General features: G+C 42.3%; 1 long non-coding RNA gene across 1 annotated transcript; it reads left to right on the top strand.

Moving 5' to 3' along the window:
- The first annotated feature begins 27352 nt into the window (after positions 1-27352).
- Positions 27353-43293, top strand: LOC115124307 (uncharacterized). Its single transcript, XR_010463873.1, has 3 exons — positions 27353-27495; positions 42327-42401; positions 42490-43293. It is a non-coding gene; the product is annotated as an uncharacterized LOC115124307 (long non-coding RNA).
- Positions 43294-72089: the final 28796 nt, after the last annotated feature.

Genomic DNA, 72089 nt, shown 5'->3' with positions numbered 1-72089 from the left:
CAGACCAGAGCCCTATGGGACCCTACTCCCTTTATAGTGCACTACTTTAAACCAGAGCCCTATGGGACCCTACTCCCTTTATAGTGCACTACTGCAGACCAGAGTCCTATGGGACCCTACTCCCTTTATAGTGCACTACTTTAGACCAGAGCCCTATGGGACCCTACTCCCTTTATAGTGCACTACTTTAGACCAGAGCTCTATAGGCTCTATGGGACCTGGTCAAAGTTGTGCACTAATTTAGGGTGACCCTGCTGGACAGAACACATGAATTCCATCACTGTTTCCATGAGTAAACATATAATTGACTATAGACTAATTGACTAACTATAATTGAGAATTTCAATAAGCATCTTTCTACGGCTGGCCATGCTTTCCACCGGGCTACACCTACCCCGGTCAACAGCACTGCACCCCCCACAGCAACTCGCCCAAGCCTCCCCCATTTCTCCTTCACCCAAATCCAGTCACCTGATGTTCTGAAAGAGCTGCAAAATCTGGACCCCTACAAATCAGCTGGGCTAGACAACCTGGACCCCTACAAATCAGCCGGTCTAGATAATCTGGACCCTCTCTTTCTAAAATTATCTGCCAACATTTTTGCCACCCCTGTTCAATCTCTCTTTCGTGTCGTCTGAGATTCCCAAAGATTGGAAAGCAGCTGCGGTCATCCCCCCCTCTAGACCCAAACTGCTACAGACCTATACCTATCCTACCCTGTCTTTCTAAGGTCTTTAAAAGCCAAGTAAACAAACAGATTACCGACCATTTCGAATCTCACCGTACCTTCTCCGATATGCAATCTGGTTTCAGAGCTGGTCATGGGTGCACCTCAGCCACGCTCAAGGTCCTAAACGATATCATAACCGCCATTTATAAGAGACATTACTGTGCAGCTGTATTCATTGACCTGGCCAAGGCTTTCGATTCTGTCAATCACTGCATTCTTATCGGCAGACTCAACAGCCTTGGTTTCTCAAATGACTGCCTCGCCTGGTTCACCAACTACTTCTCCGATAGAGTTCAGTGTGTCAAACGGAGGGTCTGTTGTTCGGGCCTCTGAGAGTCTCTATGGGGGTGCCACAGGGTTCAAATCAAGTAAAGGGGGTCTGTTGTCTGGGCCTCTGAGAGTCTCTATGGGGGTGGGGTTCAAATCAAAGCCACAGGGTTCAAATCTATGTAGTAGAGTTACAATGGTTATTCCATCAAACTTCAAATTATTAGAATAGTACACAACACAGAACAGAACAACCAGGTTGAGGGTCAGTGGCCAAAGCCCGCGAACAGGAATATTCCAAGTTCAGGGGAGTCAGATCACTATGATCGCCTGGATCTTTTCTTTTGGTGTCTATTTTTAATTGTTGCGCTAATGGTGCTGCCTGTTGGTGTTAGGTAGGCAGCTACAGTAGCTGAATGAACAGAACAGAACAGAGCAGAGTGCCAGCTTTCAAACAAATCAAATCTAATTTTATTGGTCACATACACTTGGTTAGCAGATGTTAATGTGAGTGTAGCGAAATGCTTGTGCTTCTAGTTCCGACAATGCAGTAATAACCAACCAATCTCACAAGCAATCTAACAATTTGCCAACAACTACCTAATACACATAAATCTAAAGAATATGTAAATATATGTACATATATAAATATATGGATGAGCGATGAACGAGCGGCATCGGGTGGTGTAGGTGTCCTGGAGGGCAGGTAGTTTGCCCCCGGTGATGCGTTGTGCAGACCTCACTACCCTCTGGAGAGTCTTACGGTTGTGGGCGGAGCAGTTGCCATACTAGGCGGTGATACAGCCCGACAGGATGCTCTTGATTGTTCATCTGTAGAAGTTTGTGAGTGCTTTTGGTGACAAGAATGAACGCTGCTGCCCCTTCTTCACAACGCTGTCTTTTGTGGGTGGACCAATTCAGTTTGTCTGTGATGTGTACGCCAAGGAACTTAAAACTTACTACCCTCTCCACTACTGTCCCATCGATGTGGATAGGGAGGTGTTCCCTCTGCTGTTTCCTGAAGTCCACGATCATCTCCTTTGTTTTGTTGACTTTGAGTGTGAGGTTATTTTCCTGACACCACACTCCAAGGGCCCTCACCTCCTCCCTGTAGGCCGTCTCGTCGTTGTTGGTAATCAAGCCTACCACTGTAGTGTCGTCTGCAAACTTGATGATTGAGTTGGAGGCGTGCGTGGCCACGCAGTCGTGGGTGAACAGGGAGTACAGGAGAGGGCGGCCCGTCAGGAAGTCCAGGACCCAGTTGCACAGGGCGGGGTCAAGACTCAGGGTCTCGAGCTTGATGACGAGTTTGGAGGGCACTATGGTGTTAAATGCTGAGCTGTAGTCGATTAACAGCATTCTCAGGTATTCCTCTTGTCCAGATGGGTTAGGGCAGTGTGCAGTGTGGTTGCGATTGCGTCATCTGTGGACCTATTGGGTCTAGGGTGTCAGGTAGGCTGGAGGTGATATGGTCCTTGACTAGTCTCTCAAAGCACTTCATGATGACGGAAGTGAGTGCTACGGGGCGGTAGTCATTTAGCTCAGTTACCTTAGCTTCCTTGGGAACAGGAACAATGGTGGCCCTCTTGAAGCATGTGGGGACAGCAGACTGGGATAAGGATTGTTTGAAATGTCCGTAAACACACCAGCCAGCTGGTCTGCGCATGCCTTGAGGATGCGGCTGGGGATGCCGTCTGGGCCTGCAGCCTTGCAAGGGTTAACACGTTTAAATGTTTTTCTCACGTCTGCTGCAGTGAAGGAGAGTCTTGGTTTTGGAAGCGGGCAGTGTCAGTGGCACTGTATTGTCCGCAAAGCGAGCAAAGAAGTTATTTAGTCTGTCTGGGAGCAAAACATCCTGGTCCGCGACGGGGCTGGTTTTCTTTTTGTAATCCGTGATTGACTGCCACATACCTGACCACGACATACCCTGCCACATACCTCTTGTGTCTGAACCGTTGAATTGAGATTCTACTTTGTCTCTATACTGACGCTTAGCTTGTTTGATTGCCTTGCGGAGGGAATAGCTACACTGTTTGTATTCGGTCATGTTACCAGACACCTTGCCCTGATTAAAAGCAGTGGTTCGCGCTTTCAGATTCGTGTGAATGCTGCCATCAATTCATGGTTTCTGGTTTGGGAATGTTTTAATCGTTGCTATGGGAATGACATCATCAATGTTATAGTTGTTGTGGGTACAACATCGCCGATGCACTTGCTAATGAACTCGCCCATCGAATCAGCGTATTCATCAATGTTGTTGTTGGACGCAATGCGGAACATATCCCAGTCCACGTGATGGAGGCAGTCTTGAAGCGTGGAATCAGATTGGTCGGACCAGCATTGAACAGACCTGAGCACGGGAGCTTCCTGTTTTAGTCTCTGTCTATAGGCTGGGTGCCACAAAATGGAGTCGTGGTCAGCTTTTCCGAAAGGAGGGCAGGGGAGGGCCTTATATGCAGAAGTTAGAATAACAATTATCCAGGTTTTAACCAGCCCTACAATGATAGAATTTAGGGAGTCTTGTTTTCAAATTAGCCTTGTTAAAATCCCCAGCTTCAATGAATGCAGCCTCAAGATATGTGGTTTCCAGTTTATATAGAGTCAAATCAAGTTCGTTCAGAGCCATCGATGTGTCTGCTTGGGGGGGAATATATACGGCTGTGATTATAATCGAAGAGAATTCCCTTGGTAGATAATGTGGTCGACATTTGATTGTGAGGAATTCTAAGTCAGGTGAACAGAATGACTTGAGTTCCTGTATGTTGTTATGATCACACCACGTCTCGTTAATCATAAGGCATATCCCCCTCCGCCCCTCTTCTTACCAGAAAGATACTTGTTTCTGTCGGCGATGCGTGAAGAAACCAGCTGGCTGTACCGATTCCGATAGCGTGTCTCGAGTGAGCCATGTTTCCGTGAAGCAAAGAACGTTACAGTCTCTGATGTCCCTCTGGAATGCTACCCTTGCTCGGCTTTCATCAACCTTGTTGTCAAGAGACTGGACATTGGCGAGTAGTATGCTAGGGAGTGGTGCGCGATGTGCCCGTCTCCGGAGCCTGACCAGAAGACCGCTTTGTTTGCCCCTTTTACTGCAACGTTGTTTTGGTTCGCCGGCTGGGATCCGATCCATTGTCCTGGGTGGTGGGCAAAACACAGGTTCCACTTCGGGAAAGTCGTATTCCTGGTCGTAATGATGGTGAGTTGACGTTGCTCTTATATTCAGTAGTTCCTCCCGACTGTATGTAATGAAACCTAAGATTACCTGGGGTACCAATGTAAGAAATAACATGTAAAAAAGCAAAGGAACGCGAAGCGAGGCGGCCATCTCTGTTACAAACCAGTCATATCTAGAGCATCGTCTGGAGGTGGACCACTCATCTAGAGCAGCGTCTGGAGGTTAACCACTCATCTAGAGCAGTGTCTGGAGGTGGACCACTCATCTAGAGCAGCATCTGGAGGTGGACCACTCATATCTAGAGCAGCATCTGGAGGTGGACCACTCATCTAGAGCAGCGTCTGGAGGTTAACCACTCATCTAGAGCAGCGTCTGGAGGTGGACCACTCATCTAGAGCAGCATCTGGAGGTGAACCACTCATCTAGAGCAGCGTCTGGAGGTGAACCACTCATCTAGAGTAGCATCTGGAGGTGAACCACTCATATCTAGAGCAGCGTCTGGAGGTGAACCACTCATATCTAGAGCAGCGTCTGGAGGTGGACCACTCATCTAGAGCAGCGTCTGGAGGTGGACCACTCATCTAGAGCAGCGTCTGGAGGTGAACCACTCATATCTAGAGCAGCGTCTGGAGGTGGACCACTCATCTAGAGCAGCGTCTGGAGGTGAACCACTCATATCTAGAGCAGCGTCTGGAGTTGAACCACTCATCTAGAGCAGCATCTGGAGGTGAACCACTCATATCTAGAGCAGCGTCTGGAGGTGAACCACTCATATCTAGAGCAGCGTCTGGAGGTGAACCACTCATCTAGAGCAGCGTCTGGAGGTGGACCACTCATCTAGAGCAGCGTCTGGAGGTGGACCACTCATATCTAGAGCAGCGTCTGGAGGTGGACCACTCATATCTAGAGCAGCGTCTGGAGGTGAACCACTCATCTAGAGCAGCATCTGGAGGTGAACCACTCATCTAGAGCAGCGTCTGGAGGTGGACCACTCATCTAGAGCAGCGTCTGGAGGTGGACCACTCATCTAGAGCAGCGTCTGGAGGTGGACCACTCATCTAGAGCAGCGTCTGGAGGTGGACCACTCATCTAGAGCAGCATCTGGAGGTGAACCACTCATCTAGAGCAGCATCTGGAGGTGGACCACTCACATCTAGAGCAGCATCTGGAGGTGAACCACTCATCTAGAGCAGCATCTGGAGGTGAACCACTCATATCTACAGCAGCATCTGGAGGTGGACCACTCACATCTAGAGCAGCATCTGGAGGTGAACCACTCACATCTAGAGCAGCATCTGGAGGTGAACCACTCATATCTAGAGCAGCATCTGGAGGTGGACCACTCATATCTAGAGCAGCGTCTGGAGGTGGACCACTCATCTAGAGCAGCATCTGGAGGTGAACCACTCAGATCTAGAGCAGCATCTGGAGGTGGACCACTCATATCTAGAGCAGCGTCTGGAGGTGGACCACTCATCTAGAGCAGCGTCTGGAGGTGGACCACTCATCTAGAGCAGCATCTGGAGGTGGACCACTCATATCTAGAGCAGCGTCTGGAGGTGGACCACTCATCTAGAGCAGCATCTGGAGGTTAACCACTCATATCTACAGCAGCATCTGGAGGTGAACCACTCATCTAGAGCAGCATCTGGAGGTGAACCACTCATCTAGAGCAGCATCTGGAGGTGGACCACTCATCTAGAGCAGCGTCTGGAGGTGGACCACTCATCTAGAGCAGCATCTGGAGGAGACACCAGTCCACCTCTGATTGGACAGCATTAGAAGGTGACACCAGTCCACCTCTGATTGGACAGCATTAGAAGGTGACACCAGTCCACCTCTGATTGGACAGCATTATAAAGGTGACAAATTAAATCAAATCAAATTTATTTATATAGCCCTTCGTACATCAGCTGATATCTCAAAGTGCTGTACAGAAACCCAGCCTAAAACACCAAACAGCAAGCAATGCAGGTGTAGAAGCACGGTGGCTAGGAAAAACTCCCTAGAAAGGCCAAAACCTAGGAAGAAACCTAGAGAGGAACCAGGCTATGTGGGGTGGCCAGTCCTCTTCTGGCTGTGCCGGGTGGAGATTATAACAGAACATGGCCAAGATGTTCAAATGTTCATAAATGACCAGCATGGTCGAATAATAATAAGGCAGAACAGTTGAAACTGGAGCAGCAGCACGGCCAGGTGGACTGGGGACAGCAAGGAGTCATCATGTCAGGGTGTCCTGAGGCATGGTCCTAGGGCTCAGGTCCTCCGAGAGAGAGAAAGAAAGAGAGAAAGAGAGAATTAGAGAAAGCACACTTAAATTCACAATGGACACCGAATAGGACAGGAGAAGTACTCCAGATATAACAAACTGACCCCAGCCCCCCGACACATAAACTACTGCAGCATAAATACTGGAGGCTGAGACAGGAGGGGTCAGGAGACACTGTGGCCCCATCCGAGGACACCCCCGGACAGGGCCAAACACCAGTCCACCTCTGATTGGACAGCATTATAAAGGTGACACCAGTCCACCTCTGATTGGACAGCATTATAAAGGTGACACCAGTCCACCTCTGATTGGACAGCATTATAAAGGTGACACCAGTCCACCTCTGATTGGACAGCATTATAAAGGTGACACCAGTCCACCTCTGATTGGACAGCATTAGAAGGTGACACCAGTCCACCTCTGATTGGACAGCATTATAAAGGTGACACCAGTCCACCTCTGATTGGACAGCATTATAAAGGTGACACCAGTCCACATCTGATTGGACAGCATTATAAAGGTGACACCAGTCCACCTCTGATTGGACAGCATTATAAAGGTGACACCAGTCCACCTCTGATTGGACAGCATTAGAAGGTGACACCAGTCCACCTCTGATTGGACAGCATTAGAAGGTGACACCAGTCCACCTCTGATTGGACAGCATTAGAAGGTGACACCAGTCCACATCTGATTGGACAGCATTATAAAGGTGACACCAGTCCACATCTGATTGGACAGCATTATAAAGGTGACACCAGTCCACATCTGATTGGACAGCATTATAAAGGTGACACCAGTCCACCTCTGATTGGACAGCATTAGAAGGTGACACCAGTCCACATCTGATTGGACAGCATTATAAAGGTGACACCAGTCCACCTCTGATTGGACAGCATTAGAAGGTGACACCAGTCCACATCTGATTGGACAGCATTAGAAGGTGACACCAGTCCACCTCTGATTGGACAGCATTATAAAGGTGACACCAGTCCACATCTGATTGGACAGCATTAGAAGGTGACACCAGTCCACCTCTGATTGGACAGCATTAGAAGGTGACACCAGTCCACCTCTGATTGGACAGCATTATAAAGGTGACACCAGTCCACATCTGATTGGACAGCATTATAAAGGTGACACCAGTCCACATCTGATTGGACAGCATTAGAAGGTGACACCAGTCCACCTCTGATTGGACAGCATTAGAAGGTGACACCAGTCCACCTCTGATTGGACAGCATTAGAAGGTGACACCAGTCCACATCTGATTGGACAGCATTATAAAGGTGACATCAGTCCACATCTGATTGGACAGCATTAGAAGGTGACACCAGTCCACCTCTGATTGGACAGCATTATAAAGGTGACACCAGTCCACCTCTGATTGGACAGCATTATAAAGGTGACACCAGTCCACATCTGATTGGACAGCATTATAAAGGTGACACCAGTCCACCTCTGATTGGACAGCATTATAAAGGTGACACCAGTCCACCTCTGATTGGACAGCATTATAAAGGTGACACCAGTCCACATCTGATTGGACAGCATTATAAAGGTGACACCAGTCCACCTCTGATTGGACAGCATTATAAAGGTGACACCAGTCCACCTCTGATTGGACAGCATTAGAAGGTGACACCAGTCCACCTCTGATTGGACAGCATTAGAAGGTGACACCAGTCCACCTCTGATTGGACAGCATTAGAAGGTGACACCAGTCCACATCTGATTGGACAGCATTATAAAGGTGACACCAGTCCACATCTGATTGGACAGCATTATAAAGGTGACACCAGTCCACCTCTGATTGGACAGCATTAGAAGGTGACACCAGTCCACATCTGATTGGACAGCATTATAAAGGTGACACCAGTCCACCTCTGATTGGACAGCATTAGAAGGTGACACCAGTCCACATCTGATTGGACAGCATTAGAAGGTGACACCAGTCCACCTCTGATTGGACAGCATTATAAAGGTGACACCAGTCCACATCTGATTGGACAGCATTAGAAGGTGACACCAGTCCACCTCTGATTGGACAGCATTAGAAGGTGACACCAGTCCACCTCTGATTGGACAGCATTATAAAGGTGACACCAGTCCACATCTGATTGGACAGCATTATAAAGGTGACACCAGTCCACATCTGATTGGACAGCATTAGAAGGTGACACCAGTCCACCTCTGATTGGACAGCATTAGAAGGTGACACCAGTCCACCTCTGATTGGACAGCATTAGAAGGTGACACCAGTCCACATCTGATTGGACAGCATTATAAAGGTGACATCAGTCCACATCTGATTGGACAGCATTAGAAGGTGACACCAGTCCACCTCTGATTGGACAGCATTATAAAGGTGACACCAGTCCACCTCTGATTGGACAGCATTATAAAGGTGACACCAGTCCACATCTGATTGGACAGCATTATAAAGGTGACACCAGTCCACCTCTGATTGGACAGCATTATAAAGGTGACACCAGTCCACCTCTGATTGGACAGCATTAGAAGGTGACACACCAGTCCACCTCTGATTGGACAGCATTAGAAGGTGACACCAGTCCACCTCTGATTGGACAGCATTAGAAGGTGACACCAGTCCACATCTGATTGGACAGCATTATAAAGGTGACACCAGTCCACATCTGATTGGACAGCATTATAAAGGTGACACCAGTCCACCTCTGATTGGACAGCATTAGAAGGTGACACCAGTCCACCTCTGATTGGACAGCATTAGAAGGTGACACCAGTCCACCTCTGATTGGACAGCATTATAAAGGTGACACCAGTCCACATCTGATTGGACAGCATTATAAAGGTGACACCAGTCCACATCTGATTGGACAGCATTAGAAGGTGACACCAGTCCACCTCTGATTGGACAGCATTAGAAGGTGACACCAGTCCACCTCTGATTGGACAGCATTAGAAGGTGACACCAGTCCACATCTGATTGGACAGCATTAGAAGGTGACACCAGTCCACCTCTGATTGGACAGCATTAGAAGGTGACACCAGTCCACCTCTGATTGGACAGCATTATAAAGGTGACATCAGTCCACATCTGATTGGACAGCATTAGAAGGTGACACCAGTCCACCTCTGATTGGACAGCATTATAAAGGTGACACCAGTCCACATCTGATTGGACAGCATTAGAAGGTGACACCAGTCCACCTCTGATTGGACAGCATTATAAAGGTGACACCAGTCCACATCTGATTGGACAGCATTAGAAGGTGACACCAGTCCACATCTGATTGGACAGCATTAGAAGGTGACACCAGTCCACCTCTGATTGGACAGCATTAGAAGGTGACACCAGTCCACCTCTGATTGGACAGCACTATAAAGGTGACACCAGTCCACCTCTGATTGGACAGCATTAGAAGGTGACACCAGTCCACCTCTGATTGGACAGCATTATAAAGGTGACACCAGTCCACCTCTGATTGGACAGCATTATAAAGGTGACACCAGTCCACATCTGATTGGACAGCATTAGAAGGTGACACCAGTCCACCTCTGATTGGACAGCATTAGAAGGTGACACCAGTCCACATCTGATTGGACAGCATTATAAAGGTGACACCAGTCCACCTCTGATTGGACAGCATTAGAAGGTGACACCAGTCCACATCTGATTGGACAGCATTAGAAGGTGACACCAGTCCACATCTGATTGGACAGCATTATAAAGGTGACACCAGTCCACCTCTGATTGGACAGCATTAGAAGGTGACACCAGTCCACATCTGATTGGACAGCATTAGAAGGTGACACCAGTCCACATCTGATTGGACAGCATTAGAAGGTGACACCAGTCCACCTATATAGATCTGTGTATAGATCTGTTCATTGTGTATAAGATGGATCATTAGGGTATGTATATTTATATATCAGTCAAAAGTTTGGCCACACCTACACATTCAAGGTGTTTTTCTTTATTTTTACTATTTTCTACATTGTAGAATAATAGTGAAGACATCAAAACTATGAAATTACACAATATGGAATCATGTAGTAACCAAAAAAGTGTTAAACAAATCCAAATATAAATTTGAGATTTGAGATTCTTCAAAGTAGCCACCCTTTTCCTTGATGACAGCTTTGTACACTCTTGGCATTCTCTCAACCAGCTTCATGAGGTAGTCACCTGGAATGCATTTCAAGTAACAGGTGTGTCGGGGTGCTCTCCTTGTCCTTTTTGGTTTCCTCCGTATATCCCGGGGGGTGGAGTCCAGCCTCACTGCCCTGGACCATGACTGTCCTTCTGATGTCTATCCCGGGGGGTGGAGTCCAGCCCCACTGCCCTGGACCATGACTGTCCTTCTGATGTCTATCCCGGGGGGTGGAGTCCAGCCTCACAGCCCTGGACCATGACTGTCCTTCTGATGTCTATCCCGGGGGGTGGAGTCCAGTCCCACTGCCCTGGACCATGACTGTCCTTCTGATGTCTATCCCGGGGGGGTGGAGTCCAGCCCCACTGCCCTGGACCATGACTGTCCTTCTGATGTCTATCCCGGGGAGTGGAGTCCAGTCCCACTGCCCTGGACCATGACTGTCCTTCTGATGTCTATCCCGGGGGGTGGAGTCCAGTCCCACTGCCCTGGACCATGACTGTCCTCCTGATGTCTATCCTGGGGGGTGGAGTTCAGTCCCACTGCCCTGGACCATGACTGTCCTTCTGATACATGTTTACCGTCAGGAACCTGTTTTCCTGGTCCTTATCACTGTCCTCAAACATGTGGATTTGCCTTCTTCCCTTGCAGAGGCCTTTCTGTGTGGTACAGCTGAAATGTCTGGTACCAGCTGTACGCCAGGCAGTAGTGTTAGCTGGTACCAGCTGTACGCCAGGCAGTAGTGTTAGCTGGTACCAGCTGTACGCCAGGCAGTAGTGTTGCCTGGTACCAGCTGTACGCCAGGCAGTAGTGTTGCCTGGTACCAGCTGTACGCCAGGCAGTAGTGTTGTCTGGTACCAGCTGTACGCCAGGCAGTAGCGTTGCCTGGTACCAGCTGTACGCCAGGCAGTAGTGTTGTCTGGTACCAGCTGTTCGCCAGGCAGTAGCGTTGCCTGGTACCAGCTGTACGCCAGGCAGTAGTGTTGTCTGGTACCAGCTGTACGCCAGGCAGTAGTGTTGCCTGGTACCAGCTGTACGCCAGGCAGTAGCGTTGTCTGGTACCAGCTGTACGCCAGGCAGTAGTGTTGCCTGGTACCAGCTGTACGCCAGGCAGTAGCGTTGTCTGGTACCAGCTGTACGCCAGGCAGTAGTGTTGTCTGGTACCAGCTGTACGCCAGGCAGTAGCGTTGTCTGGTACCAGCTGTACGCCAGGCAGTAGTGTTGCCTGGTACCAGCTGTTCGCCAGGCAGTAGCGATGTCTGGTACCAGCTGTACGCCAGGCAGTAGTGTTGTCTGGTACCAGCTGTACGCCAGGCAGTAGCGTTGTCTGGTGCCAGCTGTACGCCAGGCAGTAGTGTTGTCTGGTTCCAGCTGTACGCCAGGCAGTAGCGTTGTCTGGTACCAGCTGTACGCCAGGCAGTAGTGTTGTCTGGTACCAGCTGTACGCCAGGCAGTAGTGTTGTCTGGTACCAGCTGTACGCCAGGCAGTAGTGTTGTCTGGTTCCAGCTGTACGCCAGGCAGTAGTGTTGTCTGGTACCAGCTGGACGCCAGGCAGTAGTGTTGTCTGGTACCAGCTGTACGCCAGGCAGTAGTGTTGCCTGGTACCAGCTGTACGCCAGGCAGTAGTGTTGCCTGGTACCAGCTGTACGCCAGGCAGTAGTGTTGCCTGGTACCAGCTGTACGCCAGGCAGTAGTGTTGTCTGGTACCAGCTGTACGCCAGGCAGTAGTGTTGTCTGGTACCAGCTGTACGCCAGGCAGTAGTGTTGTCTGGTACCAGCTGTACGCCAGGCAGTAGTGTTGTCTGGTACCAGCTGTACGCCAGGCAGTAGTGTTGCCTGGTACCAGCTGTACGCCAGGCAGTAGATTTGTCTGGTTCCAGCTGTACGCCAGGCAGTAGTGTTGTCTGGTACCAGCTGTACGCCAGGCAGTAGTGTTGCCTGGTACCAGCTGTACGCCAGGCAGTAGTGTTGTCTGGTTCCAGCTGTACGCCAGGCAGTAGTGTTGTCTGGTACCAGCTGTACGCCAGGCAGTAGTGTTGTCTGGTACCAGCTGTACGCCAGGCAGTAGTGTTGCCTGGTACCAGCTGTACGCCAGGCAGTAGTGTTGTCTGGTTCCAGCTGTACGCCAGGCAGTAGTGTTGCCTGGTACCAGCTGTACGCCAGGCAGTAGTGTTGCCTGGTACCAGCTGTACGCCAGGCAGTAGTGTTGTCTGGTACCAGCTGTACGCCAGGCAGCAGTGTTGTCTGGTACCAGCTGTACGCCAGGCAGTAGTGTTGTCTGGTACCAGCTGTACGCCAGGCAGTAGTGTTGTCTGGTACCAGCTGTACGCCAGGCAGTAGTGTTGCCTGGTACCAGCTGTACGCCAGGCAGTAGCGTTGTCTGGTTCCAGCTGTACGCCAGGCAGTAGTGTTGCCTGGTACCAGCTGTACGCCAGGCAGTAGCGTTGTCTGGTACCAGCTGTACGCCAGGCAGTAGTGTTGCCTGGTACCAGCTGTACGCCAGGCAGTAGCGTTGTCTGGTACCAGCTGTACACCAGGCAGTAGTGTTGTCTGTGTAAAATAACAGGTTTGTAACAGTCCTGTTTTGTGACCAGTCGGCAAACAACGTTTATGAGTTCTCCCTCAGAATTCCGTGTTTAAAGTTGTATCTCTCTCGCTGTCTCTATCTCCAGGGTGAATAGCTTTATTGGCATGGGAAAGGGCTTTATTGGCATGGGAAGGGGCTTTACTGGCATGGGAAGGGGCTTTATTGGCATGGGAAACATATGTTTACATTGCCAAAGCAAGTGAAATAAACAATAAAAATGAACAGTAAACATTACACTCACAGAAGTTCCAAAAGAACAGAGACATTTCAAATGTCATATTATGTCTTTATACGGTGTTGTAATGAGGTGCAAATAGTTAAAGTAAAGGGAAAATAAAAATAAATAAATATGGATTTACAATGGTGTTTGTTCTTCACTGGGTGCCCTTTTCTTGTGGCATCAGGTCACTACAATGGTGTTTGTTCTTCACTGGTTGCCCTTTTCTTGTGGCATCAGGTCACTACAATGGTGTTTGTTCTTCACTGGTTGCCCTTTTCTTGTGGCATCAGGTCACTACAATGGTGTTTGTTCTTCACTGGTTGCCCTTTTCTTGTGGCAACAGGTCACACATCTTGCTGCTGTGATGTAACACTGGTATTTCACCCACATTCTCTCTCTCTCTCTCTCTCCAGGGTGAATAACTGTCTCTCTCTCTCCAGGGTGAATAAGTGTCTCTCTCTCTCCAGGGTGAATAACTGTCTCTCTCTCTCCAGGGTGAATAACTGTCTCTCTCTCTCCAGGGTGAATAACTGTCTCTCTCTCTCCAGGGTGAATAACTGTCTCTCTCTCTCCAGGGTGAATAACTGTCTGTCTCTCTCTCTCCAGGGTGAATAACTGTCTCTCTCTCTCCAGTGTGAATAACTGTCTCTCTCTCTCCAGGGTGAATAAGTGTCTCTCTCTCCAGGGTGAATAACTGTCTCTCTCTCTCTCTCTCTCCAGGGTGAATAATTGTCTGTCTCTCTCTCTCCAGGGTGAATAACTGTCTGTCTCTCTCCAGGGTGAATAACTGTATCTCTCTCTCCAGGGTGAATAACTGTATCTCTCTCTCCAGGGTGAATAACTGTCTCTCTCTCTCTCTCTCTCCAGGGTGAATAACTGTCTGTCTCTCTCTCTCCAGGGTGAATAACTGTATGTCTCTCTCCAGGGTGAATAACTGTCTTTCTCTCTCTCCAGGGTGAATAACTGTCTCTCTCTCTCTCCAGGGTGAATAACTGTCTGTCTCTCTCTCTCCAGGGTGAATAACTGTATGTCTCTCTCCAGGGTGAATAACTGTCTTTCTCTCTCTCCAGGGTGAATAACTGTCTGTCTCTCTCCAGGGTGAATAAGTGTCTCTCTCTCCAGGGTGAATAACTGTCTCTCTCTCTCTCTCTCCAGGGTGAATAATTGTCTGTCTCTCTCTCTCCAGGGTGAATAACTGTCTGTCTCTCTCCAGGGTGAATAACTGTATCTCTCTCTCCAGGGTGAATAACTGTCTCTCTCTCTCCAGGGTGAATAAGTGTCTCTCTCTCCAGGGTGAATAACTGTCTCTCTCTCTCTCTCTCCAGGGTGAATAACTGTCTCTCTCTCTCCAGGGTGAATAACTGTCTGTCTCTCTCTCTCCAGGGTGAATAACTGTCTTTCTCTCTCTCCAGGGTGAATAACTGTCTCTCTCTCTCCAGGGTGAATAACTGTCTCTCTCTCTCTCTCTCTCTTCAGGGTGAATAACTGTCTCTATCTCTCTCTCTCCAGGGGGAATAACTGTCTGTCTCTCTCTCTCCAGGGTGAATAACTGTCTGTCTCTCTCTCTCCAGGGGGAATAACTGTCTGTTTCTCTCCAGGGTGAATAACTGTCTCTCTCTCTCCAGGGTAAATAACTGTATCTCTCTCTCCAGGGTGAATAACTGTCTCTCTTTCTCTCCAGGGTGAATAACTGTCTCTCTTTCTCTCCAGGGTGAATAACTGTCTCTCTCTCTCTCTCTCCAGGGTGAATAACTGTCTGTCTCTCTCTCTCCAGGGTGAATAACTGTCTCTCTCTCCAGGGTGAATAACTGTCTCTCTCTCTCCAGGGTGAATAACTGTCTCTCTTTCTCTCCAGGGTGAATAACTGTCTCTCTCTCTCTCTCTCTTCAGGGTGAATAACTGTCTGTCTCTCTCTCTCCAGGGTGAATAACTGTCTCTCTCTCCAGGGTCAAGAATACAGGAGTCCTGTTCTAGATCCTACTCAGGGTCAGGAATACAGGAGGAATGTTCTAGAGCCATCTCAGGGTCAGGAATACAGGAGGAATGTTCTAGAGCCTCAGGGTCAGAATACAGGAGTCCTGTTCTAGATCCTACTCAGGGTCAGGAATACAGGAGGAATGTTCTAGAGCCTACTCAGGGTCAGGAATACAGGATGAATGTTCTAGAGCCATCTCAGGGTCAGGAATACAAGAGACATGTCCTAGAGCCTACTCAGGGTCAGGAATACAGGAGGAATGTTCTAGAGCCTACTCAGGGTCAGGAATACAGGAGACATGTTCTAGAGCCTACTCAGGGTCAGGAATACAGGAGGAATGTTCTAGAGCCTACTCAGGGTCAGGAATACAGGAGACATGTTCTAGAACCTCCTCAGGGGTCAGGAATACAGGAAGGATGTTCTAGAGCCATCTCGGGGTCAGGAATACATTTACGGTCCCCTAACCAATTGTGTTATTGTGTGTTTTTCTCGCTATTTGTAACTTCTTTAGTCCATAATGTTTCTGCCGCCGTCTCTTATGACCGAAAAGAGCTTCTAGATATCAGGACAGCGATTCCTCGCCTCGTACTGGAAGAAGATTTTTTTTCTTTAACGAGTCGGATGCAAAGGATTTACTTCAGACACCTGACAAGGCCCTTTTCCTCGTCATTCGCAGGAGAAAGAGAAGGAGATATTGGGGACGTAGGTCTGGGTGCCTTGTAAGGATCTGACGGCGAGTGGATAAACTGCCTTTACCATCAGTCCTATTAGCCAACGTACAATCATTGGATAATAAAATAGATGAACTACGAGCAAGACTATCCTACCAATGGGACATTAAAAACTGTAACAACTTATGTTTCACAGAGTCGTGGCTGAACGACGAAATGAATAATATACAGCTGGCAGGTTTGAAGCTTTTTCGGCAGGGTAGAACAGCTGCCTCTGGTAAAACAAGGGGCGGCGGTCTGTGTTCGAAAGTATTCTCCCCCTTGGCATTTATGTTGCATTACAACCTGGAATTAGATTTTTGGGGGGTTTGTATCATTTGATTTACACGCCTACCACTTTGAAAATAATTTTTCATTTTGAAACAGATAAGAAGTAAGATTAAGAAAAACTATTCACCCCCCAAAGTCAATACTTTGTAGAGCCACCTTTTGCAGCAATTACAGCTGCAAGTCTCTTGGGGTATGTCTCTATAAGCTTGGCACTTCTAGCCACTGGGTATTTTTGCCCGTTCTTCAAGGCAAAACTGCCCCAGCTCCTTCAAGTTGGATGGATTCCGCTGGTGTACAGCAATCTTTAAGTCATACCACATATTCTCAATTGTATTGAGGTCTGGTCTTTGACTAGGCCATTCCAAGACATTTAACTGTTTCCCCTTAAACCACTCGAGTGCTGCTTTAGCATTATGCTTAGGGTCATTGTCCTGCTGGAAGGTGAACCTCTGTCCCGCTCTCAAATCTCTGGAAGACGAACATGTTTCCCTCAAGAATTTCCCTGTATTTAGTGCCATCCATAATTCCTTCAATTCTGACCAGTTTCCCAGTCCCTGTTGATGAAAAACACCCCCACAGCATGTTGGTGCCACTACCATGCTTCACTGTGGGGATGGTGTTCTCGGAGTGATGAGAGGTGTTGGTTTTCCCCAGACATAGCATTTTCCTTGATGGCCAAAAAGCTAAATTTTTGTCTCATTTGACCAGAGTACCTTCTTCCATATGTTTGGGGAGTCTCCCACATGCCTTTTGGCGAACACCAAACGTGTTTGCTTATTTTTTATCACTTTTCTGTAAAGCCATCTGGAGTGTACAGCTTAAATGCCCTCCTTGCCTGGTCTGTGAGTTTTGCTGGGCGGGCCTCTCTTGGCAGGTTTGCTGTGGTGCCATTTTCTTTCCATTCTTTAATAATAGATTTAATGGTGCTCCGTGGGATGTTCAAAGTTTTGGATATTTTTTTATAACCCAACCCTGATCTGTACTTCCCTACAACTTTGTCCCTGACCTGTTTTGAGAGCTCATTGGTCTTCATGGTGCCGCTTGCTTGGTGGTGCCCCTTGCTTTGTGGTGTTGCACACTCTGGGGTCTTTCAGAACAGGTGTAGTGTATATATACTGAGATCATGTGACACTTAGATTGCACACAGGTGTACTTTATTTAACTAATTAAGTGACTTTGGAAGGTAACCTGATCTTATTTAGGGGCTTCAAAGCGAATACATATACACGCACCACTTTTCCTTTTTAAATTTCTTATAATTTTTAAAAACGTTTTTTACATTTTTATTTCACTTAACCAATATTTTGTGTATGTCCATTTATTTATCCAAATAAAAATCAATTTAAATTATTGTAATGCAACAAATAGGAAAAACGCCAAGGGGGTGAATACTTTTCCAAGGCACTGTACATCTGTACAACAGCTGGTGCACGAAATCTAAGGAAGTAGGAAGTAGGAAGATTTTGCTCACCTGAGGTAGAGTATCTCATGATAAGCTGTAGACCACACTATTTACCAAGAGAGTTTTCATCTAAAATTCTTTGTAGCTGTCTATTTACCACCACAAACCGATGCTGGCACTAAGACCGCACTCAATGAGCTGTATAAGGCCATAAGCAAACAGGAAAATGCTCATCCAGAAGTGGCGCTCATAGTGGCCGGGGACTTTAATGCAGGGAAATTTAAATCTGTTTTACTAATTTCTACCAGCATATTAAATGAGCAACCAGAGGGAAAAAAACTCTAAATCACCTTTACTCCACATACAAAGCTCTCTCTCGCCCTCCATTTGGCAAATCTGACCATAATTCTATCCTCCTGATTCCTAACTAAAGCAGGAAGTACCAGTGACTCGGTCAATAAAAAAGTGGTTAGATGAAGCAGATGCTAAGCAACAGGGCTGTTTTGCTAGCACAGACTGGAATATGTCCAGGATTCTTCCCATGGCATTGAGGAGTACACCACATCAGTCACTGGCTTCATCAATAAGCGCATCAATGAAGTCGTCACCAAAGTGACCGTACCTACATACCCCAACCAGAAGCCATGGATTAAAGGCAACATCCACAATGAGCTAAAGGGTAGAGCTGCCGCTTTCAAGGAGCGGGACTTTAACCTGGAAGCTTATAATAAATTCCGCTATGCCCTCCGACAACCGATCAAACAGGCAAAGCGTCAATACAGGACTAAGATCGAATCCTACTACACCGGCTCTGACGCTTGTCGGATGTGGCAGGGCTTGCAAACTATTACAGACTACAAAGGGAAGCACAGTCGCAAGCTGCCCAGTAACACGAGCGTACCAGACGAGATAAATTACTTCTATGCTCGCTTTGAGGCAAGTAACACTGAAACATGCATGAGAGCATCAGCTGTTCCGGATGACTGTGTGATCACGCTCTCTGCATCCGGTGTGAGTAAAACCTTTAAACAGGTCAACATCCACAAGGACGCAGGGCCAGTCGGATTACCAGGACATGTACTCCGAGCATGCGCTAACCAACTACCATGTGTCTTCACTGACATTTTCAACCTCTCACTGTCTGAGTCTGTAATACCAACATGTTTCAAGCAAACCACCATAGTCCCTGTGCCCAAGAACACCAAGGTAACCTGCCTAAATGACTACCGACCCGTAGCTCTCACGTCTGTATCCATGAAGTGCTTTGAACGTCTGGTCATGGCTCACATCAACACGATTATCCCAGAAACCCTAGACCCACTCCAATTTGCATACCGCCCCAACAGATCAACAGATGATGCAATCTCTATTGCACTCCACACTGCCCTTTCCCACCTGGACAAAAGAAACATGTGAGAATGCTATTCGTTGACTACAGCTCAGTGTTCAACACCATAGTGCTCTCAAAACTCATCATTAAGCTTAGGACCCTGGGACTAAACACCTCCCTCTGCAACTGGATCCTGGACTTACTGACGGGCCGCCCCCAGGTGGTAAGGATAGGTAACAACACATCCGCCCCGCTGATCCTCAACACGGGGGCCCCTCAGGGGTGTGTGCTTAGTCTCCTCCTGTGCTCCCTGTTCACTCATGACTGCATGGCCAGGCATGACTCCAACACCATCATTAAGTTTGCTGACGACAGTGGTAGGCCTGATCACTGACAACGATGAGACATCCTATAGGGAGGAGGTCAGAGACCTGGCAGTGTGGTGCCAGGACAACAACCTCTCCCTCAACGTGATCAAGACAAAGGAAATTATTGTGGACTACAGGAAAAGGAGGACCTAGAATGCCCCCATTCTCATTGACGGGGCTGTAGTGGAACATGTTGAGAGCTTCAAGTTCCTTGGTGTCCACATCACCAACAAACTAATATAGTCCAAGCACACCAAGACAGTCATGAAGAGGGCACGACAAACCTATTCCCCCTCAGGAAACTGAATAGATTTGGCATGTGGGTCCTCAGATCCTCAAATGGTTCTACAGCTGCACTATCTGGTTGCATCACTGTCTGGTACGGCAACTGCTCGAGCTCCGACCGCAAGGCACTACCGAGGGTAGTGCGTACGGCCCATCACTGGGGCCAAGCTTCCTGACATCCAGGACCTCTATACCAGGCGGTGTCAGTGGAACGCCCTAACGATTGTCAAAGAATCCAGCCACCCTAGTGGCAAGCGGTACCGGAGCGCCAAGTCTAGGTCCAAGAGGCTCCTAAACAGTTTCTACTCCAAGCCATAAGGTTCCTGAACAGCTAATCAAATGGCTCAGCCAGACTATTTGCATTGCCCTTTACACTTCTGCTACTCTCTGTTAGTATCTATGCATAGTCACTTCAATAACTTTACCTGCATGCTGTAACGTTCGCCGTTGGGAGAAAGAGGAGAGGAGGACCAAGGTGCAGCGTGGTAAGTTATGCCTTTTAATGAAAACGAATACTCGAACAAAACAACAAAAAACGATAAACGAAACCGTTCTTTATGGTGAACATACACTACAGAAAGTAATCACCCACAACTCAAAGGGGAAACCAGGCTAACTAAGTATGGTTCTCAATCAGGGACAACCAGGCTACCTAAGTATGGTTCTCAATCAGGGACAACCAGGCTAACTAAGTATGGTTCTCAATCAGGGACAACCAGGCTAACTAAGTATGGTTCTCAATCAGGGACAACCAGGCTAACTAAGTATGGTTCTCAATCAGGGACAACCAGGCTAACTAAGTATGGTTCTCAATCAGGGACAACCAGGCTACCTAAGTATGGTTCTCAATCAGGGACAACCAGGCTAACTAAGTATGGTTCTCAATCAGGGACAACCAGGCTAACTAAGTATGGTTCTCAATCAGGGACAACCAGGCTAACTAAGTATGGTTCTCAATCAGGGACAACCAGGCTACCTAAGTATGGTTCTCAATCAGGGACAACCAGGCTAACTAAGTATGATTCTCAATCAAGGACAACCAGGCTACCTAAGTATGGTTCTCAATCAGGGACAACGATTGACAGCTGCCTCTGATTGAGAACCATACCAGGCCAAACACAGAAATCCCAAATTGTAGAAAAAGGAACATAGACTGCCCACCCCAACCCACACCCTGACCCTACTAAAACAAAGACAAAACAAAGGAACTAAGGTCAGAGCGTGACACATGCACATATTACCACAATTACCTCGACTAACCGGTGCCCCCGCACATTGACTTTTTTAAAACTGCATTGGTTAGGTAAGTAAGCATTTTACTGTTGTATTTGGTGCATGTGACAAATAAATTTGATCTGATTTATCAAGCTTGTTAATTTGTTCGCTATCCAGCTGAGTGATCTAGCTTGTTAATTTGTTAGCTATCCAGCAGAGTGATCTAGCTTGTTAGCTATTGTCACACCCTGATCTGTTTAACCTGTGCTTGTCTCCAACCCCTCAAGGGTATCCCCCATCTTCCCCTTTATCCCATGGGTACTTATACCTGTGTTCTCTGTTTGTCTGCTGCCAGTTCATCTTGTTTGTCAATTCAACCAGCATTTTGTCTCAGCTCCTGTTGTTTCCCAGTCTCTTTTTCTTGCCCTCCTAGTTTTGACCTTTGCCTGTCCTGACCCTGAGCCCACCTGCCTGCCCCTGACCCTGCCTGTCCTGACTCTGAGCCCACCTGCCTGACCCTGACTCTGAGCCCACCTGCCTGCCCTGACCCTGAGCCCACCTGCCTGCCCTGACCCTGAGCCCACCTGCCTGTCCCTGAGCCCACCTGCCTGCCCCTGAGCCCACCTGCCTGACCCTGACTCTGAGCCCACCTGCCTGCCCCTGAGCGCACCTGCCTGCCCCTGATCCCACCTGCCTGACTCTGAACCCACCTGCCTGACTCTGAACCCACCTGCCTGACTCTGAGCCCACCTGCCTGACTCTGAGCCCACCTGCCTGACTCTGAGCCCACCTGCCTGACTCTGAGCCTGCTTGCCGTCCTGTACCTTTGCCTGACTCTGAACCCACCTGCCTGACTCTGAGCCCACCTGCCTGACTCTGAGCCCACCTGCCTGACTCTGAGCCCCTGTTGCCGTAATAAACATTGTTACTTCAACAGTCTGAATTTGGGTCTTACCTGACACCTAATAGCTATCCAATTGAGTTATCAAGCTTGTTAACTTGTTAGTTTGTTAAACATTGCTAGTCTGAATTTGGGTCTTACCTGACTTTTAGCTATCCAGTTGGGCTAGTTTGTTCAAAGCCTTTTGTTCCAGTTGGGCTATCAAAGCCTGTTAGTGTAACAGGGTTATATTGGTGATTCCCCTTGCCACTTTCTTGTTAAGCCAATGGGTTTTTGGTTTAGGTTTTGTCTTGCCTTCACCTTCTCAACATGGCATCTTATTGGCTGGTAGCTCGCTTACGAGGGAGGATGTTCCAGTTAGAATCGTCCCAGTGAACAAGCACCAAACCAGCGGGAAGTTGTTGGTTGCAAAGCACTGTACGTCAAAAGTGATTTTTATACTCCCAAGTGATTTAAATGTACAATTTATATCAATTTGTTTGTAAATGTTATTCGAACATCACACATAAGATGCAGTGTTTTTTGGAGAATATTTGTTGTGCATTTTGTTCTAGAGAATTCCAGCTAATACTAGCTAGCAACTTACTGTGTCTGGTGGGGGGGGTTCGTATAGTTTGTACAGTGCGTGAGTGCAGAGTTGGATGGTGAGCTGTGCATTGCATGACGTGCTGTTCCTATCAGAATAAATCTCCATGACTGGTGCTACAAGTTGGAGTTCGTGTCGATGATTGATTGTACACAACGCAAGAAGAGTACTGTTACAATAGCTATCCAGTTGAGTTATCAAGCTTGTTGGCTATCCAGTTATCTTCTTGGGGTGGAATGAGACAGGAGGAGAGTAGGGAGTAGGGAGTAGGGGCCAGGGAGTAGGATGTAGGGGTCAGTACCTGTAGGACAAGGTTTCCATTTTAATTGACAGGATATTTGATAAATGTACAGGACCTATATGGAATGGGTGCTTAACCTGATTAGGGAATGCACAGAATGACAGAAATCACATTTGCATTATGGTTATTCATATTAACAGAACATGCAAGTCGAGGATGCAACGATGTGGGGTCCTTCTTACTGAATTCTGATGTGCACTTTGAAGATGTTAGAATACCTGCCCACATTTACTTTCCCTAAACCAACAAGATAACCAACAAACAGCAAAATCACTAGCCTGTCAATCCACTACAGTTAAAAAGTTTAGGCTACCTTTTCTATATGCCAGCTTGTTGAGAAAGAAACAGCCTAAACAGACTCTGGGACAGTTGTGGGCCGATAGATCCCAACCAGTAGGAGGATAGAAGGAATAGAAGGATAACCATGACCAGTCAAACATGTATTTCCATCAACTGATATTTCCATCAGTCTAGAGGCTATAAAGCATTATGTCCATCAGTCTAGAGACTATAAAGCATTATGTCCATCAGTGTAGAGGCTATAAAGCATTATGTCCATCAGTCTATAAAGCATTATGTCCATCAGTCTAGAGGCTATAAAGCATTATGTCCACCAGTCTAGAGGCTATAAAGCATTATGTCCATCAGTCTAGAGGCTATAAAGCATTATGTCCATCAGTCTAGAGGCTATAAAGCATTATGTCCATCAGTCTAGAGGCTATAAAGCATTATGTCCATCAGTCTAGAGGCTATAAAGCATTATGTCCATCAGTCTAGAGGCTATAAAGCATTATGTCCATCAGTCTAGAGGCTATAAAGCATTATGTCTAGAGGATTATGTCCATCAGTCTAGAGGCTATAAAGCATTATGTCCATCAGTCTAGAGGCTATAAAGCATTATGTCCATCAGTCTAGAGGCTATAAAGCATTATGTCCACCAGTCTAGAGGCTATAAAGCATTATGTCCATCAGTCTAGAGGCTATAAAGCATTATGTCCATCAGTGTAGAGGCTATAAAGCATTATGTCCATCAGTCTAGAGGCTATAAAGCATTATGTCCATCAGTCTAGAGGCTATAAAGCATTATGTCCATCAGTCTAGAGGCTATAAAGCATTATGTCCATCAGTCTAGAGGCTATAAAGCATTATGTCCATCAGTCTAGAGGCTATAAAGCATTATGTCCATCAGTCTAGAGGCTATAAAGCATTATGTCCACCAGTCTAGAGGCTATAAAGCATTATGTCCATCAGTCTAGAGGCTATAAAGCATTATGTCCATCAGTCTAGAGGCTATAAAGCATTATGTCCATCAGTCTATAAAGCATTATGTCCATCAGTCTAGAGGCTATAAAGCATTATGTCCACCAGTCTAGAGTCTAGAGGCTATAAAGCATTATGTCCATCAGTGTAGAGGCTATAAAGCATTATGTCCATCAGTCTAGAGGCTATAAAGCATTATGTCCATCAGTCTAGAGGTTATAAAGCATTATGTCCATCAGTCTAGAGGCTATAAAGCATTATGTCCATCAGTCTAGAGGCTATAAAGCATTACGTCCATCAGTCTAGAGGCTATAAAGCATTATGTCCATCAGTCTAGAGGCTATAAAGCATTATGTCCACCAGTCTAGAGGCTATAAAGCATTATGTCCATCAGTCTAGAGGCTATAAAGCATTATGTCCATCAGTCTAGAGGCTATAAAGCATTATGTCCATCAGTGTAGAGGCTATAAAGCATTATGTCCATCAGTCTAGAGGCTATAAAGCATTATGTCCACCAGTCTAGAGGCTATAAAGCATTATGTCCATCAGTCTAGAGGCTATAAAGCATTATGTCCACCAGTCTAGAGGCTATGAAGCATTATGTCCATCAGTCTAGAGGCTATAAAGCATTATGTCCATCAGTCTAGAGGCTATAAAGCATTATGTCCATCAGTCTAGAGGCTATAAAGCATTATGTCCATCAGTCTAGAGGCTATAAAGCATTATGTCAGTGTTGGAGTGTTCCATTACATTTACATTACATTTAAGTCATTTAGCAGACGCTCTTATCCAGAGCGACTTACAAATTGGTGCTTTCACCTTATGACATCCAGTGGAACAGCCACTTTACAATAGTGCATCTAGGTCTTTTAAGGGGGGGTGAGAAGGATTACTTTATCCTATCCTAGGTATTCCTTAAAGAGGTGGGGTTTCAGGTGTCTCCGGAAGGTGGTGATTGACTCCGCTGTCCTGGCGTCGTGAGGGAGTTTGTTCCACCATTGGGGGGCCAGAGCAGCGAACAGTTTTGACTGGGCTGAGCGGGAACTGTACTTCCTCAGTGGTAGGGAGGCGAGCAGGCCAGAGGTGGATGAACGCAGTGCCCTTGTTTGGGTGTAGGGCCTGATCAGAGCCTGGAGGTACTGAGGTGCCGTTCCCCTCACAGCTCCGTAGGCAAGCACCATGGTCTTGTAGCGGATGCGAGCTTCAACTGGAAGCCAGTGGAGAGAGCGGAGGAGCGGGGTGACGTGAGAGAACTTGGGAAGGTTGAACACCAGACGGGCTGCAGCGTTCTGGATGAGTTGTAGGGGTTTAATGGCACAGGCAGGGAGCCCAGCCAACAGCGAGTTGCAGTAATCCAGACGGGAGATGACAAGTGCCTGGATTAGGACCTGCGCCGCTTCCTGTGTGAGGCAGGGTCGTACTCTGCGGATGTTGTAGAGCATGAACCTACAGGAACGGGCCACCGCCTTGATGTTATTTGAGAACGACAGGGTGTTGTCCAGGATCACGCCAAGGTTCTTAGCGCTCTGGGACGAGGACAAAATTGAGTTGTCAACCGTGATGGCGAGATCATGGAACGGGCAGTCCTTCCCCGGGAGGAAGAGCAGCTCCGTCTTGCCGAGGTTCAGCTTGAGGTGATGATCCGTCATCCACACTGATATGTCTGCCAGACATGCAGAGATGCGATTCGCCACCTGGTCGTCAGAAGGGGGAAAGGAGAAGATTAATTGTGTGTCGTCTGCATAGCAATGATAGGAGAGACCATGTGAGGTTATGACAGAGCCAAGTGACTTGGTGTATAGCGAGAATAGGAGAGGGCCTAGAACAGAGCCCTGGGGGACACCAGTGGTGAGAGCACGTGGTGAGGAGACGGATTCTCGCCACGCCACCTGGTAGGAGCGACAATTGGCTATCTGTACATTTCATAAACAAGAAAATGGTGCCATCTGCTTTGCTTAATAAAATACATTTTTAATGATTTATACTTTTACTTTTGATACATAAATATATTGTAATGACCTGACTAGATCATAAATGAACAATTGTCCAGGCAGAGGCTTGAGTTTGCGAATTGACGGTTTATTAAACCAACTTTACACAGGCTACTGTTTGGGCCGTAGCACATGCCAAATAGATGACAGATAACCCACAAGCCAATCGTGACCTTCTCTTGTGAAGCCCAGACGTAAGAGAGAGAGAACAAAGGCTGAACCTGGTCTTAACTTCCAATGCCCCGCCCCCTCCACGCCACTCCGCCAACCACCAGGATGCCCGGCATCAGAACATTCCAGGCATTCCCGTGATTGGCAGATAGCAGGTTGATTGACATGTCGGACCCCGCGAACACCGGGTACTGGTCAGTACAACACAACCACCTCCTAGCCTAACACATAACACACAGCTGTCTGTGCGGGTCGCTACAATATTTTACATATTACATTTACGTTTGATACTTAAGTATATTTTGAACCAAATACTTTTAGACTTTTACTCAAGTATTATTTTACTGGGTGACTATCACTTTTAACTTTCCATCAATACTTTTACTGAAGTATGTTTAGAAATCTTATCAATCACAAGAGTAAAACCTATATTCCAAGCTGAACAACGAAATAAACGTTATGTTATTTAATTAGGTATATAATCACCAAATGTTGCGAAATAGCCACATAGATAGCTATTATGATTTTATTCCTTTAAAAAAGGAACGAATGGCGAACGGGGCAAACGTTCGCTCTAATCGGAAATAATGTCACCAAAGATTTTAATAACAAAGAGACCCCAGCCCCTCGTTTCAAATGGGAACAAAGAGTCACAGTGGGCAGAACAGGCAAGATCCTATTGGCGCGTTCTGGCACGCATGCGCCTACTCTGTGAAGTGCTTGTGTCCAATAACAACATTTCTCTTTGCACTCCTTCTAAACAACGCCATTTATTTTTTTGTATTAAATTTTTAATGCAAAGAGTAAAGTCTACAAAACCTAGTCCACTCTGTTCGTAATAAATTATAGTTTTGGGAACAGAACATTTAATTAACATCAAATATATCATCAATGAGAAATTTTGCAGAAATTTCAACCAAATCCATCTCGGTTCAGCCTTTGCCTGTCCTGACCCTGAGCCCTACTCCCTAACCCCTACTCTCCTCCTGTCTCATTCCACCCCAAGAAGATAACTGGATAGCCAACAAGCTTGATATTTGTGAATTTACCATTTATGAATACAACTGGGCTTCCTCCGCGGTAACGCCAAGCGGATGCTTCACATTTATACATCCGGTGAAATATCGATCTCATTGCTGTGACGTAACGTCGTTGACTATGGGACCCGCCTTCCTCTGGCAAGATGGCGCCGCTGATGGTACAGCTGAAATGTGGACTCCACTTGCAAAGACAAAGATTTACTACTTTACTCCAACATACAAGTTCGTATCATATTTGGAGAGGAGGTAACACACCGAAAGGGAAGCAACAGACGACTTATTTGGTGAGTATTAACCTGGAGAGGGGAGGAAGGATACTGCTCTTAGACACAAGTGTCCGTCATAATGTTATAAAGTTAGCTAGTTTTGGGGTGACTGGATGTTAAGTTGTATTAGTCAGAAAGTTAACCAAGTTTGTTGTGCGTTGTTTCACAAGATTGCCAGGGCTGTCGATGTTTGGCTTCAAGTTGAGATTAAAGTGAAAGTGATTTCGACATGAACTAGTTTAAGTTACTTGGATAACGTCCCATAAGTAGCTATGGTTAGCTGGCTGGGTTGTGGTCACCTAGGTATGTCAATTGTGGCGCAGAAACTCTAATCCACAGCGATTTACACATCGGTTGTTTTTCTTACCCAGTCGGCTCGGGGATTCGAACCAGAAACGTTTCGCTTACTTGCTCGTAACCGCTACCCTACCTGCCTACTTCAGAACTGACAAAGTACAAGGTGTCAGTGCAGTCTGTCCCGTGATATAAGACTGCGCATCCAACCCGTGCACCAACTGATAATAGCTGCACGTGAAAGACACCATGGGTTTATTAATTAGACCGATTTTGTTGCGAAACGTTTCTTCAACAAAATGGACAGCAAACTGGACAGGGACCTACCGGGAATTTGTCCAATAAACTGTTTGGACTATTGATTACACCCCAGGTTGTAAGCCAGCTAGTACTACTGGTACCATGACATGCTTTACTCACTGTTGTTGAGCAACACTGTCACTGTGGTGGTGATATAACGGTTCAATTGCATTGATCCTGGATATTCTGGCACATAACTAGCTCTTGATGCCTAAAATCTATTCTTGTAAAAATGTTTTCCACCACGAACCATGTCTCAATGTGTTCCTGACACCTGAAATGGGTTGGTTTAGCCCTTGATCATGGACTCTCAGTCCCATAAGTCATTGGATGAAGGCGTCTTCTGGATGGGGAGTTTTGTTTTAAGATGCCTGACGCTCGGTCTGAACATGAACGTGTCTCGCTTGTGGTTTTGGACGCATAAGGGTCCTTATCTTTCAGCCAGAAATCATAAAGGTTAAATGAATACACTCCATGTTAGGCTTCCCACACGGCCATATCTCCATGTTAGCGTGCTGATTTACGGAGACAAGATGCGACCACCTGTTCCAATTAGCTATCTAGCTCTGAACACCTGTGTGTAAACGTAATTTGGGAAGTGTAGTTTCAGCGGATGGAGTCACCCATAGCTGTATGCATCTGTGCAAAACTGCTACAGTAACTTTCTCACTCGTCATTATTCACAATTCATTCATGATTATCCGTATTTAGAAAGTCTATTCGTATACTACATTATTTACCATTCCTATTGGGCACAGAATAACCTGAAACTCAATCCAAACAAATAGCAAATACATCCAACAAATTTGTCACAACCTTGATGTAGTCATTGCATGCTATGAATATGGAATGCAATACTTTTTACTACTTTAATACACAAGTGAATTTGTCCCAATACTTTTTGTTCTCTAAAATGGACTATGTACATGTACTACTATTGTACTGTGTACAAAAATGCTCTAATTTGCAAACCGTTCACCCGATATGGATGAAAATACTCACAAATTAAAGCTGACAGTCTTGACTTGAACCTCATTGTCATTGTATCATTTCAAATCCAAAGTGCTGGAATACAGAGCCAAAACAACAAAATGTGTCACTGTACCAATACTGTTGGCGCTCACTGTATAGGACCAAACATCCTATTTGGACTAAACTTTTTTCCTAACAATGAGTAAGAAATGATGAATACAAAGAAAGTGTCAAAATACACCTGCAAAATGTCACCCATATCTTTGCATAGCCCACCACATGGCCAGTTTCCTCAACCCCAACTGGATGGATCCATAAAGAATTACTTTGGGAATATTTTATTTATTTATTTTACCTTTATTTAACTAGACAAGTCAGTTAAGAACAAATTCTTATTTTCAATGACGGCCTAGGAACAGTGGGTTAACTGCCTGTTCAGGGGCAGAACGACAGATTTGTACCTGGTTGTAGAAATGTTATGCTGAGGTGAGTGCTGCTCATGACCATCTTGTCTAGTAGGCGTGTTTATTATCACCGATCTGAACGTTTAGACGATTAGTTTGATCAGCTCTTCACTCGCTGTTGCTTAGTAACCAAAAGCCTGTGTCTGAATCAGTGATTTTTGTTGTTCTTTTACTGAATCTCCGTTTGTATATTTGGATAATTCTCTGGCTGTGAAAATAGGGTAAGAGGAGGTGGTATATCTCTTCGTTTGCCCATCTGTCACTGATCAGAAATATTTAGCGTGCTATAATGTAGCTTAAATCAAGTGGTCATCTGTCACTGATTTAAAAAAAATATATATATATATTTTTATGACACATTGCCGCAATGAAAGTTGTGTGGGAAAAATGAAAAGCTGAAATATTTTGAGTCAATCAGTATCAACCCCTTTATTATGGCAAGCCTACATAAGTTCAGGAGTAAACGTTTGCTTAACTACTCGCATAAGTTTGCATGGACTCATTCCGTGTGCAATAATAGTGTTTAACATAATGTTTGAATGACTGCCTCATTGCAAAGAAGGGCATCGATGGGTATAAATAAAGAGTAGACATTGAATATCCCTTTGAGCCTGAAGTTAATTATGCTTTGGATGGTGTGTCAATGCGCCCAGTCACTACGAAGATACAGGTGTCCGTCCTTAGTTAGTTCCCGGAGAGGAAGGAAATCGCTCAGGAACTTCACCATGAGACCCATGGTCACTTTAAAACAGTTAGTTTGTTGTGATAGGAGACAATTATGGATAGATCAGTTACTCCACAATACGAGCCAAATTGACAGTGAAAAGAAGGAAGCCTGTACAGAATAAAAAATATTCCAAAACATGCTTCCTGTTTGCAAACAAGGCACTAAAATAATACTGCAAAATATGTGGCAAAGCGATTCACTTTTTGCCCTGAATACAAAGTATTATGTTTGAGGTAAATCCAATACAACATGTTACTGAGTACCACTCTCCATATTGTCAAGCATAGTTGAATGGCGCTAAGCACGCACAAAATCCTACAGGAAAACCTGGTTCAGTCTGCTTTCCACCACACACTGGGAGATTAATTCACCTTTCAGCAGGACAATAACCTGGTTCAGTCTGCTTTCCACCAGACACTGGGAGATGAATTCTCCTTTCAGCAGGACAATAACCTGGTTCATTCTGCTTTCCACCAGACACTGGGAGATGAATTCTCCTTTCAGCAGGACAATAACCTGGTTCATTCTGCTTTCCACCAGACACTGGGAGATGAATTCACCTTTCAGCAGGACAATAACCTGGTTCATTCTGCTTTCCACCAGACACTGGGAGATGAATTCCCCATTCAGCAGGACAATAACCTGGTTCAGTCTGCTTTCCACCAGACACTGGGAGATGAATTCACCTTTCAGCAGGACAATAAACCAGAACACAAGGCCAAATCTACACTGTAGTGTTAACCAAGAAGACTGTGAATGTTACTGAATTTATAGTTTTGACTTACATCTAAATGTAAATGGTTGCCTAGCAATGATCAACAACCAGTTTTAATAGATAAAATGTTAATTAATGAATATTAATGTTCAAGCAACGTCAGCACAAGAACTGTTCATCGGGAGCTTCATGAAATGGGTTTCCATGGCCGAACACAAGCCTGAGACCACCATGCCCAATGCCAAGCATCAGCTGGTGTAACTCTCACCGGACTGTGGAGCAAAACTGGTTCTCTGGAGTGAGGAATCACCCTTCACCATCTGGCAGTCTGACGGACGACTCTGGAGCAGTGGAAACTGGTTCTCTGGAGTGAGGAATCACCCTTCACCATCTGGCAGTCACCACTCTGGAGCACTGGTTCTCTGAATCACCCTTCACCATCTGGCAGTCTGACGGACTCTGGAGCAGTGGAAACTGGTTCTCTGGAGTGAGGAATCACCCTTCACCATCTGGCAGTCCGACGGACGACTCTGGAGCAGTGGAAACTGGTTCTCTGGAGTGAGGAATCACCCTTCACCATCTGGCAGTCCGACGGACGACTCTGGAGCAGTGGAAACTGGTTCTCTGGAGTGATGAATCACCCTTCACCATCTGGCAGTCTGACGGACGACTCTGGAGCAGTGGAAACTGGTTCTCTGGAGTGAGGAATCACCCTTCACCATCTGGCAGTCTCGCAGTCTGAACGGACGACTCTGGAGCAGTGGAAACTGGTTCTCTGGAGTGAGGAATCACCCTTCACCATCTGGCAGTCTGACGGACGACTCTGGAGCAGTGGAAACTGGTTCTCTGGAGTGATGAATCACCCTTCACCATCTGGCAGTCTGACGGACGACTCTGGAGCAGTGGAAACTGGTTCTCTGGAGTGAGGAATCACCCTTCACCATCTGGCAGTCCGACGGACGACTCTGGGTTTGGTGAAGGGAAATCTCAAACCTACATCATACAATGACATCGTAGACGATTCTGTGCTTCCAACTTTGTGGCAACAGTTTGGGGAATGACAATACCCCTGTGCACAAAGTGAAGGCCATACAGCAATGGTTTGTCATTTGGTGTGGGAGAATTTGACTGGACTGCACAGAGCCCTGACCTCAACCCTATCGAACACCTTTGGGATGAGTTGGAAGGCTTACTGTGAGCCAGGCCTGATCGCCCAACCTCACTAATGCACTTGTGGCTGAATGGAAGCAAGTCCCCTCTCAGTAATGTTCCAACATCTAGTGGAAAGCCTTCCCAGAAGAGTGGAGGCTGTTATAGCAGCAATGTTCCTACATCTAGTGGAAAGTCTTCCCAGAAGAGTGTAGGCTGTTATAGCAGAAATGTTCCTACATCTAGTGGAAACTCTTCCCAGAAGAGTGGAGGCTGTTATAGCAGAAATGTTCCTACATCTAGTGGAAAGTCTTCCCAGAAGAGTGTAGGCTGTTATAGCAGAAATGTTCCTACATCTAGTGGAAAGCCTTCCCAGAAGAGTGGAGGCTGTTATAGCAGCAATGTTCCAACATCTAGTGGAAAGTCTTCCCAGAAGAGTGGAGGCTGTTGTGGCAGCAATGCTCCTACATCGTGTGGAAAGCCTTCCCAGAAGAGTGGAGGCTGTTATAGCAGCAATGTTCCAACATCTAGTTGAAAGCCTTCCCAGAAGAGTGGAGGCTGTTATAGCAGCAATGTTCCAACATCTAGTGGAAAGCCTTCCCAGAAGAGTGGAGGCTGTTATAGCAGCAATGTTCCAACATCTAGTGGAAAGCCTTCCCAGAAGAGTGGAGGCTGTTATAGCAGCAAAGGAGGGACCAACTCCATATTAATGCCTTCCCAGAAGAGTGGAGGCTGTTATAGCAGCAAAGGGGGGACCAACTCCATATTAAAGCCTTCCCAGAAGAGTGGAGGCTGTTATAGCAGCAAAGGGGGACCAACTCCATATTAATGCCTTCCCAGAAGAGTGGAGGCTGTTATAGCAGCAAAGGGGGACCAACTCCATATTAAAGCCTTCCCAGAAGAGTGGAGGCTGTTATAGCAGCAAAGGGGGGACCAACTCCATATTAATGCCTTCCCAGAAGAGTGGAGGCTGTTATAGCAGCAAAGGGGGGACCAACTCCATATTAAAGCCTTCCCAGAAGAGTGGAGGCTGTTATAGCAGCAATGTTCCTACATCTAGTGGAAAGCCTTCCCAGAAGAGCAATGTTCCTACATCTAGTGGGTCTTCCCAGAAGAGTGGAGGCTGTTATAGCAGCAATGTTCCAACATCTAGTGGAAAGTCTTCCCAGAAGAGTTTGGGGGAGGCTAGAAGGTTATCACATCAGCTGGCAGCAAAGGGGGCCAACTCTATATTAATGCCGTAGCTGGGAGTCTGTCTGATTATGGAATGAGATGTACTTTCAGAATTGTTTGTTAGACTGGAGCAGGACCCTGTCCACTAGGAAAGATACTGTAATCACTCTTTAAAGACTCACAGCTGTAATCGCTGCCAAAAGGGATTCTAACATGTACGGACTCTGGGGATGACAAGCCCACCACTAGTGTGGGGTCTCCTCAAGGCTGTGTGCTTTCTCCTCTGTTGTACATCTTGTACACTAATGACTGTGGAGGAGGAGCACTGGTCATTCTACTGGAGGAGGAGTACTGGTCAGTCTACTAGAGGAGGAGTACTGGTCAGTCTACTAGAGGAGGAGTACTGGTCAGTCTACTAGAGGAGGAGCACTGGTCAGTCTACTAGAGGAGGAGTACTGGTCAGTCTACTACTGGAGGAGGAGGAGTACTGGTCAGTCTACCGGTACCCCCCTGTATATAGCCTCCACATTGACCCTGTACCGTAATACCCTGTATATAGCCTCCACATTGACTCTGTACCGTAATACCTGGAGGAGGAGTACTGGTGGAGGAGTATATAGCTACTGGAGGAGGAGTACTGGTCAGTCTACTAGAGGAGGAGTTGACTCTGTACCGTGGAGGAGGAACACCCTGTATATAGCCTCCACAGTACTGACTCTGTACTGGTCAGTCTACTAGAGGAGGAGTACACCCTGTATATAGCCTCCACATTGACTCTGTACCGTAACACCCTGTATATAGCCTCCACATTGACTCTGTACCGTAATACCCTGTATATAGCCTCCACATTGACTCTGTACCATAATACCCTGTATATAGCCTCCACATTGACTCTGTACCGTGAACACCCTGTATATAGCCTCCACATTGACTCTGTACCGTAACACCCTGTATATAGCCTCCACATTGACTCTGTACCGTAATACCCTGTATATAGCCTCCACATTGACTCTGTACCGTAATACCCTGTATATAGCCTCCACATTGACTCTGTACCGTAATACCCTGTATATAGCCTCCACATTGACTCTGTACCGTAATACCCTGTATATAGCCTCCACATTGACTCTGTACCGTAATACCCTGTATATAGCCTCCACATCTGACTCTGTATATAGCCTCCACATTGACTCACCGTAACACCCTGTATATAGCCTCCACATTGACTCTGTACCGTAATACCCTGTATATAGCCTCCACATTGATTCTGTACCATAATACCCTGTATATAGCCTCCACATTGACTCTGTACCATAATACCCCTGTATATAGCCTCCACATTGACTCTGTACCGTAATACCCTGTATATAGCCTCCACATTGACTCTGTACCATAATACCCTGTATATAGCCTCCACATTGACTCTGTACCATAATACCCTGCATAATACCTGTATATAGCCTCCACATTGACTCTGTACCGTAATACCTGTATATAGCCTCCACATTGACTCAGTACCGGTACACCCCTGTATATAGCCTCCACATTGACTCTGTACCGTACACCCTGTATATAGCCTCCACATTGACTCTGTACCGTAACACCTGTATATAGCCTCCACATTGACTCTGTACCGCAACCCCCTGTATATAGCCTCCACATTGACTCTGTACCGTAACACCCTGTATATAGCCTCCACATTGACTCTGTACTGTAATAACACCTGTATATAGCCTCCACACTGACTCTGTACCGTACCCCTGTATATAGCCTCCACATTGACTCTGTACCGTACTCCTGTATATAGCCTCCACATTGACTCTGTACCGTAACACCCTGTATATAGCCTCCACATTGACTCTGTACCGTAACACCCTGTATATAGCTCCACATTGACTCTGTACCGTAATACCCTGTATATAGCCTCTACATTGACTTTGTACCAGTACCCCTGTATATATAGCCTCCACATTGACTCTGTACCGTAACACCCTGTATATAGCCTCCACATTGACTCTACCGTAATACCCTGTATATAGCCTCCACATTGACTTTGTACCAGTACCCCTGTATATAGCCTCCACATTGACTCTGTACCGTAACACCCTGTATATAGCCTCCACATTGACTCTGTACTGTAACACCCTGTATATAGCTCCACATTGACTCTGTACCGTAACACCCTGTATGTAGCTCCACATTGACTCTGTACCGTAACACCTCCTGTATATAGCCTCCACATTGACCCTGTACCGTAACACCCTGTATATAGCCTCCACATTGACTCTGTACCGTACCCTGTATATAGCCTCCTCCATTGACTCTGTACCTGCAATACCCTGTATATAGCCTCCACATTGACTCTGTACCGTAACACCCTGTATATAGGCTCCACATTGACTCTGTACCGTAACACCCTGTATATATAGGCTCCACATTGACTCTGTACCGTAATACCCTGTATATAGCCTCCACATTGACTCTGTACCGTAAACACCCTGTATAGCCTCCACATTGACTCCTGTACCGTAACACCCTGTATATAGCCTCCACATTGACTTCTGTACCGTAACCCCTGTATATAGCCTCCATTGGACTCTGTACCGTAACACCCTGTATATAGGCTCCACATTGACTCTGTACCGTAACACCCTGTATATAGCCTCCACATTGACTCTGTACTGGTACCCTGTATAGCCTCCACATTGACTCTGTACCGTAACACCCTGTATATAGCCTCCACATTGACTCTGTACCGTAACACCCTGTATATAGCCTCCACATTGACTCTGTACCGTAACACCCCTGTATATAGCCTCCACATTGACTCTGTACCGTAATACCCTGTATATAGCCTCCACATTGACTCTGTACCGTAATACCCTGTATATAGCTTCCACATTGACTCTGTACCGTAACCCCTGTATATATAGCCTCCACATTGACTCTGTACAGGTACCCCTGTATATAGCCTCCACATTGACTCTGTACCGTACCTGTATATAGCCTCCACATTGACTCTGTCTACCGTAACACCCTGTATATAGCCTCCACATTGACTCTGTACCGTAATACCCTGTATATAGCCTCCACATTGACTCTGTACCGTAATACCTCTGTATATAGCCTACATTGACTCTGTACCGTAATACCCTGTATATAGCCTCCACATTGACTCTGTACCGGTAAATTTCTGTATATAGCCTCCACATTGACTCTGTACCGTAATACCCTGTATATAGCCTCCACATTGACTCTGTACCGTAACACCCTGTATATAGCCTCCACATTGACTCTGTACCGTAACACCTCTGTATATAGCCTCCACATTGACTCTGTACCGTACACCCTGTATGTAGCCTCCACATTGACTCTGTACTGGTACCCCTGTATATAGCCTCCACATTGACTCTGTACCATAATACCCTGTATATAGTGATACATAGCCTCCACATTGACTCTGTACCGTACCCCTGTATAGCCTCCACATTGACTCTGTACCGTATCACCTGTATATAGCCTCCACATTGACTCTGTACCGTAACACCCTGTATATAGCCTCCACACTGACTCTGTACCGTAACCCCCTGCATATAGCCTCCACATTGACTCTGTACCGTAACACTGTATATAGCCTCCACATTGACTCTGTACCGGTAACCCCTGTATATAGCCTCCACATTGACTCTCTACCGTAAACACCCTGTATATAGCCTCCACATTGACTCTCTACCGTAAATACTCCTGTATATAGCTCCACATTGACTCTGTACCGTGAACAACCCTGTATATAGCCTCCACATTGACTCTACCGTAATACCCCTGTATATAGCCTCCACATTGACTCTGTACAGGTACCCCTGTATATAGCCTCCACATTGACTCTGTACCGTAATACCCTGTATATAGCCTCCACATTGACTCTGTACCGTAACACCCTGTATATAGCCTCCACATTGACTCTCCCTCTGTACCGTAATACCCTGTATATAGCCTCCACATTGACTCTGTACCGTAATACCCTGTATAGCCTCCACATTGACTCTGTACCGTAACACCCTGTATATAGCCTCCACATTGACTCTACCGTACCCTGTATATAGCCTCCACATTGACTCTGTACCGTAACACCCTGTATATAGCCTCCACATTGACTCTGTACCGTACACCCTGTATATAGCCTCCACATTGACTCTGTACCGTAACACCCTGTATATAGCCTCCACATTGACTTCTGTACCGTGTAACACCCTGTATATAGCCTCCACATTGACTCTGTACCGTAATACCCTGTATATAGCCTCCACATTGACTCTGTACCGTAAGCTCCACCCTGTATATAGCCTCCACATTGACTCTACCGTAATACCCTGTATATAGCCTCCACATTGACTCTGTACCGTAATACCCTGTATATAGCCTCCACATTGACTCTGTACCGTAATACCCTGTATATAGCCTCCACATTGACTCCTGTACCGTAACACCCTGTATATAGCCTCCACATTGACTCTGTACCGTAATACCCTGTATATAGCCTCACATTGACTCTGTACCGTAACACCCTGTATATAGCCTCCACGTTGACTCTGTGCCGTAACACCCTGTATATAGCCTCCACATTGACTCTGTACCGTAACACCTGTATATAGCCTCCACATTGACTCTGTACCGTAACCCCTGTATATAGCCTCCACATTGACTCTGTACCGTAATACCCTGTATATAGCCTCCACATTGACTCTGTACCGTAACACCCTGTATATAGCCTCCACTGACTCTGTACCGTAACACCCTGTATATAGCCTCCACATTGACTCTGTACCGTAATACCCTGTATATAGCCTCCACATTGACTCTGTACCGTAACACCCTGTATATAGCCTCCATATTGACTCTGTACCGTAATACCCTGTATATAGCCTCCACATTGACTCTGTACCGTAACACCCTGTATATAGCCTCCACATTGACTCTGTACCGTAACACCCTGTATATAGCCTCCATATTGACTCTCACCGTAACACCCTGTATATAGCCTCCACATTGACTCTGTACCGTAACACCTGTATATAGCCTCCACATTGACTCTGTACCGTAATACCCTGTATATAGCCTCCACATTGACTCTGTACCGTAACACCCTGTATATAGCCTCCACATTGACTCTGTACCGCAACACCCTGTATATAGCCTCCACATTGACTCTGTACCGCAATACCCTGTATATAGCCTCCACATTGACTCTGTACCGTACCCTGTATATAGCCTCCACATTGACTCTGTACAGGTAGCCCCTGTATATAGCCTCCACATTGACTCTGTACCGTAACACCCTGTATATAGCCTCCACATTGACTCTGTACCGTAACACCCTGTATATAGCCTCCACATTGACTCTGTACCGTAATACCCTGTATATAGCCTCCACATTGACTCTGTACCGTAACACCCTGTATATAGCCTCCACATTGACTCTGTACCGGTAACACCCTGTATATAGCCTCCACATTGACTCTGTACCGTATACCCTGTATATAGCCTCCACATTGACTCTGTACCGTAACACCCTGTATATAGCCTCCACATTGACTCTGTACCGTAACACCCTGTATATAGCCTCCACATTGACTCTGTACCGTAACACCCTGTATATAGCCTCCACATTGACTCTGTACCGTAACACCCTGTATATAGCCTCCACATTGACTCTGTACCGTAACACCCTGTATATAGCCTCCCACATTGACTCTGTACCGAACACCCTGTATATAGCCTCCACATTGACTCTGTACCGTAACACCCTGTATATAGCCTCCACATTGACTCTGTACCGTACCCTGTATATAGCCTCCACATTGACTCTGTACCGTAACACCCTGTATATAGCCTCCACATTGACTCTGTACCGTAACACCCTGTATATAGCCTCCACATTGACTCTGTACCGTAATACCCTGTATATAGCCTCCACATTGACTCTGTACCGTAACACCCTGTATATAGCCTCCAATATTGACTCTGTACCGTAACACCCTGTATATAGCCTCCACATTGACTCTGTACCGTAATACCCTGTATATAGCCTCCACATTGACTCTGTACCGTAACCCCCTGTATATAGCCTCCACATTGACTCTGTACCGTACCCCTGTATATAGTAATACCCTGTATATAGCCTCCATATTGACTCTGTAAGTAAAATACCCTCTATATAGCCTCCACATATGACTCTGTACCGTAATACCCTGTATATAGCCTCCACATTGACTCTATACCGGTACCCCTGTATATAGCCTCCACATTGACTCTGTCCGGTAATACTGTATATACACCCATATATCTGTACCCTGTATAGCCTCCATATTGCTCTGTAAGTAACATATCTATCTATATATCTATATATATATGCATTGGTGGTTTGCTGCATATTGCTGTACCCGTAAGTAAAGCATATCTATCTATATATCTATATATATATGCATTGGTGGTTTGCTGCATATTGCTGCCCGTAAGTAAAGCATATCTATCTATATATCTATATATATATGCATTGGTGGTTTGCTGCATATTGCTGTCCGTAAGTAAAGCATATCTATCTATATATCTATATATATATGCATTGGTGGTTTGCTGCATATTGCTGCCCGTAAGTAAAGCATATCTATCTATATATCTATATATATATGCATTGGTGGTTTGCTGCATATTGCTGTCCGTAAGTAAAGCATATCTATCTATATATCTATATATATATGCATTGGTGGTTTGCTGCATATTGCTGCCCGTAAGTAAAGCATATCTATCTATATATCTATATATATATGCATTGGTGGTTTGCTGCATATTGCTGTCCGTAAGTAAAGCATATCTATCTATATATCTATATATATATGCATTGGTGGTTTGCTGCATATTGCTGTCCGTAAGTAAAGCATATCTATCTATATATCTATATATATATGCATTGGTGGTTTGCTGCATATTGCTGTCCGTAAGTAAAGCATATCTATCTATATATCTATATATATATGCATTGGTGGTTTGCTGCATATTGCTGTCCGTAAGTAAAGCATATCTATCTATATATCTATATATATATGCATTGGTGGTTTGCTGCATATTGCTGCCCGTAAGTAAAGCATATCTATCTATATATCTATATGCATTGGTGGTTTGCTGCATATTGCTGTCCGTAAGTAAGCATATCTATCTATATATCTATATATATATGCATTGGTGGTTTGCTGCATATTGCTGCCCGTAAGTAAGCATATCTATCTATATATCTATATATATATGCATTGGTGGTTTGCTGCATATTGCTGCCCGTAAGTAAAGCATATCTATCTATATATCTATATATATATGCATTGGTGGTTTGCTGCATATTGCTGTCCGTAAGTAAAGCATATCTATCTATATATATATGCATTGGTGGTTTGCTGCATATTGCTGCCCGTAAGTAAGCATATCTATCTATATATCTATATATATATGCATTGGTGGTTTGCTGCATATTGCTGTCCGTAAGTAAAGCATATCTATCTATATATCTATATATATATGCATTGGTGGTTTGCTGCATATTGCTGTCCGTAAGTAAAGCATATCTATCTATATATCTATATATATATGCATTGGTGGTTTGCTGCATATTGCTGCCCGTAAGTAAAGCATATCTATCTATATATCTATATATATATGCATTGGTGGTTTGCTGCATATCCCTGTAAGGGAAAGGGCCTGTTTGCAACACATGTTCCCAATACAATTTGATTTGAACAATGGGCCTTCTTCTACGTCTTCAGACGATTTATTAAATAATGAAAATGTATTTATTTATTAAAATAATGATGATCTGATTTATGTTGGAAAGAAAAGGTTTAACACTGAAGAGAGAAAAAAAAAAGATCCAATCAAGATTTTTCTTTGCTGGTCTCTGGGGAGATAAATCTAGCCAGCTAAGTCAGCCATTGGCTAGGCCATCAGAAGTTAGATAAAGGCATCTGTCATTCAACTGTATATGGGGCAACATTTGGGAATGTGGAATCAACCAATCAATTTTCCTCGCCAAAACACTGGATACCGATAACTGGGGTTGCACATTTTGGGGAATATTCAGAGTTGGGAATTAATGGAGATAAATGCAAATTAATATTAATTCCATTTAAATGTAGATGTTTTTTGCATTGGATATATTTACCATGTCATATGGAGACAGAAATATAAACCTTAACATAATCATTTGCAAGAACCTTGCCCTCATCCAGGCCAAGGTGGCGAGACACAGTAGTGATGACGCCATAGGCCTTGTTGATCTCTGCACCAGACAGGATGCTCTTGCCAGCATACTTGGGATCCAACATGTACGCTGCGGCATGTATGGGCTTCAGGCAGAAGTCTTCACGCCTTTTGATTTATTTCAGAACTGCAGTTTCCTCTGATTGGAGCAACAGTGAAGTGGGCAGGGCAGTATGGATTTCTTCTCTTACATCTGCAAGCAGAGTCTGAACATCAGACAGGATGGCATTGTCTCCCTCAATCTGTGCAATGGCTACTGCTATAGGTTTAAGGTTAAGTAAAAAAAACACTTCTGATTCCAGGGGGACCATGAGCTGTTGCTGTCGATAAGGTGCCTGATTCAACATTTTCACCTCGAATAGAAGTAGAGGGACTTTTGTCAGAGGTTGCTTGTTGTGAGCGCTGAGAGAACTTTATGCACTTGGCCAGATGATTCTGCATCTTTGTTGCATTCTTCACATATGATTTGGCACAGTATTTGCAAATGTACCACAGCGTTTCCTTCTATATTAGCTGCAGTGAAATGTCTCCACACATCAGATCGTGCCCATGGCCTTTTCTGAAGAAAAATTAGTAAAAAAACAACAAATACACTTCCATGTATCATGACCTGTAAATGTTTATGGAAACAAGCTCCTCCCTCTGTTCTCTCCTCCCCTCTGTTCTCCTCTCCTCCCCTCTGTTCTCCTCTCCTCCCCTCTGTTCTCCTCTCCTCCCCTCTGTTCTCCTCCTCTCCTCTCCTGTTCTCTAGCTGAGCCCCAACCTGAGGACAGCCTCATGGACAGTCAACAGAAGTGACAACAGACGTATACTGGAGGCTGCAAAGGTACGTTCAATTTGTTATTGGAGCCTATGCCATTTATGGTATCAGAAATTATTACGTTTGAATGTGAACTGTGTGTGCTTGCTCACAGCATTTGCAGGTGACCGAGAGGACATGTTGGCACGGCAATGCAGGTGGAAGGCTGAACGCAGATCCCAAAAACGTGGTAGGAAAACAAATCGTACTTCCAACTGTTCTATAACAGAGGCATGTTTTATTAGCTCCATGATCAGCATGTAAACAGAGAGAGAAGGTGATCATTCATTTATTCCTGACTCCGGTCTGTAGGGAAAGACTCACCTTTACTGTCATAGGCAACTGACTGTTAATTCATACCACTACTAGACCAGCAACATCTGACTGTTAATTCATACCTCCACTACTAGACCAGCAACAACTGACTGTTAATTCATACCTCCACTACTAGACCAGCAACAACTGACTGTTAATTCATACCTCCACTACTAGACCAGCTAATAGTTTGTGACAAAACAAGCAGTTGTTGTGTAAAGAATCATCGCTGTGAAATGTATTTTCATGTTGAAGCTGATGTACAAAACTGAAAGTGAAAGCTGCATAAACTTGAGAACGGGAAGCATAGAAAGAGCTCACGTAGAACCGATCTACCACTTCTTAGACTGGCTTTCAATGAGAGTGATAGATCTATAACACATAGAACAGATGTACCACTTCTTAGACTGGCTTTCAATGAGAGTGATAGATCTATAACACATAGAACAGATGTACCACTTCTTAGACTGGCTTTCAATGAGAGTGATAGATCTATAACACATAGAACAGATGTACCACTTCTTAGACTGGCTTTCAATGAGAGTGATAGATCTATAACACATAGAACAGATCTACCACTTCTTAGACTGGCTTTCAATGAGTGATCGATCTATAACACATTTCTATGTGAAGTTGGTCAGGCCCCCCCCAAAAAAAAAATCTACACACAATACCCCAGATTGGCAAAGCAAAATCAGGGTTTTAGAAATGTTTGCTAATTTATTAAAAATAAAAATAAAATACCTTATTTACATAAGTTTTCGCACCCTTTTCTACCAGACTCAAAATTGATCTCAGGTGCAACCTGTTTCCATTGATCATCCGTGAGATGTTTCTAGAATTTGATTGGAGTCCACCTGTGGTAAATTAAATTGATTGGACATGATTTGGAAAGGCACACACCTGTCTATATAAGGTCCCACAGTTGTCAGTGCATGTCAGAGGAAAATCATGATGTATTTGTCCGTTGAGTTCCCGAAACAGGATTGTGTCGAGGATGGAAGAAGTTCGCAACCACTAAGACCCTTCCTAGAGCTGGCCGCCCGGCCAAACTGAGCAATCAGGGGAGAAGGGCCTTGGTCAGGGAGGTGTCCAAGAACCTGATGGTCATTCTGACTGAGCTCCAGAGGTCTTCTGTGGAGATGGGAGAACCTTCCAGAAGGACAACCATCTCTGCAGAACTCCACCAATCAGGCCTTTATGTTAGTGGCCAGATGGAAGCCACTCTTCAGTAAAAGGCACATGACAGCCCACTTGGAGTTTGCCAAAAGGCACCTAAAGACTCAGACCATGTAGAAACAAGATTCTCTGGTCTGATGAAACCAAGATTTAACTCTGGCCTGAATGCCAAGAGTCACCTCTGGGGGAACGTGGCACCATCACTCTGTTGAAGAATGGTGGTGGCAGCATCACTATGTTGAAGCATGGTGGTGGCAGCATCACTATGTTGAAGCATGGTGGTGGCAGCATCACTATGGTGACGCATGGTGGTGGCAGCATCACTATGGTGAAGCATGGTGGTGGCAGCATCACTATGGTGAAGCATGGTGGTGGCAGCATCACTATGGTGACGCATGGTGGTGGCAGCATCACTATGGTGAAGCATGGTGGTGGCATCACATGGTGAAGCATGGTGGTGGCAGCATCACCAGGGTGAAGCATGGTGGTGGCAGCATCATGCCGTGGGGATGTTTTTCAGCAGCAGAGACTGGGAGACTAGTCAGGATCAAAGCAAAAATGATCCTTGATGAAAACCTGCGCCAGTTCGCTCAGGACCTCAGACTGGGGTGAAGGTTCACCTTCCATCAGGACAATGACCTTAAGCACACAGCTAAGACAACGCAGGAGTGCCTTCGGGACAAGTCTCTGAATGTCCTTGAGTGGCACAGCTGGAGCCCAGACTTGAATCCGATCGAACATCTCTGGAGAGACCTGCTTCTGTGCAGCGATGCTCCCCATCCAACCTGATAGAACTTGAGGATCTGCAGAGAAGAAACGGATAAACTCTCCAAATACAGGTGTGCCAAGCTTGTAGTGTCATACCCAAGAATGGAAACAGCATCTGAGCTCAATTTCGAGTCTCATAGCAAACGGTCGGAATACTTATGTCAATGTCATATTTTTATATATAAAGAAACACATTTCTAACCCTGTTTTTGCTTTGTTATTATGGGGTATTGTGATGTCATTATGGGGTATTGTGATGTCATTATGGGGTATTGTGATGTTATTATGGAGTATTGTGTGTAGATTGATGACGGGGGAAAAAAACTATTTAATCCATTTTTGAATAAGGCTATGTCATGTCTTTGCCGGATTAAGTGATATGACATGCTATTCTTTAAAATCATTTCTGATTAAACTAATCATGTAAATGTAATTAACTACAAAGTCGGGGCACCACGAAATAATGTTTAGAGAGCTGTTATCTTCCGAATAAATTCTTGAAGACCTAGTAATATTTTATATCAATAGCAGTCATTTATTAATCGTCACCTTATTCACTCTCATCTGAAACTTGTACATTCTTGGTTATCTTCGAACCCTGGCTAACAAGTTGAATCAGCAATATAACATTTGTTTTAATTGTTTAGGCATTTAGTAAATAAATACTCACACAGAATTACATATACAAAAGGATGGATCATACATCGATTACTAATTGTCATAAAAGTAAATGTCCCTAGCGGACGGAACCGATATGACGGCTGGTTACACAAAGAAAAGGGGTTGGGTTTTGAATGAAAGAGTGGGAAGACTGAGGAACGAAGGTATTTGGTCTCTGATCGGACCTTGTAAAGCTATGCTATCGTAAATACAGAATCTTATGCATTCTAAATAAACGCCCATTTGGGAAAGGAAAATGCAAGAAATATTTACTGAGCTGCGCTTTTCAAAAGGTTGGTCGTAAATGGAAGGCAGTGTTGCTCAACAGAGATCTTCCTGTCCTCTGAAGAAGGTAGAACGGATGTGTTGTAGTAACGTCGTGTGGTTGGTTGAAGAGATACTTTTCTGTCCTTCCCTAGCCCACGTTTACAGCCGCTGCTGCTAACTCAGCGGCTAGGAGGTATCACTTCTTTAGTGAATTAGAGATCAAAGTTCATACCAAGTTGCCGTACTTTAAGCTCACACTGAAGTTGTAAAGGGCTTATATAGTGGTGGAGAGAAGGGCGTGTTTCATAGTTCACAACCAATGTCTGTTCACTTGGGCGGGGCCGCTGAATTGAGCTGACAGAATTGAACCTAATTAATTTAAGAAAAGTAACTCTCTCATGCTAAATGACTTAAATGTAAAATGTAAATGTAGAAGCTAAAATTACATTTAATCTTTTCACAAATAGTTTCATATTTAAACATTTAAATTGCACAACAATTCCATGTGAATTTGATAACTAGAATGTGTAGACTTTCCAAGATAGTTTGTCATCCTATCATCAGTAATAATGTCTCAGATGACAACTGATATGATTTCATATTCTTTAAGTAGCAACGCATATTTTCAACTGGTTGGATTACCGAAATAATGGTTCCGTTCCCCAACCTTTTGATGTTACCCGACTCTCTGTTAACAAAGGGCTTTCCAAGAGTCACTCATAAACCTCACCAACAGGGCATCGTCATGACAGCTGTAACAAAACGTGGAATAAGTCAAGGAACTGTAAATTCTACTTTCAAGAATTTTTACTTCAGTACTTTACACCACTGGATTAAGGCCAGATTTTTGCTTTAACGCAAACACACTAGTGTTGTCACGATACCAGAATTTTTTACTTCAATACCAGGTTTAGTATTACGATACTCGATACCAAAACGATAACACAGCAACTTAAAAGCGTATTAGCCAAAGTCCCAGAATGACACCTGATCCAAACTCAGCTTTGTTCAATCGTTGGACATCTTTTCACTTCAATATCATTACATTTTAACGTAAAAAAAAATCCATGTATGCATTTAAGTAATCAATTATAAAAATATATTTGACTTGTTTTACCAATTTAACTACAAAACACCTTAATGGTAATACTTTTTTGAATGGTCAATCTATTTATAAACTGGGTAAATCAAGATGTCACCTAGGTCTTTCCACAATACAGGTGACTACGTATTCAATAGGAGCGTCAGGCATTGACCTTATTCAGCTTGTTTTAGTTGATTTCATGGGGCTACAGATGAAAAGGAGAATATTTGATTGTACTGATCAACAACATTTGCATAAAAGCAATCCCTTTAAAAAAAACTGTGCGCTGTCTCTTTAAGAAATTAATTCTATAATTTCAAGGCAGAATGTGGAATTTGACTTTGTTGCTATGCAATCTAGCAGAAGGCCCGACAGGAGGCGAGGGAGACAAAGTAGTACATTTGTTTTTGGTGGCGAGGTTTGGTGACACTCGGCTTTGAAAGCAGCATATTTAACATTATGGTTTCATGTTATTACAAACAAAGTACTAGGTTAATTAATTCACCTGTCTGCTAGCAAGGAAAGGTAGCCCACACTTAAAGCTGGAAGCTAACGGTATCGTCTTGCATTGTAAAAGTGTTATAGCCTGTTGTTTTGCGAACAGGTTCAACATTCCGACATGTTGCATTATTCAAGTGTGTTAACTTCAGTTCATCATGAGGGAAGCTAACAACACTGCCAGACCGTTCTAGTAATGAATCAGGAAGTGGACAGACTGCTCTAGTAATGAATCAGGAAGTGGACAGACGGCTCTAGTAATGAATCAGGAAGTGGACAGACTGCTCTAGTAATGAATCAGGAAGTGGAGCTGTGTACAACATGATGAGCAGGGAGCTAACAACACAGCCAGACTGCTCTAGTAATGAATCAGGAAGTGGACAGACTGCTCTAGTAATGAATCAGGAAGTGGACAGACGGCTCTAGTAATGAATGAATCAGGAATGTGGACAGACGGCTCTAGTAATGAATCAGGAAGTGGACAGACGGCTCTAGTAATGAATCAGGAAGTGGACAGACTGCTCTAGTAATGAATCAGGAAGTGGACAGACCGCTCTAGTAATGAATCAGGAAGTTCAGCAGACTCTTTGCTCTTGGCGCTACAAAGTGGCTGTACTGATGGGCTGACTTGATCCTCTCAGTCACGTGAGACACATTTGACAGAGGTACCAAACTTAACAGAAATTCTACAATGAACAGTTAATTTGTTTTGTATTGGAAAAGTACCATCGTTTCTGTATACCGTGCAACACACACACATACACATACACACACACACACACATACACATACACATACACATACACATACACATACACTCACTCTCTCTCGTTCCTATAATCACCTTGGTGTTGCTGCAGCTGTGTAGCAGCCTCTAGTCCAGGCCACTGTGGCAGCTGGCTGACAGAGCAGGTAAACAACCATCTTGGCACCTCAGATGTGATGACAACCCCACGGCCTCCGGGGAGATGTAGAGTCAGACAGGATCTCCGGGACTACCTGGAGACAGGTCTGTGGCATAGAGATAGAGGACTGATCTTTGTATCGGTGCCATTATGGCGTATGAGACAGCATGAGCAGCACCATCGAGGCTGTCTTCATTTTAAAGTAGGTATTTTATGTTTAAAATAAGTGTAAAGCTGATATTGATTTACTGCCACCTGCAGTTCTAGAGTCCTGATGGTGGCATTAATTTGTGGCCACTAGATGGCAGCTTAAATCCATTTACAAACCGTAGGCAACCTAACTTGAAGACGATGCTCTGATCACTGGCTGCTCGCTCACAGTTGACTTTAAAATGGTGGGAGCCCTTGATGTCCATGCTAGAACGGGTTTTATCCATCTACAGCAGTTTTCCTATCCCCACGGCCCACTAAGAGATGTCAGGCAGGCTCTCCGTGTCCACCTGGAGGCAGTCTGCTCTCCATCCCTTGGGCGTACACACCCCCTCGCCAAGTGTCCGTGTCCCCTGAGGGCTGGACAGCAACTACAGGCCAGGGGGCTCTAGTTTTCCCTGTCTGTCAAAGCAATTGGGCAAGAGAGCTACAGATCACATGACTTATATTGCTGTAAAAGCAACCACGGCCATCAGCCCCGGCCGTGCTACTGCTTCAGAAACATTTGGACTATTACTGTTACTCTGACTATTACTGACTATTACTGTTACTCTGACTATTACTGTTACTCTGACTATTACTGTTACTCTGACTATTACTGACTATTACTGTTACTCTGACTATTACTGTTACTCTGACTATTACTGACTATTACTGTTACTCTGGCTCTTACTGTTACTCTGGCTCTTACTGTTACTCTGGCTATTACTGTTACTCTGGCTATTACTGTTACTCTGACTATTACTGTTACTCTGGCTATTACTGTTACTCTGGCTATTACTGGCTATTACTGTTACTCTGACTATTACTGACTATTACTGTTACTCTGACTATTACTGTTACTCTGACTATTACTGTTACTCTGACTATTACTGTTACTCTGACTATTACTGACTATTACTGTTACTCTGGCTATTACTGTTACTCTGACTATTACTGTTACTCTGGCTATTACTGGCTATTACTGTTACTCTGACTATTACTGACTATTACTGTTACTCTGACTATTACTGACTATTACTGTTACTCTGACTATTACTGTTACTCTGACTATTACTGACTATTACTGTTACTCTGACTATTACTGTTACACTGACTATTACTGTTACTCTGACTATTACTGACTATTACTGTTACACTGACTATTACTGTTACTCTGACTATTACTGGCTATTACTGTTACTCTGACTATTACTGTTACTCTGACTATTACTGTTACTCTGGCTATTACTGTTACTCTGGCTATTACTGTTACTCTGACTATTACTGTTACTCTGACTATTACTGGCTATTACTGTTACTCTGACTATTACTGTTACTCTGTCTATTACTGACTATTACTGTTACTCTGACTATTACTGACTATTACTGTTACTCTGTCTATTACTGACTATTACTGTTACTCTGACTATTACTGTCTATTACTGTTACACTGACTATTACTGTTACTGACTATTACTGTTACTGTTACTCTGACTATTACTGTTACTCTGACTATTACTGTTACTCTGACTATTACTGACTATTACTGTTACACTGACTATTACTGTTACTCTGACTATTACTGTTACTCTGGCTATTACTGTTACTCTGACTATTACTGGCTATTACTGTTACTCTGACTATTACTGACTATTACTGTTACTCTGACTATTACTGTTACTCTGACTATTACTGTTACTCTGACTATTACTGACTATTACTGTTACTCTGACTATTACTGACTATTACTGTTACTCTGACTATTACTGACTATTACTGTTACTCTGACTATTACTGTTACTTGACTCTTACTATTACTGACTATTACTGTTTACTATTACTGACTTACTGTTACTCTGGCTATTACTGTTACTCTGACTATTACTGTTACTCTGGCTATTACTGTTACTCTGACTATTACTGGCTATTACTGTTACTCTGACTATTACTGACTATTACTGTTACTCTGACTATTACTGACTATTACTGTTACTCTGACTATTACTGACTATTACTGTTACTCTGTCTATTACTGACTATTACTGTTACTCTGTCTATTACTGTCTATTACTGTTACACTGACTATTACTGTTACTCTGACTATTACTGGCTATTACTGTTACTCTGACTATTACTGTTACTCTGACTATTACTGTTACTCTGACTATTACTGTTACTCTGACTATTACTGACTATTACTGTTACTCTGGCTATTACTGTTACTCTGACTATTACTGTTACTCTGGCTATTACTGTTACTCTGACTATTACTGGCTATTACTGTTACTCTGACTATTACTGACTATTACTGTTACTCTGACTATTACTGTTACTCTGACTATTACTGTTACTCTGACTATTACTGTTACTCTGTCTATTACTGACTATTACTGTTACTCTGACTATTACTGACTATTACTGTTACTCTGTCTATTACTGACTATTACTGTTACTCTGTCTATTACTGTCTATTACTGTTACACTGACTATTACTGTTACTCTGACTATTACTGGCTATTACTGTTACTCTGACTATTACTGTTACTCTGACTATTACTGTTACTCTGACTATTACTGTTACTCTGACTATTACTGACTATTACTGTTACTCTGGCTATTACTGTTACTCTGACTATTACTGTTACTCTGGCTATTACTGTTACTCTGACTATTACTGTTACTCTGACTATTACTGGCTATTACTGTTACTCTGACTATTACTGACTATTACTGTTACTCTGACTATTACTGTTACTCTGACTATTACTGTTACTCTGACTATTACTGACTATTACTGTTACTCTGGCTATTACTGTTACTCTGGCTATTACTGTTACTCTGACTATTACTGTTACTCTGGCTATTACTGTTACTCTGACTATTACTGGCTATTACTGTTACTCTGACTATTACTGACTATTACTGTTACTCTGACTATTACTGGCTATTACTGTTACTCTGACTATTACTGACTATTACTGTTACTCTGGCTATTACTGTTACTCTGACTATTACTGTTACTCTGGCTATTACTGTTACTCTGACTATTACTGGCTATTACTGTTACTCTGACTATTACTGACTATTACTGTTACTCTGACTATTACTGACTATTACTGTTACTCTGACTATTACTGTTACTCTGACTATTACTGTTACTCTGACTATTACTGACTATTACTGTTACTCTGACTATTACTGTTACACTGACTATTACTGACTATTACTGTTACACTGACTATTACTGTTACTCTGACTATTACTGACTATTACTGTTACACTGACTATTACTGTTACTCTGTCTATTACTGACTATTACTGTTACTCTGACTATTACTGTTACACTGACTATTACTGTTACTCTGACTATTACTGACTATTACTGTTACTCTGACTATTACTGTTACTCTGGCTATTACTGTTACTCTGGCTATTACTGTTACTCTGACTATTACTGTTACTCTGGCTATTACTGTTACTCTGACTATTACTGTTACTCTGTCTATTACTGACTATTACTGTTACACTGACTATTACTGTTACTCTGACTATTACTGGCTATTACTGTTACTCTGACTATTACTGGCTATTACTGTTACTCTGTCTATTACTGACTATTACTGTTACTCTGTCTATTACTGTCTATTACTGTTACACTGACTATTACTGTTACTCTGACTATTACTGGCTATTACTGTTACTCTGACTATTACTGTTACTCTGACTATTACTGTTACTCTGACTATTACTGACTATTACTGTTACTCTGGCTATTACTGTTACTCTGACTATTACTGACTATTACTGTTACTCTGACTATTACTGGCTATTACTGTTACTCTGACTATTACTGACTATTGACTATTACTGGCTATTACTGTTACTGACTATTACTGTTACTCTGACTATTACTGTTACCTGACTATTACTGACTATTACTGTTACTTGACTATTACTGACTATTACTGTTACTATTCTGACTATTACTGTTACTGACTATTACTGTTATTACTGACTATTATTACTGACTATTACTGACTATTACTGTTACTCTATTGTTACTACTATTACTGACTATTACTGTTACTATTACTGACTATTACTGTTACTCTGACTATTACTGACTATTACTGTTACTCTGACTATTACTGTTACACTGACTATTACTGTTACTCTGACTATTACTGGCTATTACTGTTACTCTGACTATTACTGACTATTACTGTTACTCTGACTATTACTGACTATTACTGTTACACTGACTATTACTGTTACTCTGACTATTACTGTTACTCTGACTATTACTGTTATCTGACTATTTACTGACTATTACTGTTACTCTGACTATTACTGACTATTACTGTTACTCTGACTATTACTGTTACTGACTATTACTGTTACTGACTGACTATTACTGACTATTACTCTTACTGTTACTGACTATTACTGTTACTCTGACTATTACTGTTACTCTGACTATTACTGTTACTCTGGCTATTACTGTTACTGTTACTGACTATTACTGGCTATTACTGTTACTCTGACTATTACTGACTATTACTGTTACTCTGACTATTACTGTTACACTGACTATTACTGACTATTACTGTTACTCTGACTATTACTGTTACTCTGACTATTACTGACTATTACTGTTACTCTGACTATTACTGTTACACTGACTATTACTGTTACTATTACTGACTATTACTGTTACTGACTATTACTGTTACACTGACTATTACTGACTATTATTACTATTACTGACTATTACTGTTACTCTGACTATTACTGTTACTCTGACTATTACTGGACTATTACTGTTACTCTGACTATTACTGACTATTACTGTTACTCTGACTATTACTGACTATTACTGTTACTCTGACTATTACTGTTATTACTGTGACTATTACTATTACTGACTATTACTGTTACTCTGACTATTACTGACTATTACTGTTACTATTACTGACTATTACTGTTACACTGACTATTACTGTTACTCTGACTATTACTGACTATTACTGTTACTCTGACTATTACTGTTACTCTGACTATTACTGACTATTACTGTTACACTGACTATTACTGACTATTACTGTTACTCTGACTATTACTGACTATTACTGTTACTCTGACTATTACTGTTACTCTGACTATTACTGTTATTACTGTTACACTGGCTATTACTGTTACTCTGACTATTACTGACTATTACTGTTACTGTTATTACTGTTACTCTGACTATTACTGTTACTCTGACTATTACTGACTATTACTGTTACTCTGACTATTACTGCTATTACTGTTCTGACTATTACTGTTACTCTGACTATTACTGTTACTCTGACTATTACTGACTATTACTATTATTACTGACTATTACTGACTATTACTGTTACTCTGTCTATTACTGACTATTACTGTTACACTGACTATTACTGTTACTCTGACTATTACTGACTATTACTGTTACTCTGACTATTACTGACTATTACTGTTACTCTGACTATTACTGACTATTACTGTTACTACACTGACTATTACTGACTATTACTGTTACTGACTATTACTGACTATTACTGTTACTCTGACTATTACTGCTATTCTGACTATTACTGTTACTCTGACTATTACTCTGACTATTACTGTTACTGACTATTACTGTTACTCTGACTATTACTGACTATTACTGTTACACTGACTATTACTGACTATTACTGTTACTCTGACTATTACTGTTACTCTGTCTATTACTGACTATTACTGTTACACTGACTATTACTGTTACTCTGACTATTACTGACTATTACTGTTACTCTGACTATGGCTATTACTGTTACTGACTATTACTGACTATTACTGTTACTCTGACTATTACTGACTATTACTGTTACTCTGACTATTACTGTTACTCTGTCTATTACTGACTATTACTGTTCTGACTATTACTGGCTATTACTGTTACTGACTATTACTATTACTGACTATTACTGTTACTCTGACTATTACTGACTATTACTGTTACTCTGACTATTACTGTTACTCTGACTATTACTGTTACTCTGACTATTACTGACTATTACTGTTACTCTGACTATTACTGTTATTACTGTTACACTGACTATTACTGTTACTGACTATTACTGTTACTCTGACTATTACTGACTATTACTGTTACTCTGACTATTACTGTTACTCTGACTATTATTACTGACTATTACTGTTACTCTGACTATTACTGACTATTACTGTTACTCTGACTATTACTGACTATTACTGACTCTTACTGTTACTCTGACTATTACTGTTACTCTGACTATTACTGACTATTACTGTTACACTGACTATTACTGACTATTACTGTTACACTGACTACTGTTACTCTGACTATTACTGTTACTCTGACTATTACTGACTATTACTGTTACTATGACTATTACTGTTACTCTGACTATTACTGTTACTCTGACTATTACTGTTACTCTGACTATTACTGGGCTTACACTGACTATTACTGTTACTCTGACTATTACTGTTACTCTGACTATTACTGACTATTACTGTTACTCTGACTATTACTGACTATTACTGTTACTCTGACTATTACTGACTATTACTGTTACTCTGACTATTACTGTTACTCTGACTATTACTGTTACTCTGACTATTACTGACTATTACTGTTACTCTGTCTATTACTGACTATTACTGTTACACTGACTATTACTGTTACTCTGACTATTACTGTTACTGTTACTGACTATTACTGTTACTCTGACTATTACTGTTACTCTGTTATTACTGACTATTACTGTTATTACTGCTACTACTGTTACTCTGACTGTTACTGACTATTACTGTTACTCTGACTATTACTGTTACTCTGACTATTACTGACTATTACTGTTACTCTGACTATTACTGTTACTCTGACTATTACTGTTACTGACTGTTACTGACTATTACTGTTACTCTGACTATTACTGTTACTCTGACTATTACTGTTACACTGGCTATTACTGTTACTCTGACTATTACTGACTATTACTGTTACTCTGACTATTACTGACTATTACTGTTACACTGACTATTACTGACTATTACTGTTACTCTGACTATTACTGGCTATTACTGTTACTGACTATTACTGTTATTACTGTTATTACTGACTATTACTGTTACTCTGACTATTACTGACTATTACTGTTACTATTACTGACTATTACTGACTATTACTGTTACTCTGACTATTACTGACTATTACTGTTATTACTGACTATTACTGTTACTCTGACTATTACTGACTATTACTGTTACTCTGACTATTACTGACTATTACTGTTACTCTGACTATTACTGTTACTCTGTTATTACTGTTACTGACTATTACTGTTACACTGACTATTACTGACTATTACTGTTACACTGACTATTACTGTTACACTGGCTATTACTGTTGACTATTACTGTTACTCTGACTATTACTGTTACTCTGTTATTACTGACTATTACTGTTACTCTGACTATTACTGGCTATTACTGTTACTCTGACTATTATTACTGACTATTACTGTTACTCTGACTATTACTGACTATTACTGTTACTACTGGCTATTACTTTTACTCTGGCTATTACTACCTGACTATTACTGACTATTACTGTTACTCTGACTATTACTGACTATTATTACTGTTACTCTGACTATTACTGTTACTATTACTGTTACCTGGCTATTACTGATCATTATTACTGTTACTCTGACTATTACTGTTATTACTGTTACTCTGACTATTACTGACTATTACTGTTACTGACTATTACTGTTACTCTGACTATTACAAAGACTATTACTGTTACTCTGACTATTACTATTATTACTGACTATTACTGTTACTCTGACTATTACTGTTACACTGACTATTACTGACTATTACTGTTACTCTGACTATTACTGACTATTACTGTTACTCTGACTATTACTATTACTGTTACACTGACTATTACTGCCATTAGAACTGTTATTACTGACTATTACTGTTACCTGGCTATTACTGTTACTCAACATTACTGACTATTACTGTTACTCTGACTATTACTGTTACTCTGACTATTACTGTTACCTGACTATTACTGTTACTATGACTGTTACTGACTATTATTACTGTTAGTAACTGACTATTACTGTTAACTGACTATTACTGACTATTACTGTTACTGACTATTACTGTTACTCTGACTATTACTGTATTACTGGCTATTACTGTTACTCTGACTATTACTGGCTATTACTGTTACTTACTCTGACTATTACTGTTACTCTGTCTATTACTGACTATTACTGTTACACTGACTATTACTGTTACTCTGACTATTACTGGCTATTACTGTTACTCTGACTATTACTGTTACTCTGTCTATTACTGACTATTACTGTTACACTGGCTATTACTGTTACTCTGACTATTACTGACTATTACTGTTACTCTGACTATTACTGTTACTCTGACTATTACTGTTACACTATTACTGTTACTCTGCTCTGACTATTACTGGCTGACTATTACTGACTATTACTGTTACTCTGACTATTACTGGCTATTACTGTTACTCTGACTATTACTGACTATTACTGTTACTCTGTCTATTACTGACTATTACTGTTACACTGACTATTACTGTTACTCTGACTATTACTGGCTATTACTGTTACTCTGACTATTACTGACTATTACTGTTACACTGACTATTACTGTTACTCTGACTATTACTGGCTATTACTGTTACTCTGACTATTACTGACTATTACTGTTACTCTGACTATTACTGACTATTACTGTTACTGACTATTACTGTTACTCTGTCTATTACTGACTATTACTGTTACTCTGTCTATTACTGACTATTACTGTTACACTGACTATTACTGTTACTCTGACTATTACTGGCTATTACTGTTACTCTGACTATTACTGTTATCTGCTATTACTGTTACTCTGACTATTACTGTTACACTACTATTACTGTTACTGACTATTACTGTTACTCTGACTATTACTGACTATTACTGTTACTCTGACTATTACTGACTATTACTGTTACTCTGACTATTACTATTACTGTTACTCTGACTATTACTGTTACTCTGACGTCAGTAATAGTCAGAGTAACAGTAATAGTCAGTAATAGTCAGAGTAACAGTAATAGCCAGTGTAACAGTAATAGTCAGTGAATAGACAGAGTAACAGTAATAGTCAGAGTAAATAGTCAGAGTAGCCAGTAAATAGTCAGAGTAACAGTAATAGTCAGTAATAGTAATAGTCAGTAATAGACAGAGTAACAGTAATAGTCAGTAATAGTCAGAGTAACAGTAATAGTCAGTAATAGTCAGAGTAACAGTAATAGTCAGAGTAAACAGCAATAGCCAGTAATAGTCAGAGTAACAGTAATAGTCAGAGTAGACAGAGTAATAGTCAGAGTAATAGCAATAGACAGAGTAACAGTAATAGCCAGTAAACATAATAACAGTAATAGCCAGAGTAACAGTAAATAGTCAGTAATATTGCAACAGTAATAGTCAGTAATAGTCAGAGTAACAGTAATAGTCAGTAATAGTCAGAGTAACAGTAATAGCCAGTGTAACAGTAATAGTCAGTAATAGTCAGAGTAACAGTAATAGCAGAGTAATAGTCAGTAACAGTAATAGTCAGTAACAGTAATAGTCAGTGTAACAGTAATAGTCAGTAATAGACAGAGTAACAGTAATAGTCAGTAATAGTCAAAGTAACAGTAATAGCCAGTAATAGTCAGAGTAACAGTAATAGCCAGAGTAACAGTAATAGTCAGTAATAGTCAGAGTAACAGTAATAGCCAGAGTAACAGTAATAGCCAGAGTAACAGTAATAGTCAGAGTAACAGTAATAGTCAGAGTAACAGTAATAGTCAGAGTAACAGTAATAGTCAGTAATAGTCAGAGTAACAGTAATAGTCAGAGTAACAGTAATAGTCAGAGTAACAGTAATAGTCAGTAATAGTCAGAGTAACAGTAATAGTCAGTAATAGTCAGAGTAACAGTAATAGTCAGAGTAACAGTAATAGTCAGTGTAACAGTAATAGTCAGTAATAGTCAGAGTAACAGTAATAGTCAGTAATAGACAGAGTAACAGTAATAGTCAGTAATAGTCAGAGTAACAGTAATAGCCAGTAATAGTCAGAGTAACAGTAATAGTCAGTGTAACAGCAATAGTCAGTAATAGACAGAGTAACAGTAATAGTAGACAGAGTAACAGTAATAGTAACAGTAATAGCCAGTAACAGTAATAGCCAGAGTAACAGTAATAGCCAGAGTAACAGTAATAGTCAGAGTAACAGTAATAGCCAGTAGTCAGAGTAACAGTAATAGTCAGTAATAGTCAGTGTAAGAGTAATAGTCAGTAATAGTCAGTGTAACAGTAAGTCAGTAATAGTCAGAGTAACAGTAATAGCCAGTAATAGTCAGAGTAACAGTAATAGTCAGAGTAACAGTAATAGTCAGTAATAGTCAGAGTAACAGTAATAGTCAGTAATAGACAGAGTAACAGTAATAGTCAGTAATAGTCAGAGTAACAGTAATAGCCAGAGTAACAGTAATAGTCAGTAATAGACAGAGTAACAGTAATAGTCAGAGTAACAGTAATAGCCAGTAATAGTCAGAGTAACAGTAATAGTCAGAGTAACAGTAATAGTCAGAGTAACAGTAATAGTCAGTAATAGACAGAGTAACAGTAATAGTCAGTAATAGTCAGAGTAACAGTAATAGTCAGTAATAGCCAGAGTAACAGTAATAGTCAGAGTAACAGTAATAGTCAGAGTAACAGTAATAGTCAGAGTAACAGTAATAGTCAGAGTAACAGTAATAGTCAGTAATAGTCAGAGTAACAGTAATAGTCAGAGTAACAGTAACAGTAATAGTCAGTAATAGACAGAGTAACAGTAATAGTCAGTAATAGTCAGAGTAACAGTAATAGTCAGTAATAGTCAGAGTAACAGTAATAGTCAGTAATAGTCAGAGTAACAGTAATATAGTCAGTAAGAGTAACAGTAATAGTCAGTATAGTAGTCAGTAACAGTAATAGTCAGTAATAGTCAGAGTAACAGTAATAGTCAGTAATAGTCAGAGTAACAGTAATAGTCAGAGTAACAGTAATAGTCATAGTAACAGTAATAGTCAGTAACAGTAATAGTCAGAGTAACAGTAATAGTCAGTAATAGTCAGAGTAACAGTCAGAGTAAATAGTCAGTAATAGTCAGAGTAACAGTAAATAGTCAGAGTAACAGTAATAGTCAGTAATAGTCAGAGTAATAGTCAGAGTAACAGTAATAGTCAGAGTAACAGTAATAGTCAGCAAGAATAGTCAGAGTAACAGTAATAGCCAGTAATAGTCAGAGTAACAGTAATAGTCAGTGTAACAGTAATAGTCAGTGTAACAGTAATAGTCAGTAATAGTCAGAGTAACAGTAATAGTCAGTGTAACAGTAATAGTCAGAGTAACAGTAATAGTCAGTAATAGTCAGAGTAACAGTAATAGTCAGTAATAGTCAGAGTAACAGTAATAGTCAGAGTAACAGTAATAGTCAGAGTAACAGTAATAGTCAGAGTAACAGTAAGTAGTAACAGTAATAGTCAGAGTAACAGTAGAGTAACAGTAATAGTCAGAGTAACAGTAATAGTCAGAGTAACAGTAATAGTCAGAGTAACAGTAATAGTCAGAGTAACAGTAATAGTCAGTAATAGTCAGAGTAACAGTAATAGTCAGAGTAACAGTAATAGTCAGAGTAACAGTATATAGTAATAGTCAGTAATAGCCAGAGTAACAGTAAGTAATAGAGTAACAGTAATAGTCAGAGTAACAGTAATAGTCAGAGTAACAGTAATAGCCAGTAATAGTCAGAGTAACAGTAATAGTCAGTGTAACAGTAATAGTCAGTAATAGACAGAGTAACAGTAATAGTCAGTAATAGTCAGAGTAACAGTAATAGTCAGTAATAGTCAGAGTAACAGTAATAGTCAGAGTAACAGTAATAGTCAGAGTAACAGTAATAGTCAGTAATAGTCAGAGTAACAGTAATAGTCAGTAATAGTCAGAGTAACAGTAATAGCCAGAGTAACAGTAATAGCCAGAGTAACAGTAATAGTCAGAGTAACAGTAATAGCCAGAGTAACAGTAATAGTCAGAGTAACAGTAATAGTCAGAGTAACAGTAATAGCCAGTAATAGTCAGAGTAACAGTAATAGTCAGAGTAACAGTAATAGTCAGAGTAACAGTAATAGTCAGTAATAGTCAGAGTAACAGTAATAGTCAGAGTAACAGTAATAGTCAGAGTAACAGTAATAGTCAGTAATAGTCAGAGTAACAGTAATATAGTAACAGTAATAGTCAGAGTAACAGTAATAGTCAGAGTAACAGTAATAGTCAGAGTAACAGTAATAGTCAGTAATAGACAGAGTAACAGTAATAGTCAGTAATAGTAACAGTAATAGTCAGTAATAGTCAGAGTAACAGTAATAGACAGTAATAGTCAGAGTAACAGTAATAGTCAGAGTAACAGTAATAGTCAGAGTAACAGTAATAGTCAGAGTAACAGTAATAGTCAGTAATAGTCAGAGTAACAGTAATAGTCAGTAATAGTCAGAGTAACAGTAATAGTCAGTAATAGTCAGAGTAACAGTAATAGTCAGTAATAGTCAGAGTAACAGTAATAGTCAGAGTAACAGTAATAGTCAGAGTAACAGTAATAGTCAGTAATAGTCAGAGTAACAGTAATAGTCAGAGTAACAGTAATAGTCAGAGTAACAGTAATAGTCAGTAATAGTAATAGTAACAGTAATAGTAATAGTCAGAGTAACAGTAATAGTCAGAGTAACAGTAATAGTCAGAGTAACAGTAATAGTCAGAGTAACAGTAATAGTCAGAGTAACAGTAATAGTCAGAGTAACAGTAATAGTCAGAGTAACAGTAATAGTCAGTAATAGTCAGAGTAACAGTAATAGTCAGTAATAGTCAGTGTAACAGTAATAGTCAGTAATAGTCAGTGTAACAGTAATAGTCAGAGTAACAGTAATAGTCAGTAACAGTAATAGTCAGTAATAGTCAGTAACAGTAACAGTAATAGTCAGAGTAACAGTAATAGTCAGAGTAACAGTAATAGTCAGAGTAACAGTAATAGTCAGTAACAGTCAGAGTAACAGTAATAGTAACAGTAATAGTCAGAGTAACAGTAATAGTCAGTAATAACAGAGTAACAGTAATAGTCAGAGTAACAGTAATAGTCAGAGTAACAGTAATAGTCAGTAACAGTAAACAGTAATAGACAGAGTAACAGTAATAGTCAGTGAGTAACAGTAATAGACAGATAACAGTAACAGTAATAGTCAGTAATAGTCAGAGTAACAGTAATAGCCAGTAATAGTCAGAGTAACAGTAATAGTCAGAGTAACAGTAATAGTCAGAGTAACAGTAATAGCCAGAGTAACAGTAATAGTCAGAGTAACAGTAATAGCCAGTAATAGTCAGAGTAACAGTAATAGTCAGAGTAACAGTAATAGTCAGAGTAACAGTAATAGTCAGTAATAGTCAGAGTAACAGTAATAGCCAGTAATAGTCAGAGTAACAGTAATAGTCAGTAATAGTCAGAGTAACAGTAATAGTCAGAGTAACAGTAATAGTCAGAGTAACAGTAATAGTCAGTAATAGTCAGTAATAGTCAGAGTAACAGTAATAGTCAGTAACAGTAATAGTCAGTAATAACAGAGTAACAGTAATAGTCAGAGTAACAGTAATAGTCAGTAACAGTAATAGTCAGAGTAACAGTAATAGTCAGTAATAACAGTCAGAGTAACAGTAATTACAGTAATAGTCAATAGACAGTAATAGTCAGAGTAACAGTAATAGTCAGAGTAACAGTAATAGTCAGACAGAGTAACAGTAATAACAGTAATAGTCAGAGTAACAGTAATAGCAGAGTAACAGTAATAGTCAGAGTAACAGTAATAGCCAGTAATAGTCAGAGTAACAGTAATAGCCAGTAATAGTCAGAGTAACAGTAATAGTCAGTAACAGTAACAGTAATAGTCAGAGTAACAGTAATAGTCAGTAATAGTCAGAGTAACAGTAATAGTCAGTAACAGTATAGTCAGAGTAACAGTAATAGTCAGAGCCAGTAATAGTCAGAGTAACAGTAATAGTCAGAGTAACAGTAATAGCCAGTAATAGTCAGAGTAACAGTAATAGCCAGAGTAACAGTAATAACAGTAATAGTCAGAGTAACAGTAATAGTCAGTAATAGTCAGAGTAACAGTAATAGTCAGTAATAGTAGTAACAGTAATAGCCAGTAATAGTCAGAGTAACAGTAATAGTAGTAACAGTAATAGTCAGAGTAACAGTAATAGTCAGTAATAGTCAGAGTAACAGTAATAGTCAGAGTAACAGTAATAGTCAGTAATAGTCAGAGTAACAGTAATAGTCAGTAATAGTCAGAGTAACAGTAATAGTCAGTGTAACAGTAATAGTCAGAGTAACAGTAATAGTCAGTAATAGTCAGAGTAACAGTAATAGTCAGAGTAACAGTAATAGTCAGTAATAGTCAGAGTAACAGTAATAGTCAGTAATAGTCAATAATCACAGTAATAGTAATAACAGTAATAGTCAGAGTAACAGTAATAGTCAGTAATAGTCAGAGTAACAGTAATAGTCAGAGTAACAGTAATAGTCAGAGTAACAGTAATAGTCAGAGTAACAGTAATAGTCAGAGTAACAGTAATAGTCAGAGTAACAGTAATAGTCAGTAATAGTCAGAGTAACAGTAATAGCAGAGTAACAGTAATAGTCAGAGTAACAGTAATAGTAACAGTAATAGTCAGTAACAGTAATACAGTAATAGTCAGTAACAGTAATAGTCAGTAATAGTCAGAGTAACAGTAATAGTCAGTAATAGTCAGAGTAACAGTAATAGTCAGAGTAACAGTAATAGTCAGAGTAACAGTAAATAGTCAGAGTAACAGTAATAGTCAGAGTAACAGTAATAACAGTAATAGTCAGAGTAACAGTAATAGTCAGCAATAGTCAGAGTAAACAGTAATAGTCAGAGTAACAGTAATAGTCAGAGTAACAGTAATAGTCAGAGTAACAGTAATAGCCAGAGTAACAGTAATAGTCAGAGTAACAGTAATAGTCAGTAATAGTCAGAGTAACAGTAATAGTCAGAGTAACAGTAATAGTCAGAGTAACAGTAATAGTCAGTAATAGTCAGAGTAACAGTAATAGTCAGTAACAGTAATAGTCAGTAATAGACAGAGTAACAGTAATAGTCAGACAGATAACAGTAATAACAGTAATAGTCAGAGTAATAGACAGCCAGTAACAGTAATAACAGTAATAGCCAGTAATAGTCAGAGTAACAGTAATAGTCAGTGTAGTCAGTAATAGTCAGTGTAACAGTAATAGTCAGTAATAGACAGAGTAACAGTAATAGTCAGAGTAACAGTAATAGCCAGTAATAGTCAGAGTAACAGTAATAGCCAGAGTAACAGTAATAGCCAGAGTAACAGTAATAGCCAGAGTAACAGTAATAGCCAGAGTAACAGTAATAGTCAGAGTAACAGTAATAGCCAGTAATAGTCAGAGTAACAGTAATAGTCAGTGTAACAGTAATAGTCAGAGTAACAGTAATAGTCAGTAATAGTCAGAGTAACAGTAATAGTCAGAGTAACAGTAATAGTCAGAGTAACAGTAATAGTCAGTAATAGTCAGAGTAACAGTAATAGTCAGTAATAGTCAGAGTAACAGTAATAGTCCAAATGTTTCTGAAGCAGTAGCACGGCCGGGGCTGATGGCCGTGGTTGCTTTTACAGCAATATAAGTCATGTGATCTGTAGCTCTCTTGCCCAATTGCTTTGACAGACAGGGAAAACTAGAGCCCCCTGGCCTGTAGTTGCTGTCCAGCCCTCAGGGGACACGGACACTTGGCGAGGGGGTGTGTACGCCCAAGGGATGGAGAGCAGACTGCCTCCAGGTGGACACGGAGAGCCTGCCTGACATCTCTTAGTGGGCCGTGGGGATAGGAAAACTGCTGTAGATGGATAAAACCCGTTCTAGCATGGACATCAAGGGCTCCCACCATTTTAAAGTCAACTGTGAGCGAGCAGCCAGTGATCAGAGCATCGTCTTCAAGTTAGGTTGCCTACGGTTTGTAAATGGATTTAAGCTGCCATCTAGTGGCCACAAATTAATGCCACCATCAGGACTCTAGAACTGCAGGTGGCAGTAAATCAATATCAGCTTTACACTTATTTTAAACATAAAATACCTACTTTAAAATGAAGACAGCCTCGATGGTGCTGCTCATGCTGTCTCATACGCCATAATGGCACCGATACAAAGATCAGTCCTCTATCTCTATGCACAGACCTGTCTCCAGGTAGTCCCGGAGATCCTGTCTGACTCTACATCTCCCGGAGGCCGTGGGGGTTGTCATCACATCTGAGGTGCCAAGATGGTTGTTTACCTGCTCTGTCAGCCAGCTGCCACAGTGGCCTGGACTAGAGGCTGCTACACAGCTGCAGCAACACCAAGGTGATTATAGGAACGAGAGAGAGTGAGTGTGTGTATGTGTATGTGTATGTGTATGTGTATGTGTATGTGTGTGTGTGTGTGTGTGTGTGTGTGTATGTGTGTGTGTGTGTGTTGCACGGTATACAGAAACGATGGTACTTTTCCAATACAAAACAAATTAACTGTTCATTGTAGAATTTCTGTTAAGTTTGGTACCTCTGTCAAATGTGTCTCACGTGACTGAGAGGATCAAGTCAGCCCATCAGTACAGCCACTTTGTAGCGCCAAGAGCAAAGAGTCTGCTGAACTTCCTGATTCATTACTAGAGCGGTCTGTCCACTTCCTGATTCATTACTAGAGCAGTCTGTCCACTTCCTGATTCATTACTAGAGCCGTCTGTCCACTTCCTGATTCATTACTAGAGCCGTCTGTCCACTTCCTGATTCATTACTAGAGCCGTCTGTCCACTTCCTGATTCATTACTAGAGCAGTCTGTCCACTTCCTGATTCATTACTAGAGCAGTCTGGCTGTGTTGTTAGCTCCCTGCTCATCATGTTGTACACAGCTCCACTTCCTGATTCATTACTAGAGCAGTCTGTCCACTTCCTGATTCATTACTAGAGCCGTCTGTCCACTTCCTGATTCATTACTAGAGCAGTCTGTCCACTTCCTGATTCATTACTAGAACGGTCTGGCAGTGTTGTTAGCTTCCCTCATGATGAACTGAAGTTAACACACTTGAATAATGCAACATGTCGGAATGTTGAACCTGTTCGCAAAACAGGCTATAACACTTTTACAATGCAAGACGATACCGTTAGCTTCCAGCTTTAAGTGTGGGCTACCTTTCCTTGCTAGCAGACAGGTGAATTAATTAACCTAGTACTTTGTTTGTAATAACATGAAACCATAATGTTAAATATGCTGCTTTCAAAGCCGAGTGTCACCAAACCTCGCCACCAAAAACAAATGTACTACTTTGTCTCCCTCGCCTCCTGTCGGGCCTTCTGCTAGATTGCATAGCAACAAAGTCAAATTCCACATTCTGCCTTGAAATTATAGAATTAATTTTTAAAGAGACAGCACAGTTTTTTTAAAGGGATTGCTTTTATGCAAATGTTGTTGATCAGTACAATCAAATATTCTCCTTTTCATCTGTAGCCCCATGAAATCAACTAAAACAAGCTGAATAAGGTCAATGCCTGACGCTCCTATTGAATACGTAGTCACCTGTATTGTGGAAAGACCTAGGTGACATCTTGATTTACCCAGTTTATAAATAGATTGACCATTCAAAAAAGTATTACCATTAAGGTGTTTTGTAGTTAAATTGGTAAAACAAGTCAAATATATTTTTATAATTGATTACTTAAATGCATACATGGATTTTTTTTTTTTACGTTAAAATGTAATGATATTGAAGTGAAAAGATGTCCAACGATTGAACAAAGCTGAGTTTGGATCAGGTGTCATTCTGGGACTTTGGCTAATACGCTTAAGTTGCTGTGTTATCGCTTTGGTATCGCATCGTAATACTAAACCTGGTATTGAAGTAAAAAATTCTGGTATCGTGACAACACTAGTGTGTTTGCGTTAAAGCAAAAATCTGGCCTTAATCCAGTGGTGTAAAGTACTGAAGTAAAAATTCTTGAAAGTAGAATTTACAGTTCCTTGACTTATTCCACGTTTTGTTACAGCTGTCATGACGATGCCCTGTTGGTGAGGTTTATGAGTGACTCTTGGAAAGCCCTTTGTTAACAGAGAGTCGGGTAACATCAAAAGGTTGGGGAACGGAACCATTATTTCGGTAATCCAACCAGTTGAAAATATGCGTTGCTACTTAAAGAATATGAAATCATATCAGTTGTCATCTGAGACATTATTACTGATGATAGGATGACAAACTATCTTGGAAAGTCTACACATTCTAGTTATCAGATTCACATGGAATTGTTGTGCAATTTAAATGTTTAAATATGAAACTATTTGTGAAAAGATTAAATGTAATTTTAGCTTCTACATTTACATTTAAGTCATTTAGCATGAGAGAGTTACTTTTCTTAAATTAATTAGGTTCAATTCTGTCAGCTCAATTCAGCGGCCCCGCCCAAGTGAACAGACATTGGTTGTGAACTATGAAACACGCCCTTCTCTCCACCACTATATAAGCCCTTTACAACTTCAGTGTGAGCTTAAAGTACGGCAACTTGGTATGAACTTTGATCTCTAATTCACTAAAGAAGTGATACCTCCTAGCCGCTGAGTTAGCAGCAGCGGCTGTAAACGTGGGCTAGGGAAGGACAGAAAAGTATCTCTTCAACCAACCACACGACGTTACTACAACACATCCGTTCTACCTTCTTCAGAGGACAGGAAGATCTCTGTTGAGCAACACTGCCTTCCATTTACGACCAACCTTTTGAAAAGCGCAGCTCAGTAAATATTTCTTGCATTTTCCTTTCCCAAATGGGCGTTTATTTAGAATGCATAAGATTCTGTATTTACGATAGCATAGCTTTACAAGGTCCGATCAGGGACCAAATACCTTCGTTCCTCAGTCTTCCCGCTCTTTCATTCAAAACCCAACCCCTTTTCTTTGTGTAACCAGCCGTCATATCGGTTCCGTCCGCTAGGGACATTTACTTTTATGACAATTAGTAATCGATGTATGATCCATCCTTTTGTATATGTAATTCTGTGTGAGTATTTATTTACTAAATGCCTAAACAATTAAAACAAATGTTGTATTGCTGATTCAACTTGTTAGCCAGGGTTCGAAGATAACCAAGAATGTACAAGTTTCAGATGAGAGTGAATAAGGTGACGATTAATAAATGACTGCTATTGATATAAAATATTACTAGGTCTTCAAGAATTTATTCGGAAGATAACAGCTCTCTAAACATTATTTCGTGGTGCCCCGACTTTGTAGTTAATTACATTTACATGATTAGTTTAATCAGAAATGATTTTAAAGAATAGCATGTCATATCACTTAATCCGGCATAGCAAAGACATGACATATAGCCTTATTCAAAAATGGATTAAATAGTTTTTTTCCCCCGTCATCAATCTACACACAATACTCCATAATAACATCACAATACCCCATAATGACATCACAATACCCCAATAATAACAAAGCAAAAACAGGGTTAGAAATGTGTTTCTTTATATATAAAAATATGACATTGACATAAGTATTCCGACCGTTTGCTATGAGACTCGAAATTGATCTCAGATGCTGTTTCCATTCTTGGGTATGACACTACAAGCTTGGCACACCTGTATTTGGAGAGTTTATCCGTTTCTTCTCTGCAGATCCTCAAGTTCTATCAGGTTGGATGGGGAGCATCGCTGCACAGAAGCAGGTCTCTCCAGAGATGTTCGATCGGATTCAAGTCTGGGCTCCAGCTGTGCCACTCAAGGACATTCAGAGACTTGTCCCGAAGGCACTCCTGCGTTGTCTTGGCTGTGTGCTTAAGGTCATTGTCCTGATGGAAGGTGAACCTTCACCCCAGTCTGAGGTCCTGAGCGAACTGGCGCAGGTTTTCATCAAGGATCATTTTTGCTTTGATCCTGACTAGTCTCCCAGTCTCTGCTGCTGAAAAACATCCCCACGGCATGATGCTGCCACCACCATGCTTCACCCTGGTGATGCTGCCACCACCATGCTTCACCATAGTGATGCTGCCACCACCATGCTTCACCATAGTGATGCTGCCACCACCATGCGTCACCATAGTGATGCTGCCACCACCATGCGTCACCATAGTGATGCTGCCACCACCATGCGTCACCATAGTGATGCTGCCACCACCATGCTTCACCATAGTGATGCTGCCACCACCATGCTTCAACATAGTGATGCTGCCACCACCATGCTTCAACAGAGTGATGCTGCCACCACCATTCTTCAACAGAGTGATGCTGCCACCACCATTCTTCAACAGAGTGATGGTGCCACGTCCCCCCCCCCCCAGAGGTGACTCTTGGCATTCAGGCCAGAGTTAAATCTTGGTTTCATCAGACCAGAGAATCTTGTTTCTACATGGTCTGAGTCTTTAGGTGCCTTTTGGCAAACTCCAAGTGGGCTGTCATGTGCCTTTTACTGAAGAGTGGCTTCCATCTGGCCACTAACATAAAGGCCTGATTGGTGGAGTTCTGCAGAGATGGTTGTCCTTCTGGAAGGTTCTCCCATCTCCACAGAAGACCTCTGAGCTCAGTCAGAATGACCATCAGGTTCTGGACACCTCCTGACCAAGGCCCTTCTCCCCTGATTGCTCAGTTTGGCCGGGCGGCCAGCCTAGGAAGGGTCTTAGTGGTTGCGAACTTCTTCCATCCTCGACACAATCCTGTTTCGGGAACTCAACGGACAAATACATCATGATTTTCCTCTGACATGCACTGACAACTGTGGGACCTTATATAGACAGGTGTGTGCCTTTCCAAATCATGTCCAATCAATTTAATTTACCACAGGTGGACTCCAATCAAATTCTAGAAACATCTCACTGATGATCAATGGAAACAGGTTGCACCTGAGATCAACTTTGAGTCTGGTAGAAAAGGGGAAAAAACTTATGTAAATAAGGTATTTTATTTTTATTTTTTAATAAATTAGCAAACATTTCTAAAACCCTGATTTTGCTTTGCCAATCTGGGGTATTGTGTGTAGATTTTTTTTGGGGGGGGGGGGGGCCTGACCAACTTCACATAGAAATGTGTTATAGATCGATCACTCATTGAAAGCCAGTCTAAGAAGTGGTAGATCTGTTCTATGTGTTATAGATCTATCACTCTCATTGAAAGCCAGTCTAAGAAGTGGTACATCTGTTCTATGTGTTATAGATCTATCACTCTCATTGAAAGCCAGTCTAAGAAGTGGTACATCTGTTCTATGTGTTATAGATCTATCACTCTCATTGAAAGCCAGTCTAAGAAGTGGTAGATCGGTTCTACGTGAGCTCTTTCTATGCTTCCCGTTCTCAAGTTTATGCAGCTTTCACTTTCAGTTTTGTACATCAGCTTCAACATGAAAATACATTTCACAGCGATGATTCTTTACACAACAACTGCTTGTTTTGTCACAAACTATTAGCTGGTCTAGTAGTGGAGGTATGAATTAACAGTCAGTTGTTGCTGGTCTAGTAGTGGAGGTAATGAATTAACAGTCAGTTGTTGCTGGTCTAGTAGTGGAGGTATGAATAACAGTCAGTTGTTGCTGGTCTAGTAGTGAGGTATGAATTAACAGTCAGATGTTGCTGGTCTAGTAGTGGTATGAATTAACAGTCAGTTGCCTATGACAGTAAAGGTGAGTCTTTCCCTACAGACCGGAGTCAGGAATAAATGAATGATCACCTTCTCTCTCTGTTTACATGCTGATCATGGAGCTAATAAAACATGCCTCTGTTATAGAACAGTTGGAAGTACGATTTGTTTTCCTACCACGTTTTTGGGATCTGCGTTCAGCCTTCCACCTGCATTGCCGTGCCAACATGTCCTCTCGGTCACCTGCAAATGCTGTGAGCAAGCACACACAGTTCACATTCAAACGTAATAATTTCTGATACCATAAATGGCATAGGCTCCAATAACAAATCGAACGTACCTTTGCAGCCTCCAGTATACGTCTGTTGTCACTTCTGTTGACTGTCCATGAGGCTGTCCTCAGGTTGGGGCTCAGCTAGAGAACAGGAGAGGAGGAGAACAGAGGGGAGGAGAGGAGAACAGAGGGGAGGAGAGAACAGAGGGAGGAGCTTGTTTCCATAAACATTTACAGGTCATGATACATGGAAGTGTATTTGTTGTTTTTTTACTAATTTTTCTTCAGAAAAGGCCATGGGCACGATCTGATGTGTGGAGACATTTCACTGCAGCTAATATAGAAGGAAACGCTGTGTACATTTGCAAATACTGTGCCAAATCATATGTGAAGAATGCAACAAAGATGCAGAATCATCTGGCCAAGTGCATAAAGTTCTCTCAGCGCTCACAACAAGCAACCTCTGACAAAAGTCCCTCTACTTCTATTCGAGGTGAAAATGTTGAATCAGGCACCTTATCGACAGCAACAGCTCATGGTCCCCCTGGAATCAGAAGTGTTTTTTTTACTTAACCTTAAACCTATAGCAGTAGCCATTGCACAGATTGAGGGAGACAATGCCATCCTGTCTGATGTTCAGACTCTGCTTGCAGATGTAAGAGAAGAAATCCATACTGCCCTGCCCACTTCACTGTTGCTCCAATCAGAGGAAACTGCAGTTCTGAAATAAATCAAAAGGCGTGAAGACTTCTGCCTGAAGCCCATACATGCCGCAGCGTACATGTTGGATCCCAAGTATGCTGGCAAGAGCATCCTGTCTGGTGCAGATCAACAAGGCCTATGGCGTCATCACTACTGTGTCTCGCCACCTTGGCCTGGGATGAGGGCAAGGTTCTGCAAATGATTATGTTAAGGTTTATATTTCTGTCTCCATATGACATGGTAAATATATCCAATGCAAAAACATCTACATTTAAATGGAATTAATATTAATTTGTATTTATCTCCATTAACTCCCAACTCTGAATATTCCCAAAAATGTGCAAACCCCAGTTATGGGTATCCAGTGTTTTGGCGAGGAAAATTGATTGGTTGATTCCACATTCCCAAATGTTGCCCCATATACAGTTGAATGACAGATGCCTTTATCTAACTTCTGATGGCCTAGCCAATGGCTGACTTAGCTGGCTAGATTTATCTCCCAGAGACCAGCAAAGAAAAAATCTTGATTGATCTTTTTTCCTCTTCAGTGTTAAACCTTTCTTTCCAACAACATAAATCAGATCATCATTATTTTAATAAATAAATACATTTTCATTATTTAATAAATCGTCTGAAGACGTAGAAGGCCCATTGTTCAAATCAAATTGTATTGGGAACATGTGTTGTAAACAGGCCTTTCCTTACAGGGATATGCAGCAAACCACCAATGCATATATATATAGATATATAGATAGATATGCTTTACTTATGGGCAGCAATATGCAGCAAACCACCAATGCATATATATATAGATATATAGATAGATATGCTTTATTTACGGACAGCAATATGCAGCAAACCACCAATGCATATATATATAGATATATAGATAGATATGCTTTACTTACGGACAGCAATATGCAGCAAACCACCAATGCATATATATATAGATATATAGATAGATATGTTTACTTACGGGCAGCAATATGCAGCAAACCACCAATG

This window comes from Oncorhynchus nerka, linkage group LG5 (assembly GCF_034236695.1).
Source record: "Oncorhynchus nerka isolate Pitt River linkage group LG5, Oner_Uvic_2.0, whole genome shotgun sequence".
Lineage (NCBI taxonomy): Eukaryota > Metazoa > Chordata > Actinopteri > Salmoniformes > Salmonidae > Oncorhynchus > Oncorhynchus nerka.
This window is presented reverse-complemented; position numbering and strand designations above follow the sequence as displayed.